At 33.2% G+C, this 72,089-nt stretch overlaps 5 protein-coding genes and 1 long non-coding RNA gene across 6 annotated transcripts; 3 read left to right on the top strand and 3 right to left on the bottom strand.

The window, feature by feature from the left end:
- Positions 1-2,858: 2,858 nt before the first annotated feature.
- Positions 2,859-3,665, top strand: LOC112777421 (uncharacterized). The gene is made up of 2 exons (XM_025821789.3): positions 2,859-3,515; positions 3,597-3,665. Exons 1-2 carry the CDS (start codon positions 2,859-2,861, stop codon positions 3,663-3,665), a joined length of 726 nt encoding a protein of 241 aa, XP_025677574.1.
- Positions 3,666-35,623: 31,958 nt separating this feature from the next.
- LOC112775060 (uncharacterized) lies at positions 35,624-36,629 on the top strand. Its single transcript, XM_025818532.2, has 2 exons — positions 35,624-36,287; positions 36,392-36,629. Exons 1-2 carry the CDS (start codon positions 35,655-35,657, stop codon positions 36,455-36,457), a joined length of 699 nt encoding a protein of 232 aa, XP_025674317.2. The 5' UTR covers positions 35,624-35,654; the 3' UTR covers positions 36,458-36,629.
- Positions 36,630-37,247: 618 nt separating this feature from the next.
- Positions 37,248-39,615, top strand: LOC140182063 (uncharacterized). Its single transcript, XR_011877917.1, has 2 exons — positions 37,248-37,892; positions 38,214-39,615. It is a non-coding gene; the product is annotated as an uncharacterized lncRNA (long non-coding RNA).
- Positions 39,616-51,961: 12,346 nt separating this feature from the next.
- LOC112779776 (UPF0725 protein At1g23960) lies at positions 51,962-53,378 on the bottom strand. The gene is made up of 3 exons (XM_025824116.3): positions 52,837-53,378; positions 52,594-52,722; positions 51,962-52,477 (listed from the first exon to the last, which is right to left on the bottom strand). The coding sequence occupies exons 1-3, from the start codon at positions 53,062-53,064 to the stop codon at positions 52,298-52,300; spliced, it is 537 nt and encodes a 178-aa protein (XP_025679901.1). The 5' UTR covers positions 53,065-53,378; the 3' UTR covers positions 51,962-52,297.
- Positions 53,379-59,480: 6,102 nt separating this feature from the next.
- On the bottom strand, positions 59,481-60,375 carry LOC140181828 (uncharacterized). Its single transcript, XM_072227252.1, has 2 exons — positions 59,761-60,375; positions 59,481-59,677 (listed from the first exon to the last, which is right to left on the bottom strand). The coding sequence occupies exons 1-2, from the start codon at positions 60,045-60,047 to the stop codon at positions 59,650-59,652; spliced, it is 315 nt and encodes a 104-aa protein (XP_072083353.1). The 5' UTR covers positions 60,048-60,375; the 3' UTR covers positions 59,481-59,649.
- Positions 60,376-61,522: 1,147 nt separating this feature from the next.
- Positions 61,523-62,696, bottom strand: LOC112779959 (UPF0725 protein At1g23960). The gene is made up of 3 exons (XM_025824311.3): positions 62,401-62,696; positions 62,158-62,286; positions 61,523-62,041 (listed from the first exon to the last, which is right to left on the bottom strand). Exons 1-3 carry the CDS (start codon positions 62,626-62,628, stop codon positions 61,862-61,864), a joined length of 537 nt encoding a protein of 178 aa, XP_025680096.1. The 5' UTR covers positions 62,629-62,696; the 3' UTR covers positions 61,523-61,861.
- Between the last annotated feature and the right edge of the window lie 9,393 nt (positions 62,697-72,089).

Genomic DNA, 72,089 nt, shown 5'->3' on the forward strand with positions numbered 1-72,089 from the left:
AAAGTCTAAATTAAATAAAAAATACTAATAATATAAATACATGTGGAAAATTTTAAATTTTAATATATTATATAAAAATACTTTAATTTAATTTAAATTTACATAATGACTATGACTGTACTGCTAAATTTTACTCTATACAATACATCTATTATAATAATATATGAGTTTTTAAAATTTGTTTGGGGCCAAGGCCGCTACTTGCCCCCAAGCCAAATTCTACATTTCACTTTCCAATTTCTACATTAATTTTTAAAATATAAATTTTAATTTTCAAACCCTAAACTAAACTAAGGTCCTGTTTTTTCCAATTAGCCTATAAGTTCCTTAATACTAAATAAATAAATATACGAATATTAACCAAATGAAAGAGGATAAAGAAACTTACCTTTTCATTGATGTCGCCGGCTATGTGAGCAACGCCGTTGAGTCGGTACAAGCGCTTTTTATCTGCCATGGTTCCACTTGCAAAGATTGCTCCAAGAAACTCAAACAAAACCCAACCTTTGGAAACTCTAACTTCTCTCTACTTTCTCTCTCTATCTCACTTACAATCTTCACAAATAAAATTCGCTACAGGGTACCACAGATTACCCTATACATTTATTCCTTTATAAACCGCTACAGGGTGTAGCGGTTTATGCTCTTAGTGTTTCTAAACGTAAACCGCGACAGGGTGTAGCGGTTTACATACAAATTGAAAAGTTGCAAATGTGTCTGGTAATTTGTAAAGTTGTATTTGCGTAAGCTTTCTTTCAAATTGTTTTATTTACGTAAATTGCTCCCAAAAAAAATTTCAAACAATGTTCCATACTGATTCGATTTATACTTTAAATAATATTTTTATGTAATTCGAATCAACGTGTTTCGATTTACTACTATATTGTATAATTCGAATTAATTTAAGGAAAAGTATGAGGAGCCAATGTATGTTTTATACAATGTGTACAATGAGGGTTAAATTGAAATTATAATTAAATTAGAGGTAATTAATTAATATTGAGTAGTTTTCAATTTAAAATTTGAATCAAATCATGATTCTCGTCAGTTATGGAATCAAATTAGGATTACCTCCCTCTCTCAATATGGTGTGAACTTCTTTTCTCACTCTCTCCTCGAAGCAAAAGCCGGTACAGTGCCGCCATGATTACCAGCTGCTGTCGGACATCGCGCCGACACTCTTTCAACTGGCTCCATCGTCCGCACAGGCCACCGTACGTAGGAGGACGCGCATATTGTGTGAGTCGAGCTCGCGCCACTGCAGCAACCCGGACGTCCAGCGCCTCCGTCGCAGCCGGTTTGTGCCTTCTTCCCGTCGTCGGATGTTCACTTTCTTTGTGAATGTGGATGGTTATTCTTTGGTGCTTAGTTGTAGACCATGATTGCTGGTTATGATTGTTGTTATTTATACACGTTCACATTGGATGTTCGTTTTTGTATGATTTTGGATATTCACTTTCTCAGTTTTCGTGGATGTTTATTCTTCAAGTAATTCAATAAGACCCAAGCAGTAGGCTAGCGTTGGGATGACGCAAGCGCGGGGGGTTTGGGCCTGCAACTCATGTCGGTGACGCTGACAGTTGCAGGTCACGGATGTTCGGTCGCGTGAGGAGTGACGGAGGTTCTTCTGGCGAGGGTGTTGGTGCGAGGAGGCGGAGCGCGACAGTTCTGGTTGGCAGGAACAGAGGCTACACGTCGCGCAGAAACAGAGTGGTGGAATGCATATTTCTACGCATACGGCGAGGCGACGGAGAAAGGAGAATTTTTCTGCGGAACAAACAATGGGGTTTTTTGGGGGTAGGTAACAGTGGGTGATAAAGGGTTAATGTGAAAGAATTTAGGGTAAATCGGGAGTAGATATCACAAAACTGAACAGGCAACTAGAAATTAGGGATAATGATGTTTAATTTACATTATTAATACATATTGAGTCAAATAAACAGCCCATTGTACATATTGTATAGATACCTCATTATCTCTTTAGCGGGACTCTTAATTTAATTCGATTTATATAGAAGTATCGTTTGAGATATTCATATAAAGTTGTTTGATTTGGATGATTTATGTAATATTGGTATTGATTTGCTTTATATAAGTGTTTTACCCAAAAAATAATTAAAAAATAAAAATAATTATAAAAAAATTATTTTAGTAAAAATAATTATAATAAATTATTTTTTTTAAAATAAAAATAATAATAAAATAATAATTATAAATATAATTAAAAAAATTATTTTGATGTTAAATTTTTTATAATTATAAAATAATTATGAGAAATAATTTTAATAAAAATAATTATAAAAAATTATAAAAAAAAATTTAATCTTAAATTTAATTTTTTTATCATGTATTAATATTTTATTTATAAATTAAATTTATGTCATTTTTAATCACAAAAATTATTGTCACTATAGAACTTCCCTTATTATTATTATGATGTGGCATTTAACATTTCCTTGTTCGAATTTACAATCCTGAAAAGAGGATATTATTATTGTGGTTGGGTCGATATACAATGAGAATATATAATATTACAATGTAAGAGGTTTAATTATTAGAAGGACGTGATGAAGCAGAGTAGTAAACTACGGGATAAGGTTTAATTATTAAACAACAATTGTTGAAGATATTTTGAAGAGTTGAGATAAGTAGATAACTATTAGTGGTATTGGAAAGGTAAGCGGTGTGAACTCTTGAGGCGCATGCAGCAATTGAACGGGGATTACCATCCACTATAGTAACTCCTTCGAACTTCCCTCCATCTCTATATATCTCCCTTAAAAATTCACCAATTATTACTCCATTCAGATTCAGATATATAGTTAGTTAGTTACTGCTCGATACTCTGTCTCTGCACCATGACGACCAACACATCCACTAAAACTAGTTTGAGTATGAAGCTTCTGATAGACACAAAGAGTAAGAAAGTGCTGTTTGCAGAAGCTTCTAAGCAAGTGGTGGATTTTCTCTTCACCTTGCTTCAGTTGCCACTTGCTACCGTCATCAAGCTTTTAACCAAGGAAGCTGTGGTTGGTTGCTTGGGAAATCTTTATTCCAGCGTTGAAAACCTCAACCATGATTACTTTCAACCAAACCGATCTAAGGATCTTATCCTTAATCCAACCATTCTTGGCTCTTCACCTTCCATCTCCGGCCTCCTCCCTTCATCTGCTACAAACCACTCCAAGATAACTCTAAAGTTCTACAAGTGCAACAATCATTGCGGTTGCAGTGCTGTAACAGATGTGTACAATTCTATTTGTAGCACCGGTTCTTGTAATGGCCGTATGACGACGGAAATAAACTATTTCAAAGCCACGACGGTTGATACTTCTGGTCACAGTAATAACAACAACGACAATGGGTTTGTGAAAGGAGTGATAACCTACATGATAATGGATGATCTTGTCATTGAACCCATGTCAACAATATCCAGCATCACCATGCTTAACCGCTTCAATATCAAGGATGTTGGTGTCTTGAAAGAAACCGTCGTTCAACTTGGCATTACTGAGGTATCTCTACTCTTACCGTCATCTCATTTAAACGTAACCTATTCCAACTTTGTAATATAACCTTTAATGTGTTACGTACAGGGCTTAAAGCTACTTAAGGCATCCATGGAATCCCAGATGGTTCTCACCAGCGTTTTCTTATCTAGTTAGCTGTTGGGAATAAGACACAATTCCCCCTTGAGAAAACACCTTTGACAGAGAAATAAAATAGACACAATCACAACACAAGAATTTAACGTGGAAACTCCAATTACCGGAGAAAAAACCACGGCCGTTGTCAAATGACAACCAGAGAATATCACTATGTGAAAATTGTTACAACACATAGACTTCTTTCTCTCACCGGCACCCCAGTACACCCACACTCTTTCAAAGCAAATATCTAACTACACCTCACAACACTCTCTAATCAAAGAGTACAGAGGAAAAGAAAAATCAGATACAAGCTTAAAGTGTTTCTGACTGGTGCAAAAACAAATGGAGAACTTAGCCTCATATTTATAGCCTAGGCCACCCACTCCATTTGCTATCCTAAGCAATGTGGGACTAATTCAACCAAATCCTAACAATCTCCACCTTGATTGAAATAGTCACACATCTTCAGCTTCCATTGTCAACACCGACAATTCTTTGCTGCCATTGTCTATACCGACAATCATAGTTCAGAGAACTATCATACTCCACCATGAAAGTATACTCACTTGGAATTAGACCACTCCAAGAATTTCGCCTTGGTACAGATCGAAACCTTGCTGAAAATTCATGGTGCAACTTCCAAATTGGCTTTTCCTGGAAGTTCTTCAGCCATCGACCTAACTCCGCCACACACCTTGCATCTCAACGCCAACCAATGCCCGTGTGCAATTGTGGACCTGATTGCCACAACTTATCCTTATCCATGGCAGTGCGGTAATACCATGAGGATACTTCTTGTCTACTAGAGAACATCATCTTCTCTCATAGAGAGAGCAACCAGAGATCTTCTCCTTCAACGCCTTGTGCAAACCTGATTGTATCAACACATCCTTGACTTGTACTTGCCACAAGCCAAAATTGATTCTTCCATCAAATTTCTCTATTTCAAGCTTCACAGCACTTGAATATCCTGACATTGTTGCAACCGTATACTGGAATATTATAACTCAACTGTAGACCGTGCACTAGGAAGGGTCCCCAGGAAAGAGAGGTGGGTCACAATGGACACACTTAAATACCAAGTCTTTCCTTAGCCAGAACCTTTTCCAAACTGCACTCTCACAGAGTCACACTGCCTTCCAGCAACAACAACAGCAACCAAAGATCAACCTCAAGCCACAGGACAAAATTCTTTTCTGATGTGGAAGGTCAGACTAGGCTGCAACCACAGAGCATACTAAGAATAAATCCCACCGAACCGAAGCTCTGATACCACTTGTTGGGAATAAGACACAATTCCCCCTTGAGAAAACACCTTTGACAGAGAAATAAAATAGACACAATCACAACACAAGAATTTAACGTGGAAACTCCAATTACCGGAGAAAAAACCACGGCCGTTGTCAAATGACAACCAGAGAATATCACTATGTGAAAATTGTTACAACACATAGACTTCTTTCTCTCACCGGCACCCCAGTACACCCACACTCTTTCAAAGCAAATATCTAACTACACCTCACAACACTCTCTAATCAAAGAGTACAGAGGAAAAGAAAAATCAGATACAAGCTTAAAGTGTTTCTGACTGGTGCAAAAACAAATGGAGAACTTAGCCTCATATTTATAGCCTAGGCCACCCACTCCATTTGCTATCCTAAGCAATGTGGGACTAATTCAACCAAATCCTAACATTAGCCTCATGCTTCTGCCATCTTAAGCACTTAAATTAATAGTTTTAATATCTACTATGAGATCAATACGGCTATGTTTTGTCTCCTTTGGTTTATTTTATGCTTCATGTTGGGTTGCTTTGAATTAACATTAAGACTGCATTTTCTTTGTTTTAGACCGTGTTTACCCTTTATTATTTATGCAGCTATCAGACAATATTATCTCCTTGTCAATTCGTTTCTAATTTTTTATCTTCTGTTTATTTATTATTAAGTCTTCTCCTTTCTACTTCTGGTTTCCTTTCTTCACAATCAAACAAACGATTTCAATCTTGCAAAGCCCCATTACTTAGGCATTTTGATATAAGCGCACATTTAATAAAAATAAAGATTGAACTAGTGTGTTAGTTAAATTTCAGGGTGATAAATTGCACTTATAATTTGTGTCTTCTATATTATATGTTGCTGAAAGTTTATTCTTAGACCACTTATTATGGTGGTAACGAAAAATTGGTGTTGAACTTCTGCCAATAGACAAGTGTTTTCTTATTAATAAAGTCTTCCGTGTTTATTTGTCAAAGCATGATATTGTTAATACTCTTAATTTATTCTGAATCTTGACCACAAAAACTCGGTAAAAATATGAGAGTATAGAAATTATAGTTATAGTTAACTGGACGCCGAACAAAATGACATACATGTAATCATAATATCATATAACTAAATTAGCATCTTTGGAGAAACAAAAAGTCCTGAAAAAAATTCATGTAAAATCAAAAGGACGTTTTTGTTGCTATAAACAAATTTTCACAATTACTTAAACATGCTTACAATTCATTTCTTGTAAATCAAGGGATGTCCCAGTAACATGAGATGTTTAGAATAACATTTTGCCGGGATCAAAAAGGTTAATTAACTATTATGAAATGTACAATGCTAGATAACTAATGATTTTTTTGAACAATCTAAACAACCACCAATCAAATAAAAACATACTACACCTCTAAATTACTTATCTAAATTGTTGAAGAAACTATTTGAACCCTTAAGATTCCAAGTTCTTCAGGAAAACACTTGTTAAAACCATATCGGATTGTATAGATTCCTTCAGTAGCTTTAAGCCCCGTCAACACAAAAGAAAAAAAAAAACACAGTTCAAAGAACATAGAGAATTGAGATTATCAATTATTTGAAACGAAATGAGAAATTGAGAATAATATAAAACATACATACCTCAGAGTAGTAAACTACGGGAAGGATGTGAATAAAACACAAACAGAGGAATTTGCATTTTTATTTTGTTGGTCAATAAACAATGAAGAAACATGTATATAATTAAATTAGTCAACAATTCTTGAAGACATTTTGAAGAGTCGAGAATAGGATAACTATTAGCGGTATTGGAAAAGCAAGTGGTGTGGACTCTCGAGGTGCATGCATGCATCAATTGAATGGGACTACCTACATTACAGTAACCCTTTCCAACTTCCCTCCATCTCTATATATAGATGTTATGCATGTATGTACTATTCACACTCTCAAATTATCAATTCTCTAAGTCATGATGACGACTACATCCACTAAAACTTACAGTTTGAAGCTTCTAAGGAAGTGGTGGATTTCCTCTTTACCTTGCTCCACTTGCCACTTGCTACCGTCGTCAAGCTTTTAACCAATAAGCAAGCTGCTACTGTTGCTTGCTTAGGCAACCTCTATTCCAGCGTTGAAAACCTAAACTGTGATTACTTGCAACCAAACCTAGTGTATGTTCGGATTATAGTTTCCAAATGAGAGTTTGTATAAAAGTAATTTTCCAAACTTTGATTTTGATGAAAAGTAAGTTTGCGTTACCGTGATTTATGTTTGGCAATTTTTATATCAAAATGGATTATAGTAAAATAAATGTTGTTTGAAATATACTACTTAAAATCATTTTTAGATGAAAAATTACTAAAAGAGACATTAATTTAAATAATTTTTTATATTATCCTATCATTTTACTTTAGATATTTGAATAAATTTTATTAATTTATTTTATAACAAAATTAATATTTACTTACTAAATTAAAGTAACATATAAAAAATTGATAAAATATATTTTAATACATAAAATACTAAAAGAGTGCTATACATTTTATAATGTCAAATAAAAAGAAAATGTTCTATATTATTTTAGTACTGCTATTATTCTTTAATTTAGTATTATTTTGGACTATAAATTTTTATAATTAGTATATAATAAAAATAAAAATAAAGTACAATAAAAAGTATAATAAAAACAAAAAAATAAAAAAATTCGTACAAACATAGAATATAATAATTACAACTAACAACATACATCATATGAACAAAAAAATTACAATAAAAAAAATAAAATTCATATGAATAAAACTAAATAAAAAAATAAAAATTTTATACACAACATAAATATAGTACAATAAAAGATAGAAAAAAAGAATTTATATAAACAAAAAATAATAAAAATATCATAAAAATTAATAAAAATAAGAATTTATATCAATAATAGTTGTCATATAAATAAAAAATACAATAAAAATATGACATCACAACACTAAAAAAATAATATTAGAATACAAAAGTAATATAAAAAATATTTATATATAAATAAAAAAATATAATAAAAAACATAAAAATCAAAATATGAAAGAGAGTACTAAAAGTAATAAAAAAATTAAAATATTTATATGTAACAAATCTGAAAGATTTTGATGAAAAAAAAATTGAAACCAAGAACATATGCAAAGAACTATTGTGAAAATTATATGGTTACTTACATCATTTTTATAGAAGAAAAATGAAGGATAGGATTGGTAGAAGAGGAATAATTTTCTTACTTAATTTCTCAATTGTAATTAGCCTTCCCCAACGTGAACGCAGAAGCTAGAATTTTTAGCTTCCTGTAAACCTACGTTTAGAGGCAAAATTACTTCTGGTCCAGAGTTTCAAAGAGATGCCAAACATAAAGATAGGACGTTCAAAGGACTCAAACGAGCTTCTCTCTTCTCCAACGTGAACTTCAAACACACCCTTATTAGTTATCAAAACCGAACCAATAATTGAATTGGATTATTGGTTGAACCGATAAGTTACTGGTTAAACAGGTTAATTTGATCCTATGTAAATAAAAAATAGTCAAAAAAATTAAAATTAAAATTTAAAATACATATTTTTACTAACATTTTAAGAATATCTAACTATTCTAAAACAATATGAAACAGGAACAATAAGTATTTTGTTAATTTTACTCTATCATAAGTATTTTATTTTGTTTTTATATTAAAATAATTATTATTTTTAAATTTTAACAATTTATTAATTTTACTATTATATACTACAAGTATTTATTAAAAATAATATTAATAGATATATATAATTATGAAAAGAAAAAATAAGTGAGCTTATAATTATTGTTAAATAAAAATATAATTAATTTAAAAATAAGTGAATTTATAACTAAAATTAAACAAAAGTAAATTATTTGATAAAAGATATCTCTATATATTATAATTTGCAAATAAATTAACAAGAACTTCCAAGTAGTTCGGTCGGATCGGTCTCACCGAGTTTGATCGATTTTTTCTTATTCACTTCAGATTTGACCGGTTCTCTACCTTGTTTGGTTCAAGCAACGGACCGGATTAGTATAAGATCCAGTTCATTGGTTTTTCAGTTAAATTGACCGGTCCGGTCCAGTTTTAATAACTATGATTGAAAGATATCAGAAGGTGTGAAAGTGTGAGAGAAAGTGAGATCACAAGAAGCAGAGCAAGAGAAGAGAAAGAGCAGAGAAAAGATGTGGAGAAAAGATAGTATTATTCATAATGATGATTGCTAAGATCTTACGGTGAAGAAGTGTTTCTTATATAGCATCATAGAGCTTAGTTCTCTAACTAACTTGTAACTAAATGCCACTTCAGCAGCTCAACAAACTATAACAAACTTAGCTCCTCACTAACTAACCATATCAGACTAAATGTCTCTCCTAACTTCTTCTGCTACACCCAACATCCCCCTCAAACTGAGGATGGTTGAGTAACCAACCTTAGTTTGGACTGAAACTGAATGAAAACACAAAGAGAAATTAGCTTGGTGAGTAGATCCGCTATCTGATCTTGGGTAGGAATGTGCATGACATGAGTAAGCTGCTGAGTAATCCTGTGACGAATAAAGTAGATATTGATTTCGAAGTGCTTCGATCTACTATGAAGAATCGGGTTCTTGGCCATGGGAAATGTGCTTTGATTATCACAGAACAGAACTGGAACTGGACCGAGGGATATGTGCATCTCATGTAGCAACTTCTGCGCCCAAATGACATCAGTCAACGCATCTGCCGGTGATCTAAACTCAACCTCAGTACTTGACCATGACACAGAGCCCTACTTTCGGCAAGACCAACAGATGAGATTTGCACCCAAATAAACACAGTATCCCGTTGTCGACCTCCTATCGACGGGATCGGCAGCCCAATCAGCATCACAAAATGCTAGTAGCCGAAGATCCTTGCTCTTGTGCACTTCAAGCCCCAGTTCTATAGTGCCAGCCAAATAGCCCAAGTTAGGCTTTATCGCTTTCCAGTGCTGCTCTGTAGGTGCTTGCACAAACTGTGATACTTTATTAACGGTAAACGCAATATCTAATCTGGTGATTGTGGCGTATTGTAACCCACTAACAATCGACCGATACAGTAAGGGTTGATCAAATGGAGAACTAGAAAAATCTAATCGAAGACTACTCATCATCGGTGTGGGCATGGGTCTAGAGTTTGCCATATCAACCCTTTGTAGGAGATCCCGAATATACTTAGACTGTTTAAGCACAAGGACCCTGTTTCAGTCTTCATCACCTTAACTCCTAGAAAGAAATTCACTTTACCAAGGTCCTTTAGTGTGAAGACACTATTAAGTTGTGAAATAATGGAGTTCACCTCCCTTGGATTACTGCCAATCTTGAGAATATCGTCAACGTATGTTAGGAGGTAGATAGTGGAAGAAGAAGAGCGCTTGACAAAGAGGCAAAGATCTGAAGTGGTGCTATGAAAACCAAAGGCTTTCAATGTTCTGCTCAACTTCAAATACCAAGCACGAGGTGCTTGCTTCAACCCATACAACGCACGTTCTAGCTTGCACACCATACCGGCACCCCGTATACATCTCTCAGGTTGAGTCATGTAGACCTTTTTCAATAAATCACCATTAAGGGAGGTGGTATTGAAGTCGAATTGCCACACCTGCCAGTCATACGACACAGCCACAGTCAAAACAGTCCTAACAGTCGCTGGCTTAGCTACGGAACTGAATACTTCATCATAATCGAACCGTTCTCGCTGAAGAAAGCCCTTTGCAATGAGGTCTGCCTTATATTTTTGAACACTGCCTTTTGGATTCTGCTTAACCCGAAACACTCATCTACACTCAATGGGCTCCATTTCAGATGAGGCGTCAACCAGCTTCCATGTCCGACACCTTTGCAACGCTGCAAACTCCTCGTCCATGGCGGCTTTCCAATGCAGAGAGGAGAGAGCTTGAGCTACTGATGCTGCCTCCTCCTGAGATAGATCAATCATTGAAGGCTGAACTTTAGTTGCATAGACCTTGGGTTTAAAGATCTCCAACTTGCTACGAGTCATCATGGGATGCACATTGTGTGTAGTGCTGCTAGAAGCATTTCTAGCTCCAATACCTGACTGATCAACTGACCCTGCATTACGAGGGAAACACAGCAGTAGAAGTAGAGAAACCAGTATTTATATGTAATGGACAGATATAAACACAAGTAAAATTGACATTAGACTCTTTACTTGGGGTGATAGGGTCACAGGAGGCAAATGGGAAAAGTGACTGTGTAAGCTGAGGTTGCTGAGGAGTGGGAGTGGTGTGATCAGTGGAAGCTTGGACTAAGATATTAAAGGGTGACTGAGATGACGCCTGAGTACTACAGGGAGGTAATGGAGGATGCCTAAGCTGGATTGGAATAAGGATGGGTTGAGTTGTGTGGGGCACAATTGCTTTGGATTGAACAGTGTGACCAGCAAAGAGTGACGAAAAGAGAAACTCAGACTCATTGAACAAAACATGTCTTGAGATAAAGAGTTTTCCAGAGGGAGACATGCATTTATACCCCTTGTGATGTGGTGAATACCCTAAAAAGACATATTTGTGTGTTTTAAACTCAAACTTGTTGCTGGTGTAATGTCTTAGTTGAGGAAAGCATGTGCAACCAAATATCTTGAGAAATTGATAGTCTGGTGGTTTATTGTTGATGAGTTCGAACGATGACTTTAAGCTTGTATTGGGAGAGGGAAGTAAATTGATGAGTGAGGTTGCTGTCAGGAATGCCCCATCCCAGAACCTTAAGGGCATGGAGGCCTGAGATAAGAGTGCAAGTCCCATTTGGGTGATGTGCCGGTGTTTTCTTTCGGCACAGTCATTTTGCTGGTGCATGTAAGGGAAACTCAACCTGTGTGCTATGCCATTTTCTATCAGAAACTTGGTAAAGCTTTGAGAAAAAAATTCTTTTCTATTATTAGTTTGAAGAGTTTTGATTCGATGATTGGTCATGTTTTCCATTAGCAATTTGTATTGGATAAAGGCTTGTAAAGCTTGGGATTTGCTTTGTAAAAGGTAAAAGCAGGTGTATTTGGTTTTGGCATCAACAAACACAACATAGTAACGAAATCCAGAGCTATTTGTGGACGGTTCAAGTCCCCAAATATCCAAAAATACCAATTCTAGTAATGCATTGTACACTGTTTTAAACTCAGAAAATGGTAAGTTATGGTGTTTTCCTTGACAGCATGCATTGCACAAAGGTTCAATTACTAATTGAGCTCTTTTATTGAGTATATTAATATTACAACATTTCATCACAGCTTATACAATTTTTGCAGATGGGTGCCCTAGCCACCTGTGTCATACATCAAAAATAGAAGAAGGAAAACTATGAGATACTAGTTTATCAGCAGGTGCACGACTTTTAATGCCTTCTTTAGTGTTGTACTTTCTACACAACAAACTACTTGAGCTAGACTCATCAGCAACGAATGTGACAACTATCAACATCAATGTCACCTACTCTACTTGAAGCAAGCTTATCAATATTCAACTTATTAGAACCATACTCATCATTATCTATTTTCTTTACTTTGACCTGGAACACTCATAGATGCATCTGTCGAAGTGATTGTGGTGCACACATGACTAATGAATTTCGGTGGTTGTCTTTGGCATTGTTAAATTACAGGCTATTGATAGAAGCCACCCCCTTGGCTAGAACACTTATGTTGTCAAATTGATAGATTCCTCCCTTAAGAGATCCTTTTAGCAGTGTCTCCTTGGTTTCCTAAGCCTTCACAAAGCAATCAAACGCATGAAACTCAAAAAATACATGGCTGTGTAGGAAAAAATTAGATACACTTACGAAATTTTTGGTGATAGTTGGGACATGAAGCAAATTTATTAATCTAAAGTATTGAGAGTTAGTTGGTAAGTAAGAGTGCTTTGCCAATTCTATTTATGTTCATACATTGGCCATTATCTGTAAACACCTATTCTGTGCCTTCATACTCTGAGCCTGAAATTAGGTTGTTTGAGTCAAAGGTGAGATGATGCAATGCGCCTATATCGAGATACCATGCCTTGTCAGTGACAGGCGTTCCCGGCGGAGCTACTGTCAACAATGCATTTGCCTGCTACAGTTGATGAAAAGAGGACGAAGGAAGTGGCGGATTCGCAGCTGTTTCATGAGGATTCTGAAAATTCTGGTTGAATCGATGGTATCAATACGGTTTGTCTACTTCGACCGCAGAGCTAACATTGTGGTCTATTATTCCCATAGAAATCAGATCTTCCACCACGGAAGCCTCTGCCGCGGAATCGACCACGAAACCCTTGACCTCTGGCCTTTCCCGGCGAATTTGAGTAGGAGCCTGGTTGATATGGCTGAGCTTGAGTTTGTGATTCACCTGCACAAATTCAATTGTTGTCTTCTTGAACCGTTCAACCAGTTCCTCTTGACTCACAAGTAGCGCTTCAACTTCGCTTTCGGTAACCGTATCAACTTTGGAATTGATCATGGTAATGAAGGCGATGTACTCGTCATTCAAGCCTTGTGTCACGGCGTCAATGAACTCTTCACTAGTGAGAGGCGCACCTAGGGCTGAGAGTGCGTTTGTTACCATTTTAACCTTTGTCATATACTCTGCTACTGAGTCTTGCAATTTGATGGATTTCAGTTTTGTTTTTAGTTGTTTTACCTTTGATTTCAATCGTTTTGCAAAATAATCTTCAAGTTGATACTAGATCTCATGAGCAAATTCACAATTAGCCACTTGACTTGCAAATCCTAGATCGATAGATGCAAAGAACCATGAGACGAGAACTTGATCCTCCTGTTCCCAATTGCTGAACTCTTTTGACTCTATCTCTTCCTCTCGATCTTCTTTCGCGTTGAATCTCTTTGGAATTTTCTTTGGGTTGAGGTGATCTTTGAGTCTATTTGATTTTATGAAAGCCAGTGCCTGACATCTCTAAGGTACAAAGTTGTTCTCGTCAAACTTGAAAGAATGGTGTTGATTGCTACCTTAGTGCTGGTGACGGTGGAAGCATGAGTGGTACTTGTGTCAGCCATGGATCAAAACCTGGTACTCTGATACCATGAAAAGTATCAAAAGGTGTGAAGGTCTGAGAGAGTGTGAGATCACAAATAGAGTTATAAGGAGAAAAAGAGAAGAAAAAAGATGTGAAAAAAAAAGAAGAATATTATTCATAATGATGATTACTAAGTTTTTATAGTAAAGAAGTGCTTCTTATATAGCATCATAGAACTTAACTTAACTCTCTAACTAACTTATAACTAAACGTCAGTTGCTCAACAAACTATAACAGACTTAGCTCCTCACTAACTAACCATATCAGATTAAGTGCCTCTCCTAAACTTTTTCTGCTACACCCAACACCTATCTAAGGATGTTATCCACTTCTCCTTAATCCAACCATTCTTGCTTCTTCAGCTTCCATCTCCGGCCTCCTTCCTTCTACTTTTAAATATCACTCCCAGTCCCAGACTACTCAAATTCTGTACAAGTGTTCGAAAGGTTTTAATAAAGAGGAGTATTAGGGGGTCAGCAACTTTTGTGTTTTGTAACCATTAATTGGCCATTAATAGTGTTTTTAACAGTGTGAGATTAAATCTAATGGTTTAAAATTATTCAATTTTCTTTTGATGGTTAAATGTTAGCCAACTTTTTAAAAAATTTGCTGGCCCGAGACTTTCTCTTTAATAAATGCAGTGACAACATTGTAACTGATGTGTATGGCTCTCATTGTGACTGGTCGTATGACGACGGAAATGACGTATATCAAGCGTCAAGGCGTGGCACCAGTTCAATGTCAACCATATCCAGCATCAACATGCTTAGTGACCAGTTCAATGTCAAGAACGTTGGTATCTTGAAAGACGCTTTTGTTCAACTCGGCATCAACGAGGTATGTGATGATGTATCTCTCCTATAATATCTTCAAATTAAAGTGGGAGTGTTGAGTAGTATTTTCTATGTTTCAATCTGTTATCCTTTAAATTATACTCATAATTATGAATTATCTCTATTTGTGTGTTATTACAGGGCTTGAAGATATTGAAGACATGTATGGAAGAGTCTGAAATGGTTCTCCAAGCGTTTTCTTAGATTCATCAATATAATTTCGGATCTTAAGCATTTATATTAATATTTTTAATTTTTATTTTATTAGGTTTATTTGCTTTAGTTGTTGAGAAATATTCACGTTACGTTTCTTGTTAGTTTTGCTTAAATCTGTTTCTTGTTTTACTACAGATTTGTCTTTTAGCTATTATCTATCTTTTGTTCAAAAATCTTGTTGGTTACCTATACTTTTCCTATTTATTATTATCTGGCTTCACTTCTTCACAGTTAAACTAATAATTTGAATATTGTAAAGCCTCACCACGTAAGCATTTTGTGAAATATTAAACGATTATATTAATTAAATATCAGGATGATATTGCACTTCTAATTTTTAAATTTTAGTCTTCTACTGATTTTAGGCTAGTTGTTTGGGTACAAATTTAGAGTTTATGCTTACGCTACGTTTATGGGGGTAACCGTAAAACCAGTTTTCTCTTAATATTAAAATCATGTTTATTTGTCAATGCGCATGATGATATCACTGTTGCTTCATTTTAAAACAACATTTTGTCCGGATGGGAAGTGGTTAAATAGACCAACATTGAGATCGTAAAGTAATTGAGTAGAAAACAATTCATTTTATTGTATTATTGTTCGAAATACACAAGTGTAGAAGATAAAGTGATCACACATCCTGAACACAAGAAACATATATTAAGACCAATAAAGACAAAGCAAACTTAAGCAACCATTTGAACCCTTAAGATTCCAAATTATTTAAGAAAACATTTGTCAAAACCATCTCGGACTCCATAGATTCCTTCAGTACCTTTAAGCCCTGTCAACACCACAAAAAAAAAAAAAAAAAACAGTTCAAAGAACATATAGATAGAGTTGAGATTATTATTTGAATCCAAACGAAGAGAATAAAATAAAACTTATATCAATATAATACTATTCGCACACTAAAATCAACTATTAATATATTTATGTATAAATACATGTGTGGTTTAATTTATTTTCAATGTGTATTTATATTGCTGTTTCAAATTAGCATACTGCTGGAACATATATACCTCAGTGACACCGAGGTGAACGTGCATTTCTTTCAAGACAGCAAGATCTTGTACATTGAAGTGGTTAAGCAGGGAGATAATGACCAAGTCATCCATCACCATATATGTCACCACTTCTTTCACAAACCCACTACGGGGTGTTGTAGTGCTTCTAGGATTGTGTACGGGGCAACATTCACAGCTGCAGGGAAACCGGGGAATATCGGGTTCTTCGTAATAAGCGGTGTTGTTATTATTAGTTGAATCAGGCAGAAGATCCTGATTAATTATAATTTCCTAACTTATTTGTGGGTAATACATATATTAATTATAATCTCAAATTATACTATTTTAAATTAAATGACTTATATAACGATGATCTTATTTATTATTTTAAATGGTAATTGGATAAGTCATTATTATTTTTGATTTAGAATTAAATGAGAATAAAATCGGATATTATCTTTTGTTCCTTAGATAATTATCTTTTTTGGATTTTAGATATATTATCTTTTGTGCTTAAGATATTATTTTATTTGGGCTTAAGAGTTTAATGAGTGTCATGCTCAAATATAAATAGACCTACAGGGTTTCGTCCCCAATATACCAAAGCCGCTTTTGTTGCTCTTTCCCCGTCAAAAGAGTCACAGTTCAGCCACCTAGAAATACAGAAGGCTTTGGTTGAGGAAGATCGAAGGAACCACAAGATCCAAATTCTTCCATCAATTTCTGACTCTTACGAATAAAGGTACGCTTCCGCATTATATTATATTTTTTGTGATTCAATATGGATGATTTGAGATATTAAAATTAATTTATTCCAACAAGTGATATCAGAGCCATCCATAATTGAGCCATTAAAAATATTAAATTTTTTTATTTCACCGGATCAAAACATGTTTGCGTTGTTTGGATCGAATTCAATTTTGTGAATCCGGTAAATTCGTTATTTGTTTTTTTTTTTTAATGTGTATACATTGACCTTATGAATTCAGTGCCTTCTTTATATGTATTGATTTATTTGTTATGAATTTTGTACATGTGAATGTACTGCGCCTTTGATATATGAGTAAAGCAACATATGTGTGTAGATAATAATCATGCACCTCTTCTGTTTCATGGATTCGTTTTTTTTTTTTTTTGAGAAAATAGTGATAATAAGTTGCCGATAATATATACGAAGTTAGTGGCGTTCTTAATTTTTTTTTAAGATTTAATTTTTTGTGCAGTTAAAAAAAATTATTTAATTGTTACATAAGGATATTAGTAACAATTTAGATTATTATACTCACCTATTTTATAAAGATTTGGTTTTGAAATAAATTGATTGAACATTATACTACCAAAGTAGCCTCTTTTGTGAAAATTGATTTATTTAAAACATTAGGAATATGGTGATATGTAATTCATTCGAATATTGGTCGGCTCAAAGGAAGGCCTATATTTGGCCGAATTACATTCACATATTAATGGTAAATAAATATTTGGGTAACTGATTAAGAATAAAGTAATGCTTATTATTTATGCGGATAATAATCGGCCCAAAGGAAGTTTATTGTTTAGCCAAATAATAAGCATTGCACACTTTTGTTTATTTTCTATTAATTATGCGGTCAATAATCGGCCCAAAGGAATATTATTGTTTGGCCAATTAATAGAAAATATATGCGATAATAAATAGGTTGCAAAGTTTAAGTTTCCATGTGCGTATTAAGTCAGTCCAAAGAAAGGCTTAATGTGTGACAGGAATTTTGACAATATTTGATTACTGCAATGAGAGTATCACTTACAGTTAATTTTTCTATCCAAAGATTGAAAATTAATGTTGTGCTAGATATCTCAATATGGATTTTTTTCCATTAATTAACTAATGTTTACTGCATGTTTATTTGTTCTAATCCAGAAACTATGACTTTAGCTACCAATGTTTCTGCACAAATTAGCAGTATTCCTATGATGAATGGTTCAAACTTTAAAGTTTGGAAGGATACCGTGGAGATTGTCCTCGGTTGTATGGATCTAGATATAGCTCTTCGAGAAGAGAAACCCACTTCCATCCGAAAAACCTCAATGAGGTTAAAATAGAGAAGTGGGAGAGATCCAATCGAATGAGTATTATGATCATGAAACGCTCAATTCCTGAGGCGTTTTGGGGCTCAATTACTGAGAATAAAGATGCCAAACAGTTCCTGAAAGATGTTGAAAAATTCTTTACTAAGAATGAAAAGGCGGAGGCAAGTAGCCTTTTGAGCAAACTTGTCTCCATGAAGTATAAAGCTAAAGGGAACATAACGGAGTACATTATGGAAATGTCTCATCTTGCTTCAAAATTGAAAGCACTAAAGTTAGAGTTGTCTGAAGATTTACTCGTGCATTTCATTTTGATTTCCCTTCCTGCACACTTTGGGCAATTCAAAGTGAGTTATAACACTCTGAAGGACACTTGGTCCTTAAATGAGCTTATATCTCACTGTGTGTAAGAAGAAGAGAGGCTGCAACAAGATAAGACTGAAAGTGCTCACATGGCTTCATCTTCTCAGTATAAAAAAAAGCGTGATACTACTGCGGATGTGCCTTCTCAGCAGAAAAAGGCTAAGAAACAAGATCAAGTTTCAACTTGTTTTTTCTGTAAGAAGGTGGGACACATGAAGAAGGATTGTACCAAATATGCCACTTGACATGTAAAGAAGGGTATAATTTTTACTTTCGTTTGTTCTGAGGCTAGTTTAAGTTATGCACCTGTTGATACTTGGTGGGTAGATTCTGCTGCTACTACTCATGTAAGTGTTACTATGCAGGGTTGCCTGTGGAGCTGACCGCCAAGTGATGCTGAAAGATACATCTATGTGGCAGACGGCAATATAGTTTCAGTCGAAGCTATAGGAACCTTTAAATTATGTTCCACGAGTGGATTTTACTTGGATTTATTAGAGACATTTATGTACCGTCATTTAGACGGAATTTGGTTCTCGTTTGGACAAATCAGGTTATTTTTGTTCGTTCGGAGACAATAAAGTCAATCTCTTCTATAATTCAAATAATATTTGCTCTGGTCATTTAGTGGATAATCTATATAGGCTTGACTTAAATCCCTATAATAATGAAATACTGCAAACGGGTACAAAACGAAAACTAAATGAGAATTCGGCATCATTATGGCACAAACGCCTAGGTCACATCTCTAAACAGAGAATTCAGAGGCTCGTGTCGGATGGAATTCTTGGACTCCTAAATTTAGCAGACTTTGAAGTCTGCATTGAGTGCATAAAGGGGAAAAGGACAAACGAAAGAAAATTAGGTACCGAGAGAGCTAAAAATGTCTTAGAACTGATACATACCGATATATGTGGCACATTCCCTACTGTCTCTTGGAATGGACAACGGTACTTTATTACGTTCATAGATGATTACTCTCGTTACGGGTATCTATATTTAATTCATGAAAAGTCCCAAGCCTTGGATGTTTTCAAGTCTTTCAAAGCTGAAGTTGAACTTCAACTTGGAAAGAAAATTAAAGCTGTCAAATCTGATCGTGGTGGTGAATACTACGGAAGATATGATGGTTCAGATGAGCAATGTCCCGGGCCTTTTGCTCTTTTCCTAGAGGAGTGTGGTATTGTTCCGCAATACACCATGCCAGGCAAACCTAGCATGAATGGTGTTGCAGAGCGAAGGAACCGAACTCTTAAAGACATGGTGAGAAGTATGATTAGTCATTCTTCCTTGCCTGAATCACTCTGGGGAGAAGCCTTAAAGACCGCAGTGTACATCCTTAATAGGGTGCCGAGCAAAGCAGTTAACAAAACCCCATATGAAATTTGGACTGGGAAAAGGCCCAGTATAAAGCATTTGCATATTTGGGGATGTTCAGCTGAGGCGCGACCTTATAGGCCGCATGAAAGAAAATTGGACTCAAGGACAATTAGTAGCTACTTTGTTGGTTACGTTGAGCGATCACGGGGGTACAAGTTTTACAATCCTGCATCAAGGTCTAATTTTGAGACGGGAAATGCGAGATTTCTTGAGGATGTTGAGTTTGGGGGGAAGAAAATTAGGGGTGGCAAAGCGGGCCGGCCCGCGCCCAACCCGCCCCGCCCCGCCTAGGCCCGCTCTATAAACGGGGCGGATCGGCCCGCCCCGCCAACTAAAATGGGTTCAAAATGCTAGCCCGCCCCGCTTTATGGCGGATTGGCGGGTTGGTGGGCTAGCCCGCTTCTTTTTTTTTTATAAATAAAATTCATTAAAATTAACCAAAAAATAATAATTAAAAAATCAAATACAAATAAAAAATAGTCAAAATTATAATATAATTTTTTTACTATTTTTTTTTTATTTTTAACTTCAATAAAATTGTTCAAAATAATATTTGTCAATAAAATCGTTTTTATTTTTAAAAATAAGTCACATAATTTGAGCATATATACAAAATTGTAAAATAAAATAAATAAAGTTAATAACTAAAAGAAGAATAAAACAAAAAATGAAAAAAAAGTGTTTAAAAATTCTATAATTATTAATTTTATAATAGTAATCACACTTTTTATTTAATAAAAAAATAAAAAATAAAAAGCTTCGGCCCGGCGGACCGGCCCGCCCCGTCCCGCCAAAACCTGCCAATTTGGCGGTGCGGGTTTGGCGGACTTTTTTAATTTGGCGGACTCCAAATCCTAGCCCAACCCGCCTTTTTTAGCGGGTTTAGCGGATCGGCCCGACGGGCTCGACCCGTTTTGCCACCCCTAAAGAAAATATTAGGAATGTTGCTTTTGATGAGGATTCTATAACTGACAATGATCAGGACCTTGTGCCTATTATTGTTCAAGATACAGTTATAGTACAAGAGCACAATGAGAATCTTGCTGTAAATCCAGCTATAGTACAAGAGAACAATGAGAATATTGTTGTTGCTCAAGATACTGCTACAACACAGGAAAATAATGAGAATCCTCCTCAATCCCAATCCATACAGCAAGCTCAACAACCTCAAGAAGTGTCATTAAGGAAATCCAATAGAGAAAGGAGAAAATCCATCTATGGTCTCAAACAAGTTTTCCGTTAATGGTATCACAAGTTCATCAAGTCATTACCTCATGATTTTGAGGTAAATATCATAGATGAGTGTGTATACTGCAAGTTCAGTGGGAGTAAATACATTTCTTTTGGTCTTATGTGTTGATGACATTCTACTTGCCAGTAACGATATAGGCTTGTCGCATGAATTTAAGAAATTTCTATCGAACAAATTTGAAATGAAAATTCTTAGTGATGCATCTTTTGTATTAGGAATCGAGATACTAAGAGATCGCTCTCAAGGTATTCTTGGATTATCACAAAAGAACTATATCGAAAAGATTTGAAGTAGATATAGCATGGAAAGTTGTAGACCAATGGACACACCCGTAGCTAAAGGAGACAAGTTCAGTCTAAAGCAATGCCCTAAAAATGATCTTGAGAGGACAATAATGCATGATAAACCTTATGCATTAGCACTAGGAAGCTTAATGTATGCTCAAGTCTGCACATGTCCCGATATATCATTTATAGTATTGTTAGGAAATTATTTCCTAACTTATTTGTGGGCAATACATATATTAATTATAATCACAAATTATGCTATTTCAAATTAAATGACTTATATAATGATGATCTCATTTATTGTTTTAAATGCTAATTGGATAAGTCATTATTACTTTTGATTTGGAATTAAATGAGAATAAAACCGGATATTATCTTTTGTTCCTTAGATAATTATCTTTTTTGGATTTTAGATATATTATCTTTTGGGCTTAAGATACTATTTTATTTTGGCTTAAGGGTTTAATGGGTGCCATGCTCAAATATAAATAGACCTACAGGGTTTCGGTCCCCAATATACCAAAGCCGCCTTTGTTGCTCTTTCCTCATCAAAAGAGTCACAGTTCAGCCACCTAGAACTACAGAAGGCTTTGGTTGAGGAAGATCGAAAGAACCATAAGATCCAAATTCTTCCATCAATTTCTGACTCTTACAAATAAAGATACGCTTCCACATTATATTATATTTTTTGTAATTCAATATGGATGATCTGGGATATTAAAATTAATTTATTCCAACAGACCCGAGATAAGAGTTGAAGAGGTAGGAGAAACGTTTAGTTTTAAGAGGATATTCTTAGATACGTTTGGTTGCATGTAAGTAGGGTCGAGATTCTGAACACTTGAATATAGATTGCCTAAGCAACCAACCACGTGTTTCTTGGTTAAAAGCTTCACCACCGCACCAAGAGGCAGTTGAAGCAAGGTGAAGAGGAAGTCCACCACCGCCTTTGAGGCTTCCGCAAACAGCACTTTCTCACGCTTTGTGTCCACCAGAAGCTTCATGCTCAAACTACTTGATGCCATAACAAAATAAATAAAAACAAATTGCTTTGTGTATGTGTATAGCAGGATTATTGATTGATTTATATAGGGTGATTCCGTGGTTGCATTCTTGGAATTTGGAAAGGGTTAGTTTTGCATAATTACTTTTCCTATTTTGTATAACATCATTGCCCATACTGCTAATTAAAACTGTCTCCACACATTCAACTTACGTTATTGAAGAACATTGTCAAATTGCTACCACTACTGTTGTTTAACGCTTCAAGATCACTCCGATCCGCATTCATACAAAGTTTATGAAAAAAATTGTGTATTGCTTATTAGTTTTTATTACTTACTAACAATAATGTAGTAGTAACCTAAAGTAAAATTAATTACTAAATACATGAATTATTATTACTTAAACTGATTGAAAATATCTTGATGTTAATTAGATCAATTATAGTGTTTATATTAAAATTAGTTATTAACGTTAGCTATTACTATAAAATATATAAATTAAATTATATTTATACATAAATATATTAATAATTGATTTTAGTAATTAATTTTAGTGTATAAATAATATTTTTATAATTAAATATATAAATCTAAAAATTAAGCCGGTGCATATATGTTTTCCACTTCAATTTTTAAGCTTATTCATTCTTCTTATATATCTTTATTGTCCTGTTATTATTCAATAAATAATTAAATATCCTGAATTTGTGTGCGTTAGCCGTTAAATTTTAGCTAGCTAGTCAGCAATAATAAATTAAATGGCCAAGGTTTTGGATTAGGAATCCACATCGGGTAGGATAGGATAGGATAGGATTTGAAGTTAACTTTAATTTTATCTGTGAGTTAAAATTTTTATATAAATTTAAATCTATTTTATTTGTAGATAAAAAATATCCCAATCCTAATCATACTCATTCTTAACTCGTAGGTATCTGATCTTCATTTTTCGGCCAGCCATAATTTTGTAGGCTGAGTCTGGAGTTTGAATATTTGTATTCCTTAACATTCTATTCTTATTATATATTTATATCTTGAGCTTTCTTCGTATACAAGCAAATAGTATTTCCTGAGTGTTACGCTTTTATATTCACGATCTTGTCTTAATTATCCTTCAAAGTTTCTCGAATATTATATTCTTTCTATTATTTATTATATGAATATTTTATTTTAGAGGTCGTAATACTTCGTCACCTCAACTTTACAACTTAAGCGTAAAGTTCTGTGTGATAGGGTGTTACATCCAACATGCGTGTCTTCTGTGTGTAACAATGTCTTAATCAAAAATAAAAAATTATACCCCAAACATATTTGGACACACTTAAATACCATCACGTATGAGTATATTCAGTCTTATTCTTAACATGTATTCTTGAAATAAATTTATAAATAATATATATTATTATTTATTAAAAAAATATTTTAAATATTTTATATAATTAAAATAACACATTAAAAATAATTAAAAAATTAATTTTTATTTTAGTATTAATAAAATAATAAAATATCATTATAATTTATCTAAAAAATACTTTATATTTTATATATATACTTGTCCCGTATCTTATTAAATTTTAAAATTTATATATCGATATATCTCGTGTCGTATCATCTCTCGTATCTGCGTTAGTATCCATTCATCAGAACTAATTATAATTATATATGTATATGCATTTAAATAAAAATTAATTTCAATTCTTTTTATTTACCTATTCACACTCTTCCAAAATTACTATATAACTCAAACTTTCTTAATTTATTGAATCAAAACTTTAAACATCTTTGATAAAAGTTCTTTTTCCAAACTTCTGATATTTATATATAGTTATAATTTGATCACTTTTCGTCTAAAGTTTTGATTTTCTTTACAAATACAATATTTTTAAATCATTAAAAACATTTAATCTTTTGAAAAAATCGTTAGGAAATCGAAATACACATTTACTCTTGTATTTTCTTTGCAACTATATGAATTTTTCCTCTTTCTCTCGTTTTAGTTATCCATAACCTCTCTTTTTTTTTTTATATATTTCTTTCTGCAAACCCTCGCTTTTTATTTTTCATATAGGAAAGAAGATAGAGTATGACACGGTTATGGTTTTATGGAAGTCCATAGTGTTTCACGCAGATGTGACGGTTACAATGAAAAAATTAGATGGTCCGATTTAATGCCAGAAATCGAACGGTTCGATTTGTGTCCCCAACCACGTATCGCACATGCAAATTGATGAGTCCACCAGCAGGAACGGACCTAAGTGGTGCATTAGGGGGCATTTGCCCCGTTCTTTCTTTTTTTTTTTTAAATATATACATATATAATATGCCCTACTTCAAATTTAAATGATTCCATTATAAATAAATTTATCCTAATTATTTAAGGTTTTAAATTCACTTTATCTTTTTATCATTTTGACTATTAGTTAACCTAATTAAATTTAGTGTTCTCTTATTCTCAAATTCCAGCCATCATCACTCCTTTATTCTCTTAAATCATCTTCTTACTTTCAACCTTCTTTTTCTATTTCTTTTATTTCTAGTGGTCATTTTTTCTTTATCAAAAAGTAAATTTTAAATTCTTTATTTTTTTTTATATAACTCTTTATGATTTTATATATCTTTCAATTTTATTGTTTCTCTTTTTAATATTTTCAATTACAAAATATAATTCAAGCAATTATAGTTTAAGTATTAATTTAATTTTTTATCCTCTTTATAAATTTATGTATTTTATTTTATTCTTAATTTAGTGATCCTTATTATTTATTTATTTATCTTTCGTTCTATTTTATTATATGTAATTATGTTGCATATAAATTTTTAAAGTCAATTGATCAATTTACTAATTTAGAATATATATTTTTTATTTATAAAAATAATAATAAAAAAATATTTTAAAAAGATCTTTTGTTTTATTTTATTATATGTAATTTTTTATTTTTTTACTTGAATAATTAATATACACTTTTATTTTTTTGAATTTAGATTAATATATCTTTTGATAGTAATGTATATTATTTTTGTCCCCCTCCCCAATATAAATTTTCTGGGTCCGTCACTGTCCACCAGGATGTATACACTCCAAAGCTGATTCAATCAATGCCCCATTTTCTTTCACTTTCGAACCAGCAACCAGAAATCCTCTTCTCCTCCAACTCCACCAGCTTCATTCATTCATTCTCCTCCATTGATGAACTTTTGAATCCAAAAAAATTGGACCACTCATTTTTAGTAATGCCTAGAAGAAGAAGAATAAAAGATGTCAATCGTTCGGAGCTCCACATTGCTAATTATCTTAATCATCCTAATTATGTAAATTTTTATTTTAAAAAAATTATTTTAATTAAAATAATAATTATAATATTAGAAATTAGTAGTTTATTATATGATAATGTTAGAAATTAGTGTAGTAATAATTTTTAAATATTTTAATTTAATTAAAATAATTTTAGGGATTAGTAATAATAAATTATAATGGTAATGTTAGAGATTAGGGATTAGTGTAATAATATTGTTTAGAAGGATTATTATCATTATGATAATAAATTAATTATTGTTATTAATAGAATAATTACAATAATAATAATAATAATAATAATAATAATAATAATAATAATTAAAAATGGAGATATGATAAATAAAATAATTAATATTAATTGTTATTAATGAATTTATTGTAATAATAATAATAATAATAATAATAATAATAATAATAATAATAATAATAATTCTTATTACTACTACACGTCTGATGGTTTAATTATTGTTATAATATAGGATTAATATTAAGATTGTTATTATTAGAATACGTGTGATAATAAATAAAAGTAAAGTATCGTTTTTGTCTTTAACATTTGGGGTAAGTTTTAAAGTTGTCTCTAACATTTCAATTGTCCTATTTAAGTTCCTAACGTTTCAAAATTGACTCAATGTTGTCCTGCCGTTAAAAATCCGTTAACAGAATTGACGGCAGGAAAAAAATGAGACGATTTTGAAACATTATGGACTTAAATAGGACAAAAATGTTGGGGACAAAAACGATACATAGAAATAAATTTTAATTTTATCTTTCAATATATAATATCAATTTTTTACTATACATAGTATTCAATTATTTTTTAATTACATCTAAGTAAATTACACTTAATCATATTACTTTCATTCTAAATAAATTAATTTTTTATAATTTTACTCTTAAAGATTTTTAGTTATCATGAAATGTTTGTAGAATGACTAGTATATAAACTTGCGAAAAAAAACATAATATATATACAATAAAATATAAATTATACCTTTTGTCTCTAATATATCAAAATTCTTTAAAATCATAAAAAAATAAATTTATTTAAAATAAAAGTAATGTAATTAAGTGTAATTTACTTAGATGTAATTAAAAAAAAATTGAATACTATGTACAGTAAAAAATTGATATTATTAAAAGATAAAATTAAATTAAAATTTATTTTTATATATCGTTTTTGTCCCCAACGTTTTCGTCCTATTTAAGTCCTTAACGTTTCAAAATCGTCTCAATTTTGTTCTGCCGTCATTTCTGTTAACGAATCCCTAACGGCAGGACAACATTGAGTCAATTTTGAAATGTTAGGAACTTAAATAGGACGATTGAAACGTTAGGGACAACTTTGAGACTTACCACAAATGATGGGGACAAAAACGATACTTTACTCATAAATTAATTAGTATAAATTGTTCAAGGTTGCGAAAACTGAACCGGTCAATGAACCGGTGAGGCAACTGGTTTACTGGTTCAGTGGTTCGACCGGAATTCAACCGTGGTTCAACTGGTTTAATTAAATATTAAGTAAAATTATTAAAAATTTAATATATAATTTTAAATATTTAAATTCAATAATTTTTAAGTCAAAAAATTTTAATATGAAAATAATTTTAGAGATATACTTCAACATGAGACTAAAAGGTATTATACCTCAAAATTTGATATTAGTAATTTTCTTAAAAAATTTATTAATAAGGTTTGGTTAACTAATGTATACTAGTTAAACATAGACAAAATTACAACTACACAATTATAAGAACTCATAACACTGAACCAAAAATTAGAGAGATAAACACCGTGGATACAATTTGTTCTTAATGCATAATATAATTTCTTTCTACAATGAAACTAGAAGCACTAATACTGGATAGGTTAAGATGCTCAATAAAAACATTAATAGGGATAATATATTCATATTAATTAACACAAAGTCTCTCTATTATTTAGATATAAATGGTACCAATGAAAATAAAAAATAGGCAAATCAATACAGGAGCATATCTGCGAATGCCATGATTGATTGAATTGGGTGAGAAATTTGTCATGGCTTAAGAAGCTGATCTGAATCCAAAATTCTGAAATCCAAATTACAAATTACATACAAAATCCAAAATCCAGAATCCAACCTTTAGAATGATTAATTTATATAATTCAGAATTCATATAATTAACTCTTTGAGATTGCTCCATCTTCAATGTACAACAAAAAAACTAAAATCAGCAAAATAATCAACAAACTCCACCATAAAACTAAAATCATCAAACTCCACAATAAAATCAGGAAACTTCACAGCAAAATTATGAACAAATTAACTCGGTAAACTTCACAGTAAAACTAAAATCAGCAAACTCCACTATAAAATCAACAAACTCCACAGAGAAATATGAATAAAATTAATTCAGCAAACTAATTAACTATTATCACAGAAAATTATGAACAAAATTAACTATTATCAGAAGGAGCTCAAACAGCGGAGAAAGGAGACACAACGGCGAAGAGGAAGGGGAGTGCTTACCAGCAGCGAAGAGGAAGGGGAGTGACAGCGGCGACAGAAGAGACGGCGACACCGGCGAATACAGAGAAAGAGCTCGAACAGAGGAGATAGAGAAGATGCGGTGGCTGTGGGGCCTGTGGGGCTGTGGTGGCTACGGGGCTGCAGGGATGCAGTGGCTGTGGAGGTTGCGGTGGCTGCGGGTTCCGGGGCTGGGGGGTACGCCGCTAGGGTTCTTTTCTTCGTTTTTCTTTGAATTTTCAGAGAGAAGAGATGAGTGGGACTGGGGGCTGGGGGGACTGGGCATCGGGTAGCTATTTAGGTTTTTTTTTTTTTTAAAGGGGTCAAAATGGCGCCGTTTTGGAGGGAGTCACTAAACCAAAAAACCTTTAAAAACCGGTCGGTTCTACCGGTTCAACGGTTAACTGTCGGTTCAATCAGTTTTTTGACCGGTTTTTTGCCAAACGATTTTTGAGGTCGACCGAACCATCCTGATGACCGATTTTCGGTTGAACTAGCCGGTCCGGTTTGATTTTCAGAACTATGAAATTGTTAGTAATAAATAATTTTTTAGTAGGAAAAATGTTTATTATTAAGCTTTTGTACGATAGTAAAATAAATATTATGAATTAAAAATTATTGAATTAATTATTTTTGTTATAAGTATAATATAAATATTTAATAAAGGATTAATGATTGATTTATTATTATATGTATGTTATTAGAAATTCAGTTACTTGAGTATTAGTATATAATATAATAGTTAATTGTATAAAGTATTGTTATTATTATTATTATTATTTTTATTGATTGTGGATATGTTTTACTGGTTATTTGACAATGAAAATTTTATTCTGTTAAATTTAATTTATTAACTAATTAATATTATGTTTGTGTTTATGGTTCTAGAATGTTGCAATGTGACCACTACATGCCGTCGGATTGGTACAATCCAATAGTGGAGGGGTATTTACGGGACACCGGCTTTTATCATGTTTCACAGATTGGAGTTGTCCAATGTCAGTCGCTATTGGTTAATGCTCTGATCGAGAGATGGTGCCCTGAAACCCACACATTCTATTTTTCGGTTGGTGAGTGTGCCGTGACGTTGGAGGACGTGGCGTTAATTCTTGGTCTTCCGACGAATGGTCTGCCAGTTACAGGACCAACACTCAGTAGTTCTGAGGCATTAGAGGGTGAATGCTTAGATCAGTTTGACGTTACACCTAAGAAAACAGACTGTAGGGGACGTTTCATCAAGTTGACGTGGTTTCGAGGATTGAAAGATCGTTTAGTGTTGGTTGTTGATATTCAGATTCAGAGGTACGTGAAGTGCCACATAATGCTATTGTTTGGGACCGTCGTGTTTGGAGATAAGTCTGGGCCAGGGGTGCACTGGAAGTTTCTGCCGTTACTCCGTAACTTTGCCGGGATCATACAGTTCAGTTGGGGATCGGCATGCCTGACACATCTGTATAGAGCGTTGTGTAGGACAATTCGTGTTGACTGTAAGGAGATTGATGGACCGCTGACACTTTTGCTTACTTGGGCTTGGATCCGTCTACCATTCATTGTACCGATTCCTGGCAATCCTCGAATCTCTCCGATTGCTTGCTAAATGCTTTGAAATAGTGTATTTTAAATTGCATTGATAAATGTAAATTAACGAATTGAATGATGTCAGCTGGCGTAACTGGGAGCGTGAGAATCGGCCTTACAGATTTCATACCCTTGCTCACTTTAGGAGAGAATTGGATGGTCTGCAAGAAGGACATGTTTGTTGTAATAAATAAGTAGTTGTTTTCGTTTAGCCGTATTATTATTCAGTGTGTAATCGTCGTTTACTTGCATAATGTGTGCAGTTTGTTTGGGAGGCTTATGCAATTGGCCGGATCGATCCATACGTGATTCCTCCTGACATCCATCAGCATTCGGCTATTTGGAGTGCCACAGTTCCGCTTATATCTTTTGAATGCATTGAGTGGCATGCATCTAATAGACTGAGGAGGCAATTTGGCTTGACTCAAGGCGTTCCTCATCAAGAGCGGGATATAGGTGAAGCACATGGCGAAGTTCTGACAGGTTCGAAGCTTCCCAACCTCCGAAAATTGACTCTACTGCCTTCTCTTTTGCCAACCATGCTTTGCGATAACTTATGGTGTAGTTAAACTCAATGTTCTGAAAACCGGGAACCGGCAATGAAAACGGTCCGGTCCACCTCTAATAACCGCCCATTTGAAAACCGTTTCAAAACCGTCAAACCGGTCGAAAACCGGCCGGTTGGACCGAACCGGTAACCGGCCGGTTCTCTGTAAACGGTATCGTTTTGATTATTTGCAAAAAAAAAAAAAGAAAGAAAAAGCGTTACCTTTACAGCTTTACTCACTCCCCCCTTCCCCACCACACCCCCCAATTTGTGAATCCCTCTGAACTTTGAAGCAAAGTTAAATCACCAAACCAAAACCCTAGGTCCTCCCTGCAACTGTTCTGCCGCAGTGCTGCCGCCGTCCATGTTGTTGGCGCTGTCTGTGGCCAGGCCCTCTCTTGTAGCTCGGCCTCCTCCTTCCCCCTGTCCTCCATCCGTCCTCCATGGCTTCTCTGTTTTGTTGGCTTGGAGCAGCTCGCCACTCACCGTCGTCTCCCCGGTCGCCGTCCGTGACTCCGTCGATGGTTACTGTTATTGCTTTCACTTTTTTTATTCTTGTTCGTGTCTCTGTCTTCTCTCCCCAAGGCCTTTGTTTGCTGATTTTTAATGTGAAATTGTGAAATTGCTAATTTTTGCTGATTTTGTGCTGTTGCTCTTTCTTTAATTGCTGAAATATTTGTTAAAATTTTCTTGCTGCTGCTAAAAATGAAAATCAAATCATTATTGAAATTTTTGTTTAGGGATTAGGGATTACTTGTTGCTGTTTTGTAATGTTTTTTGCTGAATGCTAAAATTGAAAATCAAAGGGTAGTACAAATCAGGACACAATGAAACCGGCACAACATGGATTCATCCCTTTTGTCCTCATCAGAATGCATAACATGTTGCATGTGCATAGTGTTTATAGTCCTCTAACCTGAGTGCCTAGCTTTGGCACTAGTTCCCTAAATAGAGTATTTGGTCATTAATTTGTATGTGTGGAATTCGAGCCACCTTGTGCCACTCCTTCCCACTATTTGGTTTAAGTCTTGGAGTCAGCAAAGGGCATTCTTGGACATAAAGTTGATTAAGGGTGGAAGGAAGTTCTTCATCAGGCAAGAAATAAAGGATGTCACAGCAATGAATTTCAAGTATATGAAGAGCATTCAGATATTGGAACCTCTGTAGTTTAGCTTCTTGAGACACTTCAATGTGCTTATGCGCAGTGAGCTTATATTGGGAGGAAGTATCATGTCCTCTGGAAATGAATCCACCATCGGCATGATTTCTGAATCAAAATCCCAACTCTCTCAGCAAATTGAATCGAATTAACCAGACATTCCTCTTCTTTTTCTTTTAGTTGATTCTTAATTTTTCCAATAGATGTAACTTTCTGAATCAAGTGGATCAGATCATGTAGCTTTTTTTATTTGGGATATTTTAGGAGACGCATTAGAAGAGCTATTTTGTATTATGTTTGCTATAATAATATTCACATGTTGTGTATGCTTGTGATTGTTCGGTGTTTACATTTTCTTTCCAAATCACTTGCTGTGATTGTTCTTTGATGTAAGGCTTTGAATTTGTGTGTGTGAGAATATGTGATAATGTTGAATGCAGTTGCATCTAACAGGAGTTCTTGGAGTATCTCAACTTTTGGTCCTTTATAATTTATTTATTATTTTATTTTAAAACGGTTTTTCCGGTTAGACTACCGGTTAAACCGGTTGAACCACTAAACCAGTGAACCAGTGATTAAAGCGGTTTGATGACCGGTCCGATTTTCAAAACCTTGGTTAAACTTTGACTGTACTTTCGCAATCACTGATTTCACCTTTATAGACGGGTCAACTTCTACCAATAGCTTTATTGCTTCTGCAATTGTGTTGGAATCCAGCTTCGAATGATCTTGAGAAATGGTGGCCCTAGTACAGGTGTGACTACCATTGTACCTCCTTATCTCCCAACAATACTTTCTGGACATTTTGCTCAACCTGATCAGCCAATCACATCCTGCGCTGTACTGGGTGCATTTAGCATAGAATGTCGTCGGTTCTGACTCATGCACCCGATAATCTACACCTCTGCGGATAGTATAATCTTTCATTGCCTTAATTACTGCCTCCCTAGAACTGAATTCCATTCTCACGGTAAATTCACCATCTGGCATAACGGGAAGCTCTGCTGCAATCACATCACAAATTTTATAGTTGTCAGAACTAATAATCTAATAAACTAATAATCACAGAACAATAGAAAACACAGTTGTCAAAACCGAACCGGTGATCAAACCGGTCAGGTCACTGGGTCATGGGTCACTGGTTCAACCGGTGGATCATCAGTTGAACCGATTAATCTGGTCCTTTGTAAATAAAAAATAAAACATAGTAAACATTTTCACTAACATTTTAAAAATATCTAGCTATTCTAAAATAATATGAAATAGGAATAATAAGTATTTTGTTAATTTTACCGAGATTGACCGGTTTTAACCGGTTCACTCTGGATTTGACCGGTTTGCACCGACCGTTCCGGTCCGATTTTAATAACAGTGACGGAAAATACTAAATTTCTCAGCATACATGTTTACTTAATAATTAAATATTAAACAATTACTAATTATATTTTATATTTTGCCTATTTACCGTTGTCTTAAATATTTGTTCCTAAACTCAAAACCTATGCACAAATTATAGTTTAACAAATCTTAATTTAAAATGATGGCGTACCTGTATTTACATATTGAGGAAACTCCGGTACATGCATGGCCTCCAAATCCAACGACCGCATGAAACTCAGCTCCACAAACGGCTGCTGGTTTGCTAGTGCATTTGCCACATCCGCCACATCTGCCACCATAGCATCGTCAGCTTAATCTTTGTCTACATCCGGATTAACGACCTCGTAGTTTCTTTCAAACTCTTCCTCACTATCTCTGTTGTAATCTTCCAATTCAATATCTCGATCCGCTGCAGATTGCTCGAACTTGATATATAGTTCGATGAACGATATTCGCGACCGACTTTTAAGATACACTGAAAACATTTCTTACATGCTCGCTTCATCGGTCACGTATTTAGTTTGAAATTGCACAAACCACCAAAGACAGATATAGGATATCTGTACAAAATACACAATACTCTCCTGGATATTTGAGAATCCATCTTCTCACAAATTACACCTTTCAATTCTTTATTGACAGTGTGAAAGGAATTATAATATCTAATGAATTTTCACACACAAATTTCACTCCTTCAGATGTTTGTAACAATATTTGGCCATGATAATACACTTTTAATCTCACTCTATCATCCATGATAATGGAGATGAAGAGAAAGAGAGAGGAGAGCTTCGGAGATTTGGAGCTCGGAAGAAGAAGAAGATGAAGTTGGCTACTCAGCGTTGGGTTTATACATATATTAAACTCAAATCGGACCGTTCGACCGCTTTCATGGTCGTTCGAATTTTTTTAAACAATAAAATCGGACCGTCCGATTAGTGAACGGCCATCGCAAAAAAAAGGCAACCCAGAAATCGCTGGGTCCGATTTCATGGCCTGCAAGATTTTTTTCAATCCAACAAAGAAATCGCTGGATCCGATTTTCTTGGGCAAAAAAAAAAAATTTAAACGTTAAGCATGAAATCGATGGGTCTGATTTTCATGCACTGTCCTCCATGAACCATAAATCGAACGGTCCGATTTGTATCCCCTTTCAACTGCAATAAATCAAATCGTCCAATTTCTCTCCTGCACCTGAACGCCGTCACACTAGTGTAAAATTCTTCGTAGTTCCATAACTTAGCATTATACCAAATTTAGTGTCATATAAAAAAAATTAGCCTGTTTAATTTAAACAACAAAAAAATAAAAAATAAACTAAGTTGGTTGGAAATGAAATTTCGAAACTAGAGCAGAGAAACCATATGACAGGAAATGATTATCCTATTCTCTAGTATCTTGTACTTCGAATCTTGATAAGACAATTCTCTCATCAATACAATAACCTTTGGATAACTGCAAGCCTTCTCTTCTATTCAACATCACTTACAAATGAATGCATATCCCAACTCTCAGAGCATATATATATATATATATATATAAATCAAATTGAATCAAAATGCAGATGTATAATAAATTGAATTAAATTAATTTATTATTAATATAATATATATAATAAATTAAATTAATTTAATTCGATTTAATATATATTTTTTGTATTTTAAATTTTATTTTTTAATAAATTAAAATAAATAATTTTAATTTACATTATTTTTTACTAATTTAAATCATATTGATTTGGTTTAGTATTACTATAATATATAATTTAAATTTAATCAATTTAATTTATATAGATATATATAGGTATACGCACGAAGATATACATATATCGTATAGATTTTTTTGGTTGTTTTTGGTATAATATATAATGTATAATTCAATTTATAATATATAATTCAATTTAACCAAATATTAGAAGTTTCATATAATATTAGTTGGTATTTTGTTTAATAATGTGTTTTATCCTATAAAATTTTTGGGTTGTTTTCGGTATAAATGAAAAATTTTACTCTTTTGTATTTTCAACTAAATTCATTTATTTTATTTAAAATTTTTTAATTATTATAAAAGAAAAAGGAAATTAATCGTGGTTCTCATCTTTACTAACATTTATCTAACTATTTCTTCGAGCCTCACATAAAGAATGAAAGTGACCACTTTTCACCATTCCATCTCGTCAACCAGGAAGATCTCTTCGTGCATATACAAGAGTCACTCCTACAAATAAGTTTAAAATATTTATTTTTAAAGATATTTTTTAATAATTAAAATTTAATATATATAATTAATTAAAATATATTTTTTATTAAAATTAGATCAAATAATAAATTAAATTTTAAATTAATATTATTTTTTATAAAAAATAACTATAATATTTTTATTATAAAAAATAATTAAAATATATTTATTATATATATTAATTTTAAAAATTTTAAATTCAGAATTTAAAATTTTTAAAATTAATATATATATATATATATATATAAATACTTTAATTATTTTTTATAATAAAAATATTATAATTATTTTTTATAAAAGAATATTAATTTAGATTGATTTAAAATTTAATTTATTAATTTTTTAGTTAAATTGATTTAATTTTAATAAAAATAATACAGTTTAATTGATTATAATATATTTTAAATTTTAATTATTAAAAAATATTTAAAAAATAAAAAGACGTTTTTGACCTTTTACCTTAGTATCTCCCGTATATAAACCCTGGTTTCCTTTATCATTCACATTCACCCTCAGAATGACGACTAATTCCACCACTAATACTAGTAATATGAGTTTGAAGCTTCTGATAGACTCAAAGAATAAGAAAGTGCTATTTGCAGAAGCCTCTAAAGATGTGGTGGACTTCCTCTTCACCTTGCTTCAGTTGCCCCTTGCTACCGTCATCAAGCTTTTAAACAAGGAAGTCGTGGTTGGTTGCTTGGGAAATCTTTATTCGAGCGTTGAAAACCTCAACCATGTTTACTGGCAACCAAACCTATCTAAGGATCTTATCCTTAATCCAACCATTCTTACCTCTTCACCTGCTATCTCCGGCCTCCTCCCTTCATCAGCTGCTATAAGCGACTCCAAGATAACTCCAAAGCTCTACACGTGCTCCAACAGTTTCGGTCACGGTTGCGGTAGCAGCAGTGTAACAAGTGCGTACAATTCTAGTTGTGCCGCGTGCCGTACTGGTCGTATGTCTACGCAAGTCAACTATATCAAGGGTGAAGCCCCGGCCACGGCGGCATCTAATGACAGCAATAATGGGTTTGTGAAAGAAGTAATAACTTACATGATCATGGATGATCTTCTCATTCAGCCCATGTCAACCATATCTGGCCTCACCATGCTTAATCAGTTCAATGTCAAGGATGTTGGTGTCTTGAAAGAAACCGTTGTTCAACTTGGCATGGAAGAGGTATCTCTCTTACACTCATCTCATTTCAACCTATTCCAACTTTAAATTATATATATATACTGCTATGTATCTATTCTTTTTCTTTCTGTATTAATGTGTTACAGGGCTTAAAGCTACTCAAGGCATCCATAGAGTCCCAGATGGCCCTCACAACCGTTTTCTTAGCTTGATGCATTTCGGATCTTAAGCATTTAAATTATATTTTGTTTCCTTTGATTTTTGTTGCCTTTGCTTAAAATTGATGTTAAGACTGCGTTTCTTTGTTTTAGGATGTATGTGTTTGCCTTTTATTATTTATGCAGCTTTACGTTTAATTTGATGAATTTTGAATGGTTGATGAGATCTTTTGTAGTTCCCCTTAATACTTTATAATCATATTTATTTTACGTCATTTATTTTGAATAATTATTGTATTAACCCCAAAACTCTGAAAATATGAAAGCATAACCCATGATTTTTTTTTTCGGTCATACATACACATCTCGCACACACTATCCTAGCAATTACACTGTGATTTGAACTTGGTATGGCTTCATTTGAGGCAAACATCTTTATTATCACTACTTAGCAAAGTTGTTTTGTGTATTGGGCCAAAGTAATAAATCCAATAAATCTTACTAATGGACTGAGTTCACATAACATCCAACAAAGTAGCATATTCTTACTAATTTTATCCCATATGTTACCAACAGTATTTCTATCAATTTTTGTCAATTCTTATTTATAACTGTATTTAATAGAAGTGTTTTTGTGGATGTGTTTAATAAAAATGTCTTTTTTATAGCTGTGTTTAATAAAAGTGTCTTTATAAATATATTTTCTGAATGTGTCTCTTTATATATGTGTTTAAAATATAATAATTAATTATTGTTGATAATAAATTAGCAGATAATATATGTTGGTACCCGATACTTTTCCAAGATTTAAATGTCATCATCTTCCGTCGAGTGAATATTTATTTTAATTTTTGAACATCTTTCAATGAATCAAGTATTTTTCAACCATTTGAAATTTGATCCAAAAGGAGAGAGATATTAATTAATCTAACGTTTGTGGTAGTTGATGTCTTGATGACTAATCTTGTTGAGAAACAAGTTAGAAATAATTGTGCAAAAGTAGCGGAGTAACAAAAGTCCTCCATTGATAGCAAGAGGTATAAATTTAGTGATAATTCTAGCTAAACTAAATTTTTTTAATGAAATAAAAAATAAAATCAAACATTCAAAGTAATAAATTTTAAATACACTCAAATTTTTTATAATATTAAATTAAATAATATATATTTTCAACTCAAAAACAAAAAAAATATACGTTTAATATAAATTTTTTGTAATCAAAAGAAAGTGATAAATAAATTTGGTGCACAAAACAAATATAAAGAAGATCAAAACTCTATTGTAAGAGTTCTTAATGGTGGAGATTGATAACTCACATCAAGATTCTCTAATTACAGTGCCTTACAAATTTTAATTATAATATCCTTTCCCTTACAAATCAATGCATAATCTAACTCTCATTTACCCTCCATCTCATCACAGAAAAACAGAAAAAAACTGTTGTTGGATCATGGCAACATCCACATCCACAAAAGAGAGCATGAAGTAGGTTAGTTCTTTCTTTTAATTCATGCAACTAAGTGTACTATATAAAAGGTATCTGCATTGTAAAGTAATGAGATTCTCATTCATTCTCTATTCATTAATTGATAATCATTCACTAAATTTTTCATACTCATTTCATCATCGTTGTACTGTGTCTGCATAATGCTTTTGCATTAGCTCAATCATATCAAGATTCTTTCATGGTATCATGAGCTAAGTATTACGATCCATGACTTTGATTATTCCAGTTTTATCATTAGCTCTACATGTCATAAATGCAAATTAGCTTGCAGATCATTTAATTCCAGAAAAAATTCCACAACAGTTTGAAGATGATGCAGCCAAAGCGTCGGGGACAGAATCTGAAACATACAAGCAATGGAAGATTAAAGATGGCTACCTTATGACTTGTTACTTTCTTTAACTGATTCAAGCTTCAAGAACCGTATGCTAGATTGTGGTTTTGCACACTAAGTTTAGTTCAAGATTGTTTCTCTAAAATCTCCAAGATCAAAGTTCAACAATTGAAGGTACAACTCAAATCCATCAAGAAGAAAGGTACATCTGCTGCTGAGAACTTGAACAAAATCAGAAAGGTTGTAGATTCTTTAGCTGCAATAGGTTACACTTTGTCTTTAGAAGACCACATCACTGCCAGAACTGATGGACTTTCTGAAGAATATGCTATTTACATCTCTTCTGTCATGACCAAATCAGACACTATTACACTAATTGAGGCAGAAGCACTCTTACTGGCTCATGAGGACATGTTTGAAAGATTTAGAAAACCAGATTTTGGATCATGTTAAGCAAATTTCACTCAAGCTCCATCACAATTTGGTCGTGCATCACCAAGAACAAATTCTAATGGAAGAAGAGGTAGAGGGGGAAGGTTCTATAAAGGTGGAAGATTTAATAATATGGATTCAAGACCAGTTTGCCAACTCTGTGGAAGGACAGGCCATATTGTTTTTAATTGCTTTCATATATTCGATCAAAATTTCCAGCAACCTTCCACTAACATGCTTCAATCACAACACAATGGCAATTTGGCTCCCTGACACACCTAGAGCTTACCTTGCCACTCCATGATTGATTTCAGATCCTTCGTGGCTCCCTGACAGATGCAAGTCACCATGTTACATATGATCCAAGCAACTTCATTGCTGCCTCTGAATATAACGGGCTGAATAGATCATGCTAGGTAATGGTATAGGTACTTCTATAGCACATTCTGGTTACTCTTATTTGGTGAATCTTGATACTCAACAAAAAATTCTTCTCCATCAGCTTTTACATTCTCATGACATTGCTCAAAATTTAGTAAGTGTTCAAAAGTTTTGTGCTGACAATAACTGTTTCTTTGAATTCCATGCTAACATTTGCTTTGTCAAAATCCAGGCTACCAAAGAGATTCTTTTTCAAGGAACTCCTAAAAAAGGCATACATGAGTTTAATAGAGTTGCTGTCTCAAGATTACCTAGACACAAAGATCAATTTGTTTTAAATTTCCTTCATGTACAACCTAAAGTTTTTACTGCCTCTCTTGATTCTTACACTTTATGGCACAATAGACTTGGACATTGTGCACCCAAAATTATTCATTCTGTATTGAAAATATGTAATGTCAATTTACCATCTACTATCAATAAAAAAAGTGTTTGTGAATTCTGTTGCATGGCTAAGATGCACCATTTGCCTTTTAATCTTGATTCATTTAACTTTCATGCTCCTCTTGACATGGTGTATTCTGATTTATGGGGACCAGCCCCTATTACATCATATAATGGATTTAACTATGTCTCTTTTGTAGATGGCTATACCCGTTATACATGCATTTATCTTTTACACTCTAAATTTCAAACCTTTAGTGCCTTCTTACAGTTTAAAGCAATGATTAAAAAGCATACAGGTTTCAAGATCAAAACCTTCCAAACTGATCATGGAAGGGAGTTTCTTTCAAAGCCCTTCACCCAATATCTTACTGAGCATGAAATTACTCATAGATTTTCATGTCCATACACGCATCAACAAAACAGTTGTGTTGAAAGAAAGCATCGCCATGTTACTGAAACTGGTCTTGCTATGTTAGCTAAGGCTTCTCTTCCCTTAGTTCATTGGAATGATACCTTCCTCTCAGCCACCTTCATCATTAATCGTTTGCCCTCTATTACTACTGAAAACATCTCTCTATATGAAAGACTGCATCACCACAAACCAGATTACTCCTTTCTAAGAGTATTTGGTTGTGCTTGCTACCCATGTCTCAAGCCTTATTCTCAAAACAAGTTTGATTTTAAATCAGAATTATCAGTATTTCTTGGGTATATGCATCCAATCACAAAGGCTATCACTAAATCAGAAAAAATCATCGTTACTCGTCATGTTAAATTTGATGAGACCAAATTCCCTTATTCCACTCTTTTTGCTAATGCTCCTCCTAACACCCCTTCCCCACAATTCCCTCACACCAATCTTACATTTCTTTTTCTCAATACTACTCTACCCTGCAATGTTAAATTACCTCAAACCCCATCAACTACACCCTCTACACAAGCCTCTACTTATCCTTTTACTCCCATCACCACTAATATATCTCCTTCAATTGATATTGAATCTGTTCTTTACACACACACTTCACTCAAAAGTCGTATTCCTCTAAACACTGTTAATACATCTCAGCCTCCTTCTACTTTGCATCCGGTTAATATACCTATATCTGGTCTTGAAATTCAATTTGACATTGCTCCACCCACTCCTGTATGCAATCAAGAGCCAAAGCTGGCATCTCTAAATCACGTGTTCTTGCTGCCAATGCTGTACCTACCATTGATTTAACTCAAAATATTCCTACAAATATTAACCAAGACTTACAATCACCCCATTGGCATAGTGTTAGGCAAGAAGAGTTGAGAATTGTTATAATTATTGACAAGGTTTTTGCACCTGTGATCAAACCCTCCACAATTAGAATTGTTTTAACTATTGCTTTGAAATTTGATTGGCAAATTCGCCAATTCGACTTTAATAATGCGTTCTTGAATGGTGATCTTAATGAATTGATGTTTATGAAGCAGCCCCAGATTTTCAATAAGGTAATAATGATTAGGTTTGCCAATTGCACAAATCCTTATATGGATTAAGACAAGTTTGATAAATTGTCCTCTACTCTAGCTACTTTTGGTTTCAAGAAAACAAGGTTAGATCATTCTTTATTTGTTAAACATAATGTTGCTGTTACTATGTTTATATATTTTGGTGTATGTAGATGACATTTTGATAACTGGAAATGATTCAATTGCCGTCCAGGATACTTAACTCAATATATTAGTGACCTTAAAATGGTTGGCATGATTGATTCTAAAGGAGTCTCTACTCCAATGATTACTAGTGTTAAACTATCTAAACATAGGAATGATTTCTTCGACAATCCCACCCTATATAGATCTATAGTTGGTTCCCTCCAATATGTCACTTTAACTCGCCCAGAGATTTTATTTTCTATTAATAAATTAAAGTATGCCAATATATGCAACAGCCTCTAACATCTCATTGAAAATGTGTTAAACGAATATTGAGGTACTTGACTGGCACAATGGATCAGGGACTGATATTTCATTCTAGCACTGATTTATTGAATGGGTATAAAGGCTTGCCTGAGGCGGATTCCCAACTAATATTGTGATAACATGAGTGCTGTTTTATTAGCAGCCAATTCAATTCTTCACAGCAGGACAAAACACTTTGAGCTGAATCTGCATTTCGTTCGAAAAAGAATAAATCAAAGACTTTTAAATGTTGTTCATATTGGTTCAGTTGATAAAATAGCAGATATTTTTACCAAAGTTCTTTCCATTAATCTCTTTAATAGATGCAAGTTCAAACTTAAAGTGACTTTTAAATTTTTGAATTTGGATCCTCTAAATTTTAAATTTGTACTTTAGAGGATAAAGTGTGATCTTCTACCTTTGAATGTTTTTCTCTCATATTTATTCTTAATCCCACCTATAAAATAAATGGTGAGAGATCACACTTTACTCTCTAAAGTGAAATTCAAATTTTAGAGAATCCAAATCCCTAAAATCCTATTAAATTTTTGGGGAATAATAGAGTCAAAGAAATAAATAGTGAAAAGGAAGTTAGCTAATAAATAAAAATTTTGTTATTCTGTTGAAAACAAAATTTGTTAGAATAGGTTAATTCTCTCTTTTAATTAATGCAATTAAGTGTATTATATAAAAGGGATCTACATTGTAAAATAATGAAATTCTCATTCATTCTTTATTCATCAATTAATAATCATTCAATAAATTTTTCATACTCATTTTATCATCGTTGTACTGTGTCTAATGTTTTTGCATTAGCTTAATCATATGAAGATTCTTTCATATGGTTATTGTTGTTTATTCTTTTTAAACCAAAGTATTTTTGTTAAACAGGGCTTAAGGCTACTGAAGGCCTCTCTGCAGTCAAGGATGGCGTTGACAAGCGTGTTCCTCTAGAATATATAGATATATATTCAAGTAGTGTATAGTAGTTTCATCTACGAGCCTCCTCGCAGTTTCTAATCTCTATTTTGTGCGTGCATTAATGTTTCAAGGATATGGATATGTATGTATTTATGTTTAGGTTTGCTTTACCGATTTTATTAGAGGGATAATAATTTTTGTGAATAATAAATTTTAAAATTAGTCTAATAAAATAAAAAAATATTTTATTCTTAAATTAATCTTTAAATTTTAACATTAGGATAATTATTGACACACCTAATGAATTGAACATTCACTTATTATTAATTATGTATAAGTAAGCTGAATCAAAAGGAATAATCATCCATGTAGGGAATTAAGACAAGACGACTCCCTCTCCCTATATCTATTCCTTTTTTGTGCAGAGGGACTGAAGGTTGTGGTAGGCTTAGAGAAGGGGGTTGAATCTATGTCTTCCTTTTAGTTGCTGTTGTTACCCTTTTAAAACAGATTTGCAATTCTGATCCTGTTATAACTTAGCAGCGGAAATTTATGAGACAATTTATTTTTGTCTCATGAAAATCAGAAAACAGAACACAGCAAAGAAGAGAAAAGCTAACACCAGCATGTATCCTGGTTCGGTTGCCTTGTGCTATGCAACCTACATCCAGTCTCCTCCACAACAATGGAAGAATTTCACTATAGTTAACGGTATTACATACACCAATAACACATGATTGACTCAATCCTTTCACACTCAAGTTCTAACCTAACTTGACATTGGCTATGCTAATACCTAACTATTCACTCTTAGTGCTAACCCAACTAAGAAAGGGATACCTCACAGGTACAAGATACAAGACATAAACACACCTAAAGAAATCTGAAAATAACTCTAGGCTTTTCTCTCAAGTGTATCACTCAGCCTTTTTCCACTCATGGCTTTTACTTGAGCTTTCTCACAATGCCTTTTCTCACAAGAAATTACAGAAAGATAAACTTAAAAAAGTACATTACAATCAGTAAAACATGAAGGAGATTGACTTCATCAACAGCCTCTGTGCTATGCGAAAAACCAGATTAGCAAGCCTCTGATTCAGTTCTTCATATTGGCGGAATGCACCTTTGATTAGGTTACACTGTCCAGTTAGTTGAACTTCTTCAAAGAGCTCTCTCAGAACAATAACCGCTATTCACTGGTTTTCTCTCCTTACTTTCTGAATGAACAGCAAGCTTCTTTTATCTCCTTGCATGTGGCTTGGTTCTTCTTCCAAGGTCAACACCTTGAGCCTTGAGCTTTACCAACCCACAAGCTCACTTTTTCTTCTCAAACATCAAAGTAGAACCTTTGCTTCTGACTTTTCCAACTTGACCGAAAGCCATGAAGGAGTAACCGAAATTGTTTTCCAATGGTCAACTTGATCTTAGCCATAAAAATGCAACTTGGTCCCCAAGAATCTCTTGTGACCGTGGATTTGTAGCAGTGAAGAACAGAGATCAACTTTCCCTTGAATGCCATTTTCGGATTGTGCAGAGAGTTGGGAAGAAGGGATGAATATCTGATGCATGCAAGATGAGATGGATTACCTTTAACCTAAGTTTGATTTGGATTAGATTTTCTGTTTTAGCTTCTGTGCTTCAAGCTTAGATTTTCTCTTTCTTGCTTCTTTGGTTACTGGCTTATGGAGGAAGCTTTTCTTCTTATTCTCTTTCTTACTTTTCTGAAGTCTTGATGTGACTTGGTTAGAGAGGAGAGAAACGTTGCTTTGGTTGGAGCAATATGGTGGGAAATTGAAAAACAATTTCAGGCTTGGATCGGGTTCTTCTCTACTTCAGCCCGTTGGTGCTTTGCTATGCTTCTTTGATGAATTTTGTTTGAAATGAATGACTTGGGCTTGTCTTTATTCACACTTACCATTCAGCCCATTTGCCTTGTTTTATTTTCCATTCAAGTTGGACTGTAAATCAGATTTTGGCCTGCAACATATAATAAATAATTAGCAATATATACTTATTAATTAAACAAATCTAATTATTTATTTTGCCAAAAATAATGTTTATCATCACTAATTAATTAAGTTAATTTCTTAACTCAACAGGGACTATCCTATCTGCTTCACAGAGGAGAACAGAGACACGAATTTTCTGGATTGAGACTAAATCACAGCTGTCCAAAACTCAGTCATCTATTTTTTGCAGAGGATTCTATCCTTTTCTGCCAAGCCTCTGAGAAAGATTGTCATAGTCTTATCAAAATACTGAAGACATATGAGGAAGTGAGCGGTCAAGTGGTGAACCTGAATAAATCATCTGTGTTCTTTAGTCAAAATACCCCGGGACCTACTCGAGATCACCTAGCTAATATTCTTCGAGTGCCTCATGTGGGAAACCAGAACAAGTATCTCGGACTCCCAGTGGTGATTCAGAGGTTAAAAAGAGCTACTTTTAACTATATCAAAGACAAGGTAAACCAAAAACTCCAGCTATGGAAAAGGTCTCTCTTGTCTTCTTCTGGTAGGGAAATCCTAATTAAAGCTGTCGCAACGGCGATTCCGATTTACACGTTAAGCTGTTTCAAGCTACCAGACACTCTACTAGAAGAGATTCAAAAAGCTATTATGCAGTTTTGGTGGGGACAAAAAGGTAATGAACGGAGGATGCATTGGGTGGGGTGGAAGATAACGTGTAGACCGAAATCACAAGGAAGACTCAATTTTAAAGACATGAAAGCTTTTAACCTTGCAATGCTTGCAAAGCAAGAATGGAGGCTTTTAACAAGACCTCATTCGTTAATCTACAAGGTCCTAAAAAGCAAATACTTTAGATTTTCCACATTTTTGAGTGCTGAGACGGGAACAAACCCATATTGGGGATGGCATAGCATCATAGAAAGCAGAAAGGTGTTGGAAAAAGGAATTCTCTGGAGAGTTGAAAATGGCAAATCAATCAGAATTAAGGAAGATTCTTGGGTCATGAACTTTGTGGCTATTACTCCTAATCCTACCCAACCTCAGATCATGCTCCAAAATGGATGTCTGAACTAATTCAATCAAATGGCCAGTGGAATCAACAAAAAATAACAGAGACATTCAGCCCAGCAGTAGCAACAGCTATTTTACAAACAAATATCCAGGAAAGAGAAGATAAGGTTACCTGGATGATGAACCGAACTGGTGCATACACGGTTGCGTCTGGGTACAGCATTGCTTTCCAATTCAATCATCCGCCGCTTGAGTTTCTTCCGGAACAATGCCACTCGAAACCCCTTTGGTCTAGCATCTGGAATTTGAAAAGCCAACCAAAAATTAGAAGCTTTCTTTGGAAATTACTACATAATGCCTTACCAGTAAAGCTCAAAATTAGTGCCAGAATTGAAACAGTGAACTCGACCTGTCCTAGGTGTGGTTCGGCGGAAGAGTCAGTCCACCATTGTCTGTGGTTCTGCACTGATTCGTTGGAAGCTTGGCACCTAGTGGATTTCCCCATCCCAAACCCAGATGAACACCCTTGGCGATGTTGGAAAGAAGTTACAGAAAAAATGGAAGCTTTCAGTGACAAATCAGATCGAATGGAGCTAGCAGCTAACCTTCTATGGCAGCTTTGGAAGGCCAGAAATCGATTCATCTTCAATGGGTACAAGAAGCCTCCATTCCTTTGTGTTGAAGAAGCCCGTACTATTCAACAAGAACGAATGGGGATGAGTTGACTTTACCAATTCTTCATATTTCTTCAATGTAATAAACTTTTAATTAAATTCATTTGGTGAAACTTTTCCTTATGTACCCCATGTCTGCCATATCCAGCATTACCATGCTTAATAACCAGTTCAATGTGAAGAATGTTGGTATATTGAAAGACACTGTTGTTCAACTCGGCATCAATGAGGTATCTCTATTCTATTTCCTTCCTTTAATTAATTATACTCATAAGTCATAATTATCTGCATTTGTCTATTACAGGGCTTAAAGATACTCAAGACGTGTATGGAATTAGAGTCCGACATGGTTCTCACAAGGGTTTTCTTAGATTCATGAATATAATTTCGGATCTTAAGCATTTATATTTGTAGTAGCTTTAATTTCTACTTTATTAGCTTTATTTGCTTTAGTAGTTGTGAAATATTTATGTTTGTTGTTAGTTTTGCTTAAAATGTTAAGACTATGTTTCTAGTTTTAGGACGCTATTATCTTTTAGAGTTTGAAGTTTGAAGTTTGTGAAATATTATTTGTTGTTTTCTACCTTTTTTTTTTCTTAGTTCCTTTTCAATTTATTATCTTTTGTTTATTTATTTATTTATATTATCCGGCTTCATTTTTATTTAAACACATATAATAAATTATCAATATTAATGAACGAGTATGTTAATTAAATTTAACCACAATATTTTTTTAGTTTTTTGTTTTCATTTATTTGAAATTTTTAAAATGATTCTCATTTGAAATTAGTCCTTCTCATTTTAAAAATTTCAAAAGAATAAAAACAGAAAATTAAAAAAATATTTTATGATTAGCATAAGGTACTCCTTATGTACTCTTATAGGAATTAATTACTATCAATATAAAATAATAAAAAAATACAAGTCTTCAGAAAAAAAAAAAAAAAAGTCTATCTAATCTTTTGGATAGTCTTTTGTGATAGCTGAATAAAAAAACAAAAAAAATAATAAAGAAATTTTACAATAGCTATTCTAAAATCATTCTACTCTCATTTCGAATACTCTGTCAAGTATAAAAAATTTCAAAAATAAATACATCCTTTGCTCCATCTACAGTAGTTTTATACAGAAAAGGTTTATGGCCAATTTTACCATAACCTTCATCAGCCTATGATTTATCCCACAAATTTTTTATGATCCAATAATGCTCCACTTTTTATCAAATAATTGTCTTTCACTTCCAACTACAAGTACAAAATGACCTTCTTCAAATTCTAAATCGAAAATTTTCAAATTCTTTGTACCATAATAAATTTCACTTTACAAAAATACAAAGCACAGATAATATGACAATATTTTTTTATATTTAAAAAAATTAAGTACTCTAAAGTTAAAATATTCATACCACTTTTAAACTCTCAGATGACAGGTTATTCTTTTAACTATTTTTCAAGTTGAATTGTTTCAAAATTATACTTACCCTGGACAAAAGAAATTTAATTATTCTTATGAATAAAATCCTCCTAATTAATAGCTATCACAAGACATTTACAACAGAAAGTATGGATATAAAGTTAATAGTTGCTTAATAATTTTTCATCAATAGAATAATTAAGTTAAATTTATTAAATGTCATAAGGAAATTAAAGTATAAGTTTTAAAATTTAAAATCCAAAAAATCTTTTAAATACAATAAATTGATACTTGCCTATTTAAATTATGTGCTTGTCTTGATGGATTCTACTTATCCACCACATCAATCACACTCTTTTTTGCAAGTTCTTTTAGGGTGAGAAGATTATCGCTTACTTAGATTTTTTTTTTATTAATTTAATATTAATTAATAATAATTAATTATAATAGGAGTATATAAGGAGTACATAAAATTAATCACAATATATTTTTTAATTTTTTTGTTTTTATTTATTTAAAATTTTTAAAATATCTTAAAAATTTTAAATAAATAAAACAAAAAATTTTAAAAATATATTTTATAATTAATCTTAAGTATTTTTATTATAATTAATTATCATCAATATTAACCTAATAAAAAAATAATTTAAATAACATTGTCTAGTAAGTCTTGAGGGAAAAACCACATCGGATTTTTTGGATCGTCTTTTATGTGATCCAACAAAATTCTACTATCAAAAATCAAATATTATTCCATATGCATACATAACATATTTATATCTAAATGCTTGATATTATATTCAATAATGTTCTTTGAATAATAAATTAATTAACAACTAATGTATTAATAAGTAAGTTAGTCAACATTATAAACTTAGTTAGTTTTACTCTATTTAGCTTAATTGAATTTTTATCACGCGTGTATAAACTAATTAATCATTGTAATAGAAATTTAATTTTTGTTTTTTCTCTTTTCTTCTAATTTCTCTCCCTTTTATTCCGCAATTGTTAATTCGTAATAAAACATATAACTTTTAGTGTTAAAGAGTACTAATATTAAATAATTAGTTAGTGATGTCAATTGAATTGTGATAGTTTTTAAGTCTGTTATTGCAGAATAATTTACTTTTTAATTTTTTTTATTTTGTCTCTTTTCAATAGTCATGCATGACGGTATATATATATACAGAAAAATAGACAAAAGTACACTCAAATTTTTACACGGTGGACAGATGTACTCCTGAACTTTTTAATGAGTCATTTGTACACATGAATATAAAATTTTATTGTCAATTCTACCCCTCCGTGACCTGAGTAAATTTTTTGCGGTGGTGGAGGCCAGATGGCATAATATTGTATGATGTGACCAATTTGAGGTGACACGGTAGAAAATAGAAATATTCATTATAAAATTTGTTGAAATAAATACAAGAAAAAAAAATAATGAAATCAATGTTCATCTTCTTCCTTCTCTAATTTCTTTGAAACATATGAACCCTAACACAGGGTGTATACCTTTCATTGGCCTTGATGTCACATTCTGAAAGGGCTTCTATGGAGGACTTCTACTCACTCCAATAGATCAAGATGCCAACAACCAAATTTTTCCAATTGCTTATGCCGTGGTGGATTCAGAAACTAGAGATAACTGGAAATGGTTCTTGGAGCATTTACACAATGACTTGGACAACTACAAGGTTCATGGTTGAAACTTCATTAGTGACCAACAAAAGGTATGCATTTACACATATTAATTGAACAGGGTCTAATTCTGGCTATGCAACAAGTTATGCCTGAAGTTCATCATCGCTTATGTGATATGCATATTTGGAATAATTTCACAAAGAGATGGAAGGACAAACAACTCAAAGGGGCTGTGTGGGAGTATTGTCGAGCCACCACAACTCAAGAATTTGATGCTGCAATGTTGAGACTGCAACGGATCAATACTGGAGCATGGGAGTATCTGAACAAGCTTGATCGGAAGCAGTGAAAAAAAATCAGCAAGTAGAACTAGTACAATGGCTGCAACTCAAAATTAGTTGCTTTGGACAAAGGAGTTTTTTGGTTTTGGTGTTCTCATTTGTACCTGCAAATTTCTGATTGGAGTTTAAAAAATTGTTGTTATCATTTGCTGTGTTAGGGTTCATATGGTTTGAAGAGATTAGAGAAGGAAAAGGATGAACACTGATTTTATTATTTCTTTTTCTTATATTTATTTCATCAAATTTCATAATGAATATTTCTATTTTCCGTCACCTCAAATTGGCCACATCATACAATACCGTGCCACCTAGCCTCCACCACCGCCGGAAAATTTATTCAGGTCACGGAAGAGTAGAATTGACAACGAAATTTTATATTTATGTTGCAAATGACTCGTTAAAAAATTCAGGAGTACATCTGTCCACCGTATAAAAATCCGGGTGTACTTTTGTCTATTTTTCCTATATATATCTGTCCACCATGTAAAAATCCAGGTGTATTTTTGTCTATTTTTCCTATATATATCTGAAGAATATGTATGTTATCTATATATAGCTCAACTAGTTTTTTGAGACCATATATATGATATCTAGCTAGCATCGCCACGGTACACATATATATATATAAACTCATCTTCCATTCTTTTCATATACACTGCCACTTTTCATATATATATATATATATATATATATATATATATATATATATATATATATATATATATATATTAACTAGGTTTCAGCCATCAACAATTATTATTTATACTTATCTGGTATATGTTGCGAACATGACACAAATTGGCTTACACAATTTCCCCATCTTGATGCCAGTAAATTACAGATATAGCCTATATAGGATCGGATTACTTGCTTATCAAATAAATGAATATAATATAGGATATACTATGGGAAGAAAATGGTAATTAAGTTAATTTTACTATATAAGCTAAGCAAGTATTAATGTAGCTTCTCTCGTTTTCTGGAAGTCAAACGTTAATCAATTAAGGTTAGCATATGAATATGTAATGACGAGTAGAGTAGGACAAGACGAATATAGCCCATGGTGGGCTTTGGCAATTGATTTATTAATGACCAAAATTGTATAGTTATTTTCCATGTTAGCGGGGAGTGAAGGGCATAAGGATAATTTCACAAAGTTGGAAAGAAACGAGGCTATAAAGGGTGGTGGCGAGGTGGTGTTAGCGAACAGAAAACAAAGTAAGAGACAGAAGCGATGCAAGGAGAAGAAAGCACACATATTTCGAGGTAGCTAGCAGGTATGGGTTTAGAAGGGAGTGATACGTCGTCGTTTATGAGGGATTTTCTAAAAGTGTGGCAGTGGTCACTTGAAAGGAGATGCGTTGAAACTTGAAAGTAGTTCCATTTCAGAGGCGTGATTTGGTAAGGTTTGTATCTGATGTTTATTTTTCTTCTTTTAAAAAATTATATTTTCTAACATTTATTTTACAAATTTTGTTAAAAGTATAAATTTATTAGTATTAGTACAACCAACATTTCAAAACGTGTTAGATAAAAAGTGTTAATAAATGTCCACACTCTAGTAGTGCTCCTCCTTTACTTTATTGATTCTATTTTTGCTACTGTTACATTGAGGATATTATCCTCTGATAGTGTTTTATACTCGCTGCTATTACTTCCTGCATTAAGATTCATATTTCACCCTTTCAACGGGTAGGTTAGATTAAATTGTGTGCGCCCCAAGAGCCCAATACTCACTCACATGCACACATCTAAACCCTAAAATACACTAATTAATCAGCCTCTTTTCGTTATTTTGAAATGCAGAATATCAAGAACCACCTCTAAAGTCAAAATCTAATACAAACCACAAGGATGAGACATTTAAAATAATTATGTTTATAATTTTTCATTTGTCAACAGTCTTATAAACAAGAACATCAAATAACACTAGAAGAAGATATCTTAAGGAGACAAGAAATGAACTTATGAACCTCACAGGAAGCTACAATGAAATCTAAGCATAATGGGTAAAGCAAAAAAGCAATAACTTTCATGGTTAAAAAAGGACAAGAGGTGATGTGAGTGATATAATTATGCAAATGACTTAACAACCGTATAAATAGTTATTCAGAATCACAATCAAAATATAAAAACCTTGTTATTAAGCAATAACCAATAATGCAATGACATAGAAAACCTCATTTTCATATTATCAAAATACAGAATCTGCAAATAGGTGTCACAGCTCATATATCATATATATATTATATTATAGACGACATAAAATTGGTAATTATCTTGCAATAACAATTAGAAGGAAAAATAACAAAGGATTAGACATAAAAACTAAAGATTGAAGGGTTGTGTGTATATCTAGCTAACCCAAAATAAACAAAACATCAGAAGAGAAGCACAACAAATACAAATCGGGATAATTAAATTAAATTAAACTAAAGGAGATGCTTGTTACCTCGACATTCTTTATTACAATTCAAATAAGTGCCATAAGAACATCAGAAGTTGAGAACAAATGACAAGTGCTTAAATTCAATACGGACAACAAGAATATGAAATATTTGAATTCATTACATCTCTAATTTGTCATTGGTCAATAATCATAGATTATCAAGGAACATCAACTAAAAATTAATTTATAAATCTTAATGGCATACAAACTAAACACGTTCTGTCAATAGATGTGAACATTCACCAATATATGGATGATAGATAGAGAATTAGTCAATGTCTACTTTGGGCAGAATATTTAAAAGGCAAAACCATTAGGAACAAATTAAGATCCAAAGGTGATTGGGATTATGTGCTATATCTCACTAGTTTAATCTAACTAGTCTAAACAAACAAAACCATAACAAAAAAGCTCATGTAATATTTATACTTGACAAACTCACAAATGCCTCTCACAGGACATAACCTGCGAACCTTGGTTCATTATCTTTTTCCATACCCTAGCACGGAAGGTTCCAATTATATCGCCAGATATCGCCTCAAAAGTAATGTAGAACATTACACCAGCAACACCTTGAGAATTTGCTTTCTTAAGCTCATAAAATTCAAATTTTGTTTTCTGCATAAGAGTGCAAACATCCACATGCATAATATAATTAGAAGAATATTTAAAGCACACAATATCACCATACATAGATTAAACTTAGAATCAAAACTATTATAGAAGCAATTTACGTTGTTCTCATTGTAGACTTTCAAAGCTTGCTTGGAAAAACCTATCAAGGGAGGGCATCTTGCTTCGGTCAACTTATAGGGCTTAATTGAACCAGGTAGCCTGCCTTCAAACCTCTCAACATCGAATCCCTGTAAAGCAAAAATTCAAACCCTAACTAACAAGATCAGTATATCACAGAACACGAGAACAAAAGGGGAAAATAGTTAAATCACTAAATGTCTTGTGAGAGATCAGAGGCGTACGTCGCTTTCAATAACCTGCCTCCGATGTTCAAGAATTTCTTCATCAGTCATGAAGCGTCTAGGCTCAACCAGTACATATTCATCGATATCAGTATCATCTTTTGTCTCTTCCTCCATTTCTTCTTCTTTGTCAGAGGCAGCCGTATCCTCAACAACTTTCTCTTCTTCTTCTTCTTCTTTGGAGGAGGTACTGCCTCTCATACAAGGCCGTTTGGCGTGCTGCTCCATAGTCTCTTGTTTCTCTTTCTATAATTACACGATGCGATCATCCAAATCCATCTGATTTCCCTTTTCTACTCATACATTTTCCAATCGCAATAATCAGAATATATACTCACCAAAAAACAAAAATAAAAAGATTCAGAATATATGTATACATATAACGGAACAAAAATAACAACAATCACAGTAAGAATAGCAGAAGATTTTGCGAATGTGGAGAAGAAGGAGGACTCGAAATCTTCTCTCTCTTCTCTGTATATATATTAGGATAGCTGTAGATGGTTCTTTACATGACCAAGTGTTATAGTTATATGCTTGACAGATAATTATATCGTGGTGAAAGAATATAAAGTCCTTAGGTAGCGTTTGTTTTGAGGTACTGAGACAGAGACGAGAGACTGAGATTCAGTATCGTGTTTGTTAGTTCAGAAATTGATATTAAAATTTTTGTCTCTATCTCTAAAATTTCAGTGTTAAAATTTATGCAAATTAAATTAGAGTTTTATTCTTGTTTCAATTCCTGTCTCCCATTTTGTACCAAACAGAATACTGAGATTTATTTCAATGCCTGTCTCTTAGTCTCTGTCTCTCAGTCTCAGTCTTTCCGTCTCTGTCTCTCCACCAAACACTACCTAAAAGATTAAGAACATTATGCAATTTTTTTTTATTTTATTTTAGGACTCATTTAATGAGTATATTTCTATACTCATTTGTACATGTGACATAATCACATTTTATTTCTTTGACTGCCAAAATATCATGTCACTCTCCACACAAATAAATTTCGGTTAATAATCAAATTTATTTTTGAAAGATCATTAATTATTTAAATTAGTCTTTTAATAATTTTTTAATTATATTAGTTTTAAAAGATAAAACATAAATTAAATTAGTTTTTTTATTAGTTAGATGATAATATAGTAGGTTAATATCACATGTCAAAAGTCACCCAAAAAAAATATCACATGTCAAAAGATAATTAGTTGACGTGTTAGGTTAGTGACACATAACACGGCCATATGTCATTTGACATGTAAAAAGTTATTTATAATCAAAATAGTCCTTGAAAGTCCAAACATAAATCATTTTTATTTCAAAAATTTTAAAAATTAATCAAATTAGTCTTTATATATTTTTTTTATTTTTTTCATAATATTAAATTTAAAATATTTGTAATAGTACTAATTTTAATATTATTTTTTAGATTTTAATAAATAATTTTTTTACATAAAATAATAAAAATAATTAAATTATTATAAAGTTATTTTGTTATTTGTATTTTAAAATTTTATATTTTTAAATTGTAATTTTTTATAGTGTAATTTTTTTATTTAAACGAGTTTATCAAATTATTGTTGATTATATATTTAAAAATTTAATATTTACTAAATAATATAGTAGTTATTTTAAAATTTAAATTTTTTAAATTTTTAAAATTATAATTTTTATCATTTTTTAATTTATATGGTAAAACTCAATCATTAAAAAATTAATTTATGAAATTACTTGTTGAATCTTAATATTTTAATATAGTTTTTTTAAAAAGATTAAAATATTAAGGTTCAACAAGTAATCCCAAAAATTAGTTTTTCAATTATTGAATTCTACTATATAAATTAAATAATAATAAAAATTATAATTTTAAAAAATTTTAAAAATTTAAATTTTAAAATGACTACTTTATTATTTAGTGAGGTCCAAAATATTAAATTTTTAAATATATAATTAACAATAATTTGAAACTTGTTTAAATAAAAAAATTTCACTATAAAAAAATACAATTTGAAAATACAAATTTTAAAATATAAATGATAAAATAACTTTAAAATAATTTAATTATTTTTATTATTTTATATAAAGAGAATTTTTTTTTTTACCAAAAATAGGAGATTCGAACCCGCAATCTCTTAATTGAGTATGAGGAGACTATGCCATTTGAGCTATTACTCATTGACATATAAAGAGAATTTTATTTATTAAGAACTAAAAAAATAATATTAAAATTACTTTCAGAAACTATTTTGATTATAAATAATTTTTTTACATGTCAATTGACACGTGACATGTTAGGTATCACTGAACTGACACGTCAATCAATCATCTTGTGACATGTGACATTAACCTACCACATTATTATCTAATTAATGGAAGGACTAATTTGATTTATGTTTTATCTTTTAAATACTAATATGACTAAAAAATTATTTGAGGATTAAATTTAAAGAATAAATGATCTTTCAAAAACGAATTTGATTATTAACCCGACATTTATTTGTGTGGAGGGTGGCATGATCATTTTGGCAGTCAAACAAGTAAAATATAATTGTGCCACATGTACAAATGAGTATAAAAATGTACTCTCATTTTAAATTAATTTAATATTAAATGAGCCCTAAAATTAGAAAAAAAAAATTGCATAAAGTTCATATAAATATCTAATATAACTTCATATAACATATGTCTACTTTTTAATTTTTATAAGTACAGATCATCTTTAAAATTTTTTACCTTAGTTACTTTAGAAATTATTTTTATTATTTAAATATTGCAATTACAAGCACATAGTTTTTTATATTTATTAAATACAAAAAAAAAATTATATTTTTAAAAAATCTTACCAAATTAAGCCTACAGCTTTACATACAAACTTTTGTGTACTAAAACCATCAAATGATTTTTATTTGTATGGATCATTGAGTCTCAACAATCATTATCTTTCTTAAAAAAAATTTATTATGGTCTAATGTTTTTTTCAATAATTCAATAAAAAAATATGAGTCTGAAATTAATTACATAGGTATTTTAATCATTTTAAAACTTAAAAATTATAATTTCTAATATAACTAAATAGCCATTATCATAAAAAGATATTTTAGTCTCTTAAAATTAATTATAACAAATTATTTTAGTATTTTAAAGGTTAAGTATAAGAATATTTTAATATTATATTATTTTTTATTTTAATATAATCAAATAATTTTAATTAATCTTGTAAAAAAAATTAGTCTTTTTCATGCTAATGATTAAAAAGATATTTTAGTACTCTAAATATGAACTACAAGATTTTTTTATTTTTATTTTTATTTTTAAATCATATTCAAATTTTATAATTTTAACACAATCAAATAATATGAATTAGTCATATGATGGTTTTTTATGAATTAACTTTCTAAGACTATTTTATATTCTTGAACATCAATTATATGGGTATTTTAGTCTTTTTCAAATTAATACTAAAAGTTTGTTTTTGTTTAAATTTTAAAAAGAAAATCTGCCCTTTAAAATAAACTAAAAATATATTTTAGTCTTATTGAAATTAAATTCGAATTTTTAGTCTTATTAAACTATATAAATAATTCTTAATTATATTTCAGTCTTTTTAAAATTAAACTTAAAATATTGTTTTGTTGTTTTAAAAATTAATTATAAAGATATTTTAATTGTTCCAAAATTTTGAATTTGTAATTTCTAATACAATTAACTAACCTTTATTTTAAATAGGTATTTTAGTTTTTTTTTAAATTAATGCTAAAATATTGTTTTGGTATTTTAAACATTAACTATAGGATGTTTTAATCTTTTAATATTGAATTAAAATTCATAATTGCTAATAAATCAACTAATATTAATTATTTCTATAAAGATATTATAATAATTTTTTTAAATTATTACATAAAATTTATTTTATATTTTTAAGTTTAGCGTTAAAAAAATATTTTAATTTTTCAAATAACTCTGTGGAGTTTTTATATTTTAAAAATAAAAATCAAATTTTAATTTGTAATACCATAAAACAATTACAAAAATGAGAGAAAATCAGCTCCTTTATAATTAGTCCACTTTTAAAGTTAAAGTTTCTAAATTTATAATTTACTAGTGTTAAACACGTGTGATGCACGGGTTTATATTTAAATTTGATAAGTTAAATTAAAAATAATATTTTATAATCATATATTTTTTAAATTTAGTATAACACTATCATCGTCGTTATACAATAAACGTGTTAAATATGTTGTTTTATCTTTATTCAAAGTAAAATATAAATAGAAGAGTTTGAAGTTTATAATATTCTTGAACCATAAGGAGGGAGACATAAAAAAATAAGAACATATATAACTGTAATAATAGCATGTTAATTTTGTTGGGAATAATACACCATTCCCCCTTGAGAAAACACCTTTGACAGAGAAATAAAATAGACACAATCACAACACAAGAATTTAACGTGGAAACTCCAATTACCGGAGAAAAAACCACGGCCGTTGTCAAATGACAACCAGAGAATATCACTATGTGAAAATTGTTACAACACATAGACTTCTTTCTCTCACCGGCACCCCAGTACACCCACACTCTCTCAAAGCAAATATCTAACTACACCTCACAACACTCTCTAATAAAGAGTACAGAGGAAAAGAAAAATCAGATACAAGCTTAAAGTGTTTCTGACTGGTGCAAAAACAAATGGAGAACTTAGCCTCATATTTATAGCCTAGGCCACCCACTCCATTTGTTATTCTAAACAATGTGGGACTAATTCAACCAAATCCTAACAATCTCCACCTTGATTGAAATAGTCACACATCTTCAGCTTCCATTGTCAACACCGACAATTCTTTGCTGCCATTGTCTATACCGACAATCATAGTTCAGAGAACTATCATACTCCACCATGAAAGTATACTCACTTGGAATTAGACCACTCCAAGCATTTCGCCTTGGTACAGATCGAAACCTTGCTGAAAATTCATGGTGCAACTTCCAAATTGGCTTTTCCTGGAAGTTCTTCAGCCATCGACCTAACTCCGCCACACACCTTGCATCTCAACGCCAACCAATGCCCGTGTGCAATTGTGGACCCGATTGCCACAACTTATCCTTATCCATGGCAGTGCGGCAATACCATGAGGATACTTCTTGTCTTCTAGAAAACATCATCTTCTCTCATAGAGAGAGCAACCAGAGATCTTCTCCTTCAACGCCTTGTGCAAACCTGATTGTATCAACACATCCTTGACTTGTATTTGCCACAAGCCAAAATTGATTCTTCCATCAAATTTCTCTATTTCAAGCTTCACAGCACTTGAATATCCTGACATTATTGCAACCGTATACTGGAATAGTATAACTCAACTGTGCACTAGGAAGGGTCCCCAGGAAAGAGAGGTGGGTCACAATGGACAAACTTAAATACCAAGTCTTTCCTTAGCCAGAACCTTTCCAAACAACACTCTCACAGTGTCACACTGCCTTCCAGCAACAACAACAGCAACCAAAGATCAACCTCAAGCCACAGGACAAAATTCTTTTCTGATGTGGAAGGTCAGACTAGGCTGCAACCACAGAGCATACTAAGAATAAATCCCACCGAACCGAAGCTCTAATACCACTTGTTGGGAATAATACACCATTCCCCCTTGAGAAAACACCTTTGACAGAGAAATAAAATAGACACAATCACAACACAAGAATTTAACGTGGAAACTCCAATTACCGGAGAAAAAAACCACGGCCGTTGTCAAATGACAACCAAAGAATATCACTATATGAAAATTGTTACAACACATAGACTTCTTTCTCTCACCGGCACCCCAGTACACCCACACTCTCTCAAAGCAAATATCTAACTACACCTCATAACACTCTCTAATAAAGAGTACAGAGGAAAAGAAAAATCAGATACAAGCTTAAAGTGTTTTTGACTGGTGCAAAAACAAATGGAGAACTTAGCCTCATATTTATAGCCTAGGCCACCCACTCCATTTGCTATTCTAAACAATGTGGGACTAATTCAACCAAATCCTAACAAATTTTACCCTAAATTTTATATCAAAAAGCTAATAAAAATTTATCGACAACCTAGTATCTTACTAACTTCATTAGAAAAGCAATTGACATAGGATGTTGTGCTCCTTGTTACACATTTCATTTCAAATTTGAAAAAAAAAGAGTTATAGATAAATTAGTTATATCTATAGTAAATATTTGTACAAAAGTATAAACATAACATGCTATTAAAATGAAAATAATATTATTCTTACTTAAATATTATTAAAAACCTCTTTGAACACGACATTTGTTGTTGATGACTTTGGATTGCCGTCTTCGTCTAGAATTAAAACCCTGAGGCCACTGCGACTCTTAACTCTTGACAAAGCAACATAAAGTTGTCTATGGGTGAACACTGATTTGGCAAATAAAGCCTTACATGTGATAATGATTGACCCTGACTCATGTTAATAGTCATTGCAAAGCATACTGTTAATGAAAATTGTCTCCGTTGGAACTTAAATGGCAATCCTGAATCTGAAGGGATCAAGTTCATTCTTGGAATGTACACTTTATCTCCAATATTTCTACCAGTCACTACCGTTGCTCCAATTACGTTGCTGCCAAGTTCGTTAACTATTAATCTTGTCCCGTTGCATAAACCTAAAGTCTGGTCTATGTTTCGCAGTAGCATTACAGCGACTCCTGGCTTCAAAGTCAACTTGTGATTGGGTAGTTTCCGAACATTTGATGTCATTTAGGAACTCTGGTGTGAACCACTCTTGTTGTACATCTTCATTCTCATCAGCTTGACATGTTGTGTCAGAACTCAAATACTCCTTTTCCATCCCTGGAAAGATTGTCAAGACAAAATCGTTTACCTTCTCGACACTCTCAAGCGTGGGTGCAAGAATTGCCCTACTCTGAAAATACCTGTAATCTGACATGTTTTGCAACAAATTTGGATATGCAAAGTCTACCAAATGAGAGAGAGGGTCATCAGTAGTTGTAATCAATAGATCATCTGAAATTTCAGCTTCTGATTCATCACCAACAACAGAGCCAATATTTCCATTTCCAACATCAAGTATCCAATTAGCAAATCTCTTCATTTCACATTCATCTTGATCCGAAGAAGACATTAGAAGCCTCATATTCGTATGCAGTTTTAGAACCTTACAAAATGACCACAGATGGGATGAGTTAATAGCGGATGCCATTATATCGTGTCTACTTCATTTCGGAATCACCGGAAGTATCTGTCTGAAATCACCTCCTAGAACAACAACCTTACCACCAAATGCTGGTTCGGTTCTAACAACTATGTTTCAATCTAATTTCAAAAATTTCGATTTATTCAATTTAGTCTCCCAACTTAATAGTTATGACTCACATTGGTTCTTAATCTTATTTTTGTCACTGTCTCACAAAATCGTTAACAACATGCTGAGATGGACTAACGACTGCTACATTATACATTCTAGCGACTATTTGATGTGACAATTGAAAATTTTTTTACCTTATTTTTTATTTTCAACTAAACACTTAAAACCCTAATATGAGTCACAGATACCTAAGTTAAAAAATCAAACTAAGTAAATTGAAACTTTAAAAATCAGATTAAAGCTCGAATATAACTTCAAAACAGAACTTTAACTTATGTAGTGATTATTTTAAATGAGAATCAAATAAATCAAAATTCAACATAATTTTTATCAATGTTTTGAAATTCGAAATTTATATACCAAAATTAACTAGGATTTTTCTTTAAATTAAAAATTTAATGAAATAGTGACTTTAATTATCTTAACCAATGTCCTAATTAATTACTTTTATATCTTAAAAAAACTGTATATGAGAAGAAAATAATTAATTTGTCTACTTTAATAAATAGTTATTTTACTAAAATGAGAAACTATTTTTTTAGAATTTTTTAAGAACTAATTAATTTGTCTACTTTTTTTAGAATAACAAGAACCACCTCAAAAGCCAAAATCTAATACAAACCACAAGGATGAGACATTTGAAATAATTATGTTTATAATTTTTCATTTGTCAACATTCTTATAAACAAGAACATCAAATAACACTAGAAGAAGATATCTTAATGAGACAAGAAATGAACTTATGAACCTCACAGGAAGTTACAGTGAAATCTAAGCATAATAGGTAAAGCAAAAAAGCAATAACTTTCATGGTTAAAAAAAGACAAAAGGTGATATGAGTAATATAATTATGTAAGTGACTTAACAACCGTAAAAATTCGGAATCACAATCAAAATATAAAAGCCTTGTTATTAAGCAATAATGCAATGACATAGAAAACCTCATTTTCATATCATCAAAATACAGAATCTGCAAATAGGTGTCACAGCTCATATATCATATATATATTATATTATAGACGACATAAAATTGGTAATTATCTTGCAATAACAATTAGAAGGAAAAATAACAAAGGATTAGACATAAAAACTAAAGATTGAAGGGTTGTGTGTATATCTAGCTAACCCAAAATAAACAAAACATCAGAAGAGAAGCACAACAAATACAAATCGGGATAATTAAATTAAATTAAACTAAAGGAGATGCTTGTTACCTCGACATTCTTTATTACAATTCAAATAAGTGCCATAAGAACATCAGAAGTTGAGAACAAATGACAAGTGCTTAAATTCAATACGGACAACAAGAATATGAAATATTTGAATTCATTACATCTCTAATTTGTCATTGGTCAATAATCATAGATTATCAAGGAACATCAACTAAAAATTAATTTATAAATCTTAATGGCATACAAACTAAACACGTTCTGTCAATAGATGTGAACATTCACCAATATATGGATGATAGATAGAGAATTAGTCAATGTCTACTTTGGGCAGAATATTTAAAAGGCAAAACCATTAGGAACAAATTAAGATCCAAAGGTGATTGGGATTATGTGCTATATCTCACTAGTTTAATCTAACTAGTCTAAACAAACAAAACCATAACAAAAAAGCTCATGTAATATTTATACTTGACAAACTCACAAATGCCTCTCACAGGACATAACCTGCGAACCTTGGTTCATTATCTTTTTCCATACCCTAGCACGGAAGGTTCCAATTATATCGCCAGATATCGCCTCAAAAGTAATGTAGAACATTACACCAGCAACACCTTGAGAATTTGCTTTCTTAAGCTCATAAAATTCAAATTTTGTTTTCTGCATAAGAGTGCAAACATCCACATGCATAATATAATTAGAAGAATATTTAAAGCACACAATATCACCATACATAGATTAAACTTAGAATCAAAACCATTATAGAAGCAATTTACGTTGTTCTCATTGTAGACTTCCAAAGCTTGCTTGGAAAAACCTATCAAGAGACGGCATCTTGGTTCGGTCAACTTATATGGCTTAATTGAACCAGGTAGCCTGCCTTCAAACTGCTCAACATCGAATCCCTGTAAAGCAAAAATTCAAACCCTAACTAACAAGATCAGTATATCACAGAACACGAGAACAAAAGGGGAAAATAGTTAAATCACTAAATGTCTTGTGAGAGATCAGAGGCGTACGTCGCTTTCAATAACCTGCCTCCGATGTTCAAGAATTTCTTCATCAGTCATGAAGCGTCTAGGCTCAACCAGTACATATTCATCGATATCAGTATCATCTTTTGTCTCTTCCTCCATTTCTTCTTCTTTGTCAGAGGCAGCCGTATCCTCAACAACTTTCTCTTCTTCTTCTTCTTCTTTGGAGGAGGTACTGCCTCTCATACAAGGCCGTTTGGCGTGCTGCTCCATAGTCTCTTGTTTCTCTTTCTCTAATTAGTTGTTTTGGGGTTGGAGTTAATGTGAAAGTATTTTAAGCACTTTTATTATTATTTTCGACTTTTACAGTGCTTTAATAAATTTTTTTTCTTGCGGATATTCTAATCGACGTCTTGAAGTTAATGTGAAGGGATTTCAAGTGCTTTTATTATCATTTTGACATTTTTTGTTTTAGATTAAAGAAATCAAAAATAATAATGAGATGCTTGAAATGTCTTCAATTTAGTCCATTTATACATAACAGAAACATGTATTTCATAAAAATAAAAAAATATTTATTTTAATTCTTATTAAAAACACATGTTTTTTGATGAAAAAATGTGTTTAATCAATCATATAATTCTTTTTTTATTATAACATATTTATATATTACAAAATTTACTAATATTAAATTATTATAAAAAAATTATATAATTATAACTAAAATCTTAAATTTTTTTTATGAAAATACTTGTATTTAAACGATATATGAAAAAATAGAATTGAAATTAGTACATTCAAGATATTGAAAATTTTAAATTTTAAAAAAATAAGAAAAAATTGGTGAAAGGACTAGTTTGGTGCACGACATTTAATTTTAAGGACTAAAATTACTCACCTAATGCAAAGTGAGATACTAATTTGGTGTATCTACAATGATGACATAATGGACGACACGTAGACGAATACTGTTGCGACACGTGGCACAACTATCTACATCAGCATGCCACAAGTCACTAGTCACCACATCATCATACCATTACACGTGGCCAAACCATGGAGTGACATGTGTCACTAATAGCCCACGTCATCAAGTCATGTCATCACGTCGTTAACAGAAAATGGGTCAGGAACTAATGTAAACCTTGTTAAATTAGTAAATAATTAGTCAATAAATTAGTTTTTAATAAGGAAGATTAGAAACATGAATATTATTTCAAATTAGGATAGAGCTCATCGAAACGAGAATTTTGACACTAATTTCGAAAAAAACGGTCCAATATTAGACCGAACGCGCCGAACGGGTTGAATCGGACCCAAACTGAGCCTGTGGGCCCAACCGGCCCAGCATTAAATGAACCCAAGCTTTGTCTTCTCCCTCATTTCAGCAGAAATGAAGCTGAAGGCTTCCAGGGGAGAAGAGAAACGAAAAACTCCTGAACCCTTACGCTAGTTTCCAAATCCCGTAACTTTTCCGTCCGAGCTCCGATCGCCGCACCGTTTGCGGCCATGTGTCTACCGCGTCGAGCTCTACATTTCTACCAGAACAATTTCATAGGTAAGTTATTAAATATTCTTAGCCACTCTTTTCCCCAATTTTCAAAAAATTGGAAGAGATGTTGAATTTCTTCAATTTCTGATGTTTTAGGATCTAATTAGCTTGAGAAAAATGTTCACTCTTACTTATGTGAAGCTTGGGTAAGGTGAGAAAACCATAATTCCACTTTAATTTTACTGAATTTGAGCTTTGAGTATTAAATTGGATATATATGTATTATGAATATGTATTAGGTTGTAAATAAATAATTAGAGCTTGAAATTGTGAATATTGGAACTTGGAGGAAGCTGAGCCTAGAGTTATTGAGCTTTTGAGGGGCTGTCTTGGTTTTAATTAAATTTCCTTGATCGTTACGTGGGAATCGGCCAATGTATGGTTTAGGTTTCTTGCATTTAATATATAATGTTCTGTGAAAACTTAGGCTAGATGACTGTAAGATAAGCTGAAATGCATGTGTATATATAATGTTTAGTAATTTGATTGGTAAACATGTTTGATTTGGCTTGGTGATTGGATTATATAGTGGAAATTGTTATTATATGAATGATAAAAGGATACATAGTTGAATTAGTGAGTATATGGTTACTAGGATAATAAAGGAAAGCATGATGGATTTGTTGTAATGTGAAGTTGTGTAATGTTATAGAATAGTGGTTGATGAAATGATGTAGAGTTTATTGAGTATTGGTGTTGGCATTTTGAGTTGGTATTGATAGGTTTGGAAATGAATGGAATGGAATTATTGAATGAAAATGAGGTTTGAAATTGTTTGTAAAATTTTGGCTTTAGGCTGAACTTTGGCGGGTTATAACTTGGCTTCTGGAATACCAAATTGATTATAACTTATTTTAAATGAAAATTGGATTCGTGAAGTTTATGCCATTCGAAGAATGGAGGAAAAACGATTTAAAACGATTGAGTTATGCCTGTCGGAAAATTTGGTGAGGAACATGTAAATATGCAGGTGGTTTCCCTGATTGTGCAGCTCTCTGGTTGATTTTTTTTTTAAGAACGCATGTCCATGCGTACGCGTGGCCCACGCGTACGCGTGGCATGGAATTTTGGCGATGCGTACGCGACTGGTACCATGTGCATGCGTAAGGGGTTAGCAAGCATGTCCACGCGCACGCGTGACATGAAGTTTTCACCCACGCGTACGCATGAAAAGGAACGCGCGTGACCCCTATTTCAGCAAACATGATTTTTAACGTTTTAAACTATTTTTCAAACCTCTAAACCTCTATTTTTATTCTTTTATTCATTAATAATAGTATTAAACCTGATATTCAGATGGAGTTAGGGAATGGGGATAACTTGAAGGTGAAGTAAAGCTGAAAAGTGATGAATTAACTATGAAATGTTACGGATGATCATATATGTTACTTGGCTTGATAATCAAATGAATGATCATGAATGACACTAGGGGTGTTCGTGGTGCGGTTTGGTTCGGTTTTTGAGAAAAAAGTCATCCAATCCAATCGTGTAATTAAACTGCGGTTCGGTTTGGTTCGGTTTTTTTATCGAAGCCATCCAAACCAAACCAAACCAATTAAAATCAGTTTGGTTTGGTTCGGTCTGTTCGATTTTTTCAATCAATTAAAAAAAATACTACCATACTATTTCACAAAGTCATAACATTGAAATCGACCAACACAAATACACAATAGCTAACAAAGTCTTGGTCTAATGAAATTTAACGACAAAAGGAACTCAAATACAACAATTAAACAAGTTTAAAAGTTCAATAGTCAACACAATTGAAAGTAAAAATAAAATTCCATCAAAAGATAGCCAAGTTATGGTGTCTTCTCGAATAAAACAGCTAAACTTCTTAACGCAAACCAACCTGAAATAAAAAAGCTGTTACATAATAAGAACAACAATAATAATAATAATATAACACTAGTAGAAAAACATTCTAATCTAGTTATACATTCTAATAATAAAGAGAACAATTCATACATAACAAGATGTACTCAATCAGACTCAACACCAGAATATTCTTCATTAGGGTCAGGAGTGGGTGCAACTTCTACAAAATATATAAAACAAGAAATAATCATAACAAATTATATATATATATATATATAAAAATAAAAACTAGATTAAAATAAAGAAAATTATAAGTCGAAGCTTAACTATACCTAATTTCAACTTCTCTAATTCCTTGATGAGTTCCTCAAGAACAAGTTTTGGAGAGTTTCGGAGCCAATTTTGTGTACAAATTAACGCTTTAGCTGTCATTGGAGTTAGAGAACTCATATAATTATTCAATACCCTTCCTCCAGTACTAAATACCGATTCTGAAGCAACTGGAAACTGCTTCTTCAACAGCCCGCCTTTTTCCTCGACCTCTACTAGCAAGCTTCCTTGTGTTTCTATGAGGAGCTGGCACAGCAGGCAATGCAGTTGGAGATCTGATTATGGTTGATTCATTCGGCAGAGGAACTGGCGGCAATCCAGTGTCGCCCATATTTTCACTTGAACTGACATCAAACTGCATAAATGAATCAATAACCAGCAATAAATCAATAACTAGCAAAACAGCAACAATACCAAATTACCAAGTCAGCAATAAATCAATAAACAGCAATGATTAACAATGCTGAGTATAATTTAACCAAACTAACCAAGTCACAACAATGAATCAATAACCAACAATGAATTAATAACCATCAAGGTAGCAACAATACCAAATTACCAAGTCAGCAATAAATCAATAAACAGCAATGATTAACAATGCTGAGTATAATTTAACCAAATTAACCAAGTCACAACAATGAATCAATAACCAGCAATGAATCAATAACCAACAAGGCAGCAACAACCAAATCGGTGACAGGGTGGGAGACTTGAATCGGTGACTGGTGGCCATGGGTGCTGTGTTGTGAGTGGCGAGGGTGGTGCTCTGCTACTGCTGGGTGCGAGGGAGTGAGGTCGTGCTCTGCTACTCCTGGGTACGAGGGACGAGGGTCGTGTTCTGCTACTACTGGAGTGCTGGGTGCGAGGGATGAGGGTTGTGCTCTACTAGACTGCTACTGCGGTGTGCGAGGGTCGACTGTGGCTGGGGCTTCATGGTGCTCTGTCCGCGAAGAAGTTCGGCGGCGTTGGGAGGAAGGCTTTGCTACGAGGTGGTAGGAGACTGGGAAGAATGTGGGTTCACCGCCGTGAGAGGAGAGCGCCACTGCAGAGAGGAGAGCGTGACTGTGAAAGGAGAGCGCGACTGTGAAAGGAGAGCACAACTGTGAGAGGTTGAGAGGCAGAGCTTTCGATTAGGGCTGAGAGCTTTTGATTGGGGTTAGGGCTCAGTGGCTCACTGCTGCTCAGGACTCGCACTCAAGGCCAAGGGAATTGGGGGTGGGGTGGGGGGGGAGTGGATTGGTTTTTAGGGTTCTTTTATTCTACCGGATTGGTTCGGTTAGAGTTTTACTGGTCAGAATAAAAAACCGAACCGAACCGCAAAAAAATTGCAAAACACCTTTTTTCGGTTTTCGGTTTGTTCGATTTTCAATTTTTTCGGTTCGGTTGGTCGGTTTAATTTGGTCCGGATCGGTTTTGAACAGCCTTAAATGACACCTGGCTTGAATGATTAAACGATCTGAGATACGAGATTCCCTGGATAAAGTACCGTAGCTTGCCACCATGTGTACCAGGTTGAAAACTCGATACTCTGTTGACCCTACGACGTAGGGATGACCGGGCACTTATAAATTCTCAGGAATGTTAACCCCTATTGAGCAATATTAATTATTTGAGAAAAAGCTATGCATAGACTCTTGGGGATGCACGTCGAAGGATAGTCTAAGGTTTTCGGACTTGTCGGGTTGGCTGGATAACCGACGGATGAGCCTCATCAGCCATAGGGCAGGCATGCATCATACGCATACTACTTAAATTACTTGTTTGTGCATTAACTGGGTGTGCCTAAGTATATTTGCCATGCTAAATGTATATTTGTTACTTGCAGTATTTGTAACCTTCCTGTGTTTGCCTTTATCTATTTATTTGTCTGTGAAACGCTAACGGAGATGGAGGTATGGAGGGATAACAGTACGGGACTTAGATTTAAGATTAAGTTAAATTAGGTTTAGATTCTTTTAGTAAACCACCTTTTATGGCTTCTGTTTAATACTCTAAGCTCTATAATCTGAGTGTCGGCGTTCTAGAATTGCCTCTGTCATTCCCAGGACCTTATATATTATGTGTGTGGCACCTTTACCATACTGAGAACCTTTGGTTCTCACCCTATACTATGTTATTATTTTTTAGATGCAGGTCGGGAGGCATCTGGTTAGGCATCAGGATCCCTGAAGCGAAGTGGTTACTGGGTTATTTTGTTGTACAGTGATGTGTGTATATATACTTAGCTTTCTCTCCACATAACTTATTCTTTTGATCCTCTTAGAGGTTTATGGAGGGATAGGATTTTGTTTATGTATATCTGGATTTTGGATATGTATGTATATATGTGTAAATATTCTCCGGCCAACCTTGGCTTCGCGGGCTGAGTTAGGAGCTTGTTATTTTGTATCTTTGACACTCTGTTCCTACTTTTGTTATCTTATGTTCAACAGGTATAGTTTTCTTAACACGCAGTTTAACTCATTTCTTGAGCGTTGCGCTTTTATCTCGCGACTTTTGTTTCATCTATTCTTCAAGGCTCCTAGTATATTACAATCTTTCTGCTATTATATGTATACATTTTATATTAGAGGTCGTAATACCACACCACCTCTGTTTTACGACTTAAGCGTAAAGCTCAGTGTGGTAGGGTGTTACATTATGGTATCAGAGCAGTTCGATTCTATAGAGCCTGAGAGATAGACTGATTGTGCTTCTGTGCATTCTCTGTTTATGTGTTTATGTGCTATTAGGATATCTGATTGATATATATGGCATAAACATTTGTGAGCATGCATTTGGAACTTAAAGCATTAGACCTGCGATATTGAGACTGATCAACTTAATATCACTTGTTTGGTGTATATATGGACCAAATGTCGACTCGCGGACGCGGTCGTGGGCAAGGTAGAGGTAGGATAGGCACCGTTACTCCTGGCCCAGCAGGGAATGATCCAGTAGAATTTATGGTTGCCGTGGAAAATACGGCTGTAGCTATGCAGGCGACAGTCGAGGCACTAGGTAATCAGATAAACCAGGGTAATCACGGGAACAATAATGAAAAGGACGGTCCTATGACACTTGCCACATTTCTGAAAGTTCACCCTCCGACCTTCAGGGGAACCTCAAATCCCACTGATGCAGATAATGGGATTCAGGCTATGGAACAGGCGTTGCAGGCTCAATAGGTTCCTAAAGAGCAATGAGTTGAATTTGGAACTTATCAGCTGCAAGGTGATGCTCAGTATTGGTGGCAGGGAACACGACATATCCTGCAGCCTGATGGTGCTGCGATTCCTTGGGAGGTTTTTCGAACAAAATTCTATAAGAAATACTTTCCTAATTCAGTCAAAAATGCCAAGGAACTTGAATTGATGCAATTAAAGTATGGCCAGATGACTGTTACCGAGTATACTAGCAGGTTTGAGGAGTTGTGTCACTTTTCTCATATCTGTCAAGGTGCGCCTGAAGATTTTGCTGAGTGGATTAGTGGAAGTGTATTAAGTATGAGGGAGGTCTTCGGAGCAATATTTTGGGCTTTGTTGCACCAATGGAGATCAGAGTATTTTCTGAATTGGTGAATAAGTGTAGGGTGGCAGAAGAATGTGTGAGAAAGGCAGCAACAGAGAAAGAAAGTTTAAGGGTGCCTTTTCAGAGACCTTCAGGGAGGAACTTTACTCCGAGAGGTAGGAATTTAAAGTGTGGAGGCTCTGTTTCACAGCAAAATCAGGGTCAGGGTAATTACAGAAGGTCGAATACTAATGTTAATCAAGGGAGAAGGCTTGGAAAGCAACCATAGCAGGATTTGAATTGTCAGAGGTGCGGGAAGTATCGCCCTGAAATTCTGTACAGATCAAGACTTGGGGTATGTTATTTCTGTGGACAGCCCGGGCATATGGTCAATAATTGTCCGGAGAAGAAGAAGTATGAGACTGGTAGAGTACAGCAGCCAGGGAGAGTGTATACCACTTCTGCAGCAGGTGCTGAGGGATCTGAGACACTGATTAGAGGTAATTGTGAAATGGCTGGTAAAATCTTAAATGTGATTCAGGAGCAACTCATTCATTTATTGCATTTGAAAGGGCTAATGAATTAGGATTGAGAATGGTGGTTTTAGGTTATGATTTGAAAGTGCATAATGCTACTCATGAAGCTATGGTGACTAGGTTAGGATGTCCACAAGTTCCATTTCGAATACAACAGTGTGAGTTTGTGCATGATTTGATTTGTTTGCCGATGACTAGTATTGATATCATTTTAGGATTGGATTGGTTATCCAAGAATCATGTTTTGCTTGATTGTTTTGAGAAGTCAGTACAGTTTATGTCGGAAGGGTCAGAAACGCCTGTTGTGGTGAATAGTTACTATTTGAACTCTATGATAGTAAATTGTTATGGAATTGAATGTCAGGGTATTATTTTATTAACTGCGGGAGTGTTAGGTGATGATCAGAGTTTAGAGCAGATTCCGGTTGTATGTGAATTTCCAGACATATTTTCGGATAATATTAATGAATTTCCACCTAACCGAGAGGTTGAATTCGCAATTGAGTTAGTGCCTGGAGCCGATCCGATTTCGATTACTCCTTACAGAATGTCACCTTTAGAAATGGCTGAACTAAAGGCTCAACTAGAAGATCTGTTAGGTAAGCATTTTATCTGACCAAGTGTTTCTCCGTGGGGAGCGCTAGTGTTACTGGTAAAGAAGAAGGATGGGAGTATGCGCTTGTGCATTGATTATCGGCAATTGAATAAGATCACTATGAAGAATAAATATCTGCTACCCATAATCGATGACCTAATGGATCAGTTATAGGGTGCCGGTGTGTTTTCTAAGATTGATTTGCGATCCGGGTATCATCAGATAAGGGTTAGAGATAAAGATATTCTGAAAACTGCTTTCAGGACATGTTATGGTCATTATGAGTATATGGTGATGTCTTTTGGATTGACTAATGCTCCGGCAGTATTTATGGATTATATGAACAGGATGGCCGTATCTGGACAAGTTTGTCATTGTCTTCATTGATGATATTCTTGTTTACTCTAAGACTGAGGAGGAGCACGCTGATCACTTGCAAACTGTGCTGCAAATTCTGAGAGATAGGAAGTTGTATGCTAAGTTATCTAAATGCGAATTCTGGAAGAGTGAAGTGAAGTTTCTCGGTCACGTGGTGAATAAACAGGGAATAGCTGTGTATCCTGCTAAGGTGGAAGCAGTACTGAATTGTGAGCGACCAACTTCAGTGATAGAGATTAGGAGTTTCCTAGGTTTGGTGTGGTACTATCGAAGATTCATTAAGGGATTTTCACAACTCGCCTTACCTTTAACTAAGCTGACTAAGAAGGATACGCCTTTTGTCTGGACTTCAGAGTGTGAAGAGAGTTTTCAAGCATTGAAGCAAAGGTTGACTACTGCACCCGTGTTAGTATTGCCTGAGCCAAGTGAACCGTTTGAAGTGTACTGTGATGCATCATTAAAAGGTTTGGGTTGCGTTCTGATGCAGCACCGGAATGTTGTAGCATATGCCTTACGACAATTAAGGCCGCATGAGATAAACTATCCAACTCACGACTTAGAACTTGTTGCTGTTGTGTTTGCTCTAAAGATCTGGAGATACTATCTCTATGGCATTAAGTTTCATGTTTTCTTAGACCATAAGAGTTTGAAGTATCTCTTTGAGTAGAAAGAGTTGAATATGCGTCAGAGGAGGTGGATGGAGCTTCTGAAAGATTATGATTTCGAATTGAATTATCATCCAGGAAAAGCGAACGTTGTAGCGGACGCCTTGAGTCAGAAGTCTTTATATGAAGCTTGGATGATGCTACAGGAAGAAGAGTTATTAAAGGCATTTCAAGGTTTGAAATTGGGAATTAAGGAAGAATCTGGAATTCTGTGTTTGAGTCAGTTGCAGATTTCAAGTGTTTTTAAATCAGAACTTCTGAATGCTCATCAAGATGGTGAAGCATTACGTAAGATATTACCGGCAATTGAACAGGAAACGCAGTGGAGAGTGTCAAAAGGTAAGGATGGTTTGTGGAGGTTCAAGAACAGA

The sequence above is a fragment of the Arachis hypogaea genome, chromosome 19, assembly GCF_003086295.3.
Source record: "Arachis hypogaea cultivar Tifrunner chromosome 19, arahy.Tifrunner.gnm2.J5K5, whole genome shotgun sequence".
In the NCBI taxonomy this organism is placed as follows: Eukaryota; Viridiplantae; Streptophyta; class Magnoliopsida; order Fabales; family Fabaceae; genus Arachis; species Arachis hypogaea.

What these genes read in the sequence shown, in the direction of transcription:
- LOC112777421 (XM_025821789.3), top strand. Translation starts at nt 2,859, where the DNA reads ATGACGACCAACACATCCACTAAAACTAGTTTGAGTATGAAGCTTCTG. An exon ending in TTCAACTTGGCATTACTGAG is followed by an intron (nt 3,516 to 3,596) that starts GTATCTCTACTC and finishes TGTTACGTACAG; the next exon opens with GGCTTAAAGCTACTTAAGGC.
- LOC112775060 (XM_025818532.2), top strand. Translation starts at nt 35,655, where the DNA reads ATGAGTTTGAAGCTTCTGATAGACTCAAAGAATAAGAAAGTGCTATTT. An exon ending in TTCAACTTGGCATGGAAGAG is followed by an intron (nt 36,288 to 36,391) that starts GTATCTCTCTTA and finishes AATGTGTTACAG; the next exon opens with GGCTTAAAGCTACTCAAGGC.
- LOC112779776 (XM_025824116.3), bottom strand. Translation starts at nt 53,064, where the DNA reads ATGGAGCAGCACGCCAAACGGCCTTGTATGAGAGGCAGTACCTCCTCC. An exon ending in GGCAGGTTATTGAAAGCGAC is followed by an intron (nt 52,723 to 52,836) that starts GTACGCCTCTGA and finishes TTTGCTTTACAG; the next exon opens with GGATTCGATGTTGAGAGGTT. An exon ending in AAGTCTACAATGAGAACAAC is followed by an intron (nt 52,478 to 52,593) that starts GTAAATTGCTTC and finishes ACTCTTATGCAG; the next exon opens with AAAACAAAATTTGAATTTTA.
- LOC140181828 (XM_072227252.1), bottom strand. Translation starts at nt 60,047, where the DNA reads ATGGCATCCGCTATTAACTCATCCCATCTGTGGTCATTTTGTAAGGTT. An exon ending in CAAAACATGTCAGATTACAG is followed by an intron (nt 59,678 to 59,760) that starts GTATTTTCAGAG and finishes CAATCTTTCCAG; the next exon opens with GGATGGAAAAGGAGTATTTG.
- LOC112779959 (XM_025824311.3), bottom strand. Translation starts at nt 62,628, where the DNA reads ATGGAGCAGCACGCCAAACGGCCTTGTATGAGAGGCAGTACCTCCTCC. An exon ending in GGCAGGTTATTGAAAGCGAC is followed by an intron (nt 62,287 to 62,400) that starts GTACGCCTCTGA and finishes TTTGCTTTACAG; the next exon opens with GGATTCGATGTTGAGCAGTT. An exon ending in AAGTCTACAATGAGAACAAC is followed by an intron (nt 62,042 to 62,157) that starts GTAAATTGCTTC and finishes ACTCTTATGCAG; the next exon opens with AAAACAAAATTTGAATTTTA.